Genomic DNA, 59926 nt, shown 5'->3' with positions numbered 1-59926 from the left:
CCATCATAATGTCAAACTAGGTACACTGATTCTGCAGTGGCCCCCCCAAATATTAATGATATGCCTAGCCTTCTAGAGATGCCTTAGCCTTCTAGAGATGGAACTTACAGCTTGCACCAGGTTGCTAAATTTCCATCCGAATCACCAGGTAGTTCTGCTCTGGACTCTCCTTTCCGTTTGGCTAAATGTGTACTGTTAGTGGGCTCCCGCTGCCCCATGGATCTGACAAAGAGGATATGGGGAAAGAGCTGGGGCTGTCCTACCTCTGTAAACCAAGGCGGGCATGTCAATTTGAGTCAGTGGGCTCTGGTAGAAGGACCCCTGCACCAGTTACCCCAGGGGACAAGGCTTTGGCTCCTTAGCATCTCAGCATCGAATAAGTCCTGCCCCTCAAGGGTAGTCTTCTAGCATGGGTTGCATGTGCAGTCACAACCCACCTGTAAGAAATAGGCAAAGACTTCTCTCACTGATGAGAAAATGATCCCAAGCAGTCAGTAAAAAAAAACAAAAACAAAACAAAACCCAAAACCCAAAAACAAAAGCAAAAACCAAAAACTCAGCCAACCTTCTGAGTTTGTAGAGACCTCCACATGGGTCATTGTACCGAAGACAGGGAAAACCATGCGGCTCTCCAAAGGAAGTAATAATTTTGAAGACAATCATGAAATGAAATATTGAGACAACTGGGGGAAGGAGGAATACAGTTATCTTCATGCTTTCCACTCTTCGAACCAGCCATCCCCCCAAAAGAAGAGATCCTGAAGTCCAGACATGCTTCTGAAGATAGCCAAAATGGACAGCTTTGTGATACTGATTTCATTACCAGAAACTATGGTGCAACAGTCTTGGTTCTAACCTTGCCTGTCACTGACTAGCTGTGTATGACCTTGGGCATGTTACATAACCTCTCTGAGCCTTGGGGCCCACATCTATCATATGGGGATAAAATAACTAATGGCATCCTATGTTTGCTGCCAGAGTCAAGTTAAATGACATAGAGAGGGATGCCTGGGGTGGCTCAGTAAGTTGAACAGCCAAGTCTTGGTTTGGGCTCAGGTCATGATCTCAGGGTAGAGCCATGCTGGACGTGGAACCTACTTAAGATTCTCCCTCTCCCTCTCCTTCTGCCCCTCTGCCTGCACTCTAAATAAATAAATAAATAAATGACATAAATAAGTGAAGTGGGAGCATGCCTGGATCCCACAGCTGAGGGGTTCTTCAGCTAAAAGTTAAAAACTGATGCCACAGATCTAGCATTAGAAGTATAGGATACAGACGGAATTACCCTCATAGCGCCTACTGATTTCCACTTGCTGTGCGTAGGTCTACGTGCTTATCTTCAGGACAACCACCATAGGTTTCATTTGTGATTTGCTTGCTTGCTTTTATTATATATTATTTACTTAATGATATATAACATATACGTTTATGTATTTATTTAAAGCAATACATCTTTAAGTACATTTATTTATTTATTTTTTGAAGAATTTAGGGGTGCCTGGGTGGCTCAGTGGGTTAAGCCTCTGCCTTTGGCTCAGGTCATGATCACAGGGTGTTGGGACGGAGCCCTGTGTTGGTCGGCGGGGGTCTCTGCTCAGCGGGGAGCCTGTTTCCCCCTCTCTCTCTGCCTTCTTCTCTGCCTACTTATGATCTCTGTCTGTTAAATAAATAAAATCTTTTTTAAAAAGATTTATTTATTTATTTGACAGGGACTGTCAAATATATATTTAGAAAGACTATATATTATTTAGAGAGACTATAAATATATCATTATAGAGAATAATGGGGGGGGTTCTAAGGAGAGTATTTTCTTAAATTCACTGAACATGGACTTGCTTAGTTAAGAAACCACCCTCACGAGAACCTTGAAGAAGGAAAAAACTTAAAAACTAAAGAAAAATGGTTGGGTCAAATACTACACACCCCAGTTTGGTAGGATCATTAATGACTTTCTGTCATTGCTACTAAATAAGTCGGTGAAGTAGATTAAAAAGAAAAAGTGGGAAGATGTCCTCCTTGCTATCTGTCCTTCCTCTAGCACCTGCAGACAGGTCCTTCTGGGGACATAAATGGACAGCTCTGTGTTCCACTCTAAGAACATTCCTCTGGGGTTCCAAGAGGAAACGGGACTTTTGGGTAAAGGGGAAGTTCTTGTATTCACATCAGTGTCTCCCCCCTCCCCATCACAAAAGGGAGCATATTGGAGTGATTGAAATGTAACTGCTTCTTTTGGTGCCACAAATTACATTGTTTGCCATGCACTAAGCTGTGTCCATCTCACAGAATAAATATGCCCAAATGTGTTGTAGGTGCTTTCTTTTCTTTTCCCCTCTTTCTACCCTCCCCTCATTGCTTTACGTACAAAAGCAAGTGCTCTTTTAATGGGACCTCAAAAAGGAATCGTTATCTCCTACCTTGTTTTCAGGGACACATGACACTGTAAGCCCCTCTGGTTCATCCCCCCAAATACGGAAAGTGCAAGGTCATGACTCTCTGCCCTAGAAGCAGCAATCTGTGCTATGGAGGGGATTCAAGGACCTGGCTGCCTACTACTCTCAGCTGAGGGGTTCAGGCACTGAAGCCTCTCCCTGGCTCCCTGAAGGCAGGAGCAGATTTCCAGGGAAGGGTACTGCTCTGTCCCAGAGAGAGGTTCCGTTTCACTCTCCAAGCGAGCTGATTTCTTTCTTGAGTCCAGGCTGGGAGAGAAGCAGGCTTCCAGTAAGGTCTGCTTGGTTCCATCGAGGTTTTGCATATTGCTAGCTGGCTAAGCTTGTTCAAGGCTCTCAACTTCCCTGACGCTCAGTTTCCCCAGCAGGAAAAAAAAAAAAAAAAAAAAAAAAAGAGACAACAGCAGTACCTGTGTCTTGGGGTGTGTGAGGATGTAAAGAGATAACCACAGGTAAGGGATTTGGCCATGTACAACGATCAGTGATGTATTTCTGTCCCCTTATTTTCTACTTTTCTCCATGCCTTTTCTGAAAGAATCTTTCTAGTGGTTGACAAGCAACTTTGGTTAACGCTAAAGGTCAATGCCAGGCAAAGTTTAGAGATGGGAGAGGGGTCAAAACGGCGTATAGATTTCATCAGGACTGGGCAGTAGACAAGGGCAGTGAGTGTAGATGGAGCTGAGCAGTGGGTCTGAGTGGAGGCACATATCACAAGCCCAGCTTTGCCTTCAGTCCTGGGTGAGAAGGGTTTTTTGTCCACGCTGAGAAGAACAAGGTTTTGCCCTTGACTTCTTAACGTGCTCTGAAGCTGTTCCTCCCTTGGGTGTCTCCTCAAGCTCAAGACCATGCAGATGCAGAGCGAGACAAGGGAGTGGGGTCGCGGGGGGTGGGGTGGGGGGGTGGTAGTGGTACTGTTGGTGTGGGGAGCCCTGAGGCACAAAGCCAAGAACCCACTGTTCCAAGCAGAGAAAACAGGGTCCAAATTAGGACCAGGTCCTACTTTTCTTCTGTTCTCAGGTAAGCCTTGAAGTCATCTACCCCCAGCTCGGACCAAGGTCTCCCCATCAAAGCCACTTTCCCGATTTTTGCATATTACCGAGCTCTCCAATGCCATCTCCACCTGCTCGCTGCTGCAGAAGACCACCAGGACCAGGGGCAGGGAATACTGTACACCTCATTTGACCACGCAGGAAAGGGAAAGAACTTGGTTTTGCAGAAAAGTAGATGCAGGCTGTGGCGTTGTTGGGAGACGGAGAGGGGATGCGCAACCAGCTCTCAGGCCCACAGAGCGCATGCTCATTCACCTTGCTGGATGTCTCCAAAAGCAACAGACTTTTTGGTTCCGAAGACAGGTTAGGTCTAGCAATCCCCGGAGGAAGGTGAATATCTCTCAGAAAATGAAAAGTTCAATCTGAGTCACATTGATGAGTGTGGTAGATGCCAAACTCCCCCTCTCCACGTCCTCTAACTTGCCTCCTCCGACCCCAGACGCACGCGCGCGCGTACACACACATGGGTTAGATGAGTCCCGAACAAAGGCCATAAGGCTTTCCCATTTGGCTGCAGAGCGCCAGTCACGGTGGTTTCTCCTCCATGGAAGGCCTTGCCCCTCCTTGCCTGTGTTGTCTCTGGTTTCAGCCTCAACCTACCCTGGACAGTTCTGTGGAGCCTGACTCATTTCTGCCCCGCATCGCCCTGGACGGACAGGGGAGCCCAGCGTGATAGCGAACGTCTTTGCCTTCTCTGGCTGACCTGCTCATCTGAGACAGAGAATGCTCAGGTCCGTCGGCACCCGGTGCGCTGGTCCCAGACATACTCTAGTCACCTCCCAGGCCCTATGAGGCACACTCCAGCCTCTAATACTTGCCTTTTCCTTTTCCTAGCCTTTAAACTAGCCTGGGGATCTTACTGGAGCGTTGGGGTAGGGAGATTCCCCGGCCCCCACTTGCCCCACTTCTTTCTACCTGCCGCTCTTCTGGAGAGCGCGCATAGGGTGCGCTGAAGGCCTGGAGATCCTAACTAGGGGGCGGTGTGGAGGGTCTTGTCCTATGATTCTAAATTTTGCTCTTTGAGCCTAGAAAGCCGTGTGCAGGCCACAAGAGGGGCCAGTGTAGAGTGAGTGGTTCCAGAGAAAAGGGCTGGTCTTGTGGTCACAGCGAGGACACCACTTAGCGATAAGGGAGATGAGCCCAAGGGTGAGAGGGATGAAGGAAGGTCCCACAGGCCCAATGAAATCTTGGGGCTCCAACGTCCTGCCCCGACCTGCAGGGCAGAAATCTGAGGCTAGGAAGTTTGATCAGAGTCAGAGAGGGATGGGGTGGGGAGCGATCCAAGGGAGTGTTTCAGCATCATGCCCAACCTTTAACTCCTAGCCTGGGGGCAGGAAACTTTCCTATCTCCTCGGGGTGATTTGGTACTCGGAGAGGCTAGGCCTAGGCTGGGCGGGGGGGAGCAGGGGGAAGGGGAGGCCCCACTGCCAAACCACCTGGAGCTTCGGCAGGGAGCGCTGAGAATTCACATCCAACAGAACAGGGGAGGGCAAAGGCCTTGGTAGCTTGGAGTTCATTCCCGACCACATATTGACTTTCCCAGCTTCTACAATCCCAGGTCCTAACCTCATCCTTCATTCAGTCCCGGCTTCGAGTTCCAGCCTACTCGGGGTGCCTGGCTGGGTTAGGGACGTCCGCTGCCCCAGATGGATTCGCCAGGGGCCAGGTTCCTCCAGCTCCGCCCAGGGCGCCTGGAGCCCTATGCCCTCAAGTCCCGGAGTGCCTGTTGGGCTGGCAACGGCAGGAAGAGGACAGGCAGTCACAGACCAAGCACACAACTTTTTTGAAACGCTTTGCTGTGCCCCTGAAAGGTGTTATAACAGCAATTCAATTACAGTAAATGGCGCACATCGTCCTCGCAGCTGGAAAGTCGGTAACTAACTGTGACCAACCGGTGCAAAGGAATGCGGCTAAACGCACATTACTTTTTTTTTTTTTTTATTCCCTGCTCCTCCTACAAAGTCCCCCTCTTTCCGTCTTTTCTTTGCTATCTATTAATTGTAGCTGGACCTCAGGTTAATTAACTCCAAAGAGCTTAGTCTATCTGGACAGAAACACACTGAGAAATTGGCACGAGATCCTAAAAACTGGACGAGGTGTCAAAAAGATCGCCCGAAGTTCCTCGATCCGCCATCCACCGCTCTAGTTGTTGCCTCCAAGGAACAGAGTTTTAGTCCCCAGTGGCAAAGCCCGCCTGGGAATGCGGCCACCTGGGCGTGCATGGGTACATGGCTGGACTTGGGTCAGGGAGCCTCCTACCAGGAGATGGTGCCCACTAAATCACGTGGCATCAACGTCTGCAGGCACCCAAGGAAAGGTCGGGTCTGATCCTAGGGCGCCACACTTGGAGTTCATTGCAGACACACTGGCCATTCCATGGCACCTGAATTTCAGGCTAAAGTTTAAATAGAGTTCCATGAAATTAACAAGATCCACAAAAATGAGTCATGGTGTTGGGGGGTGGGGGGGCACAAGGCTGGAAAGAGCTGCTTGCTTTCCAGGATAGTGGTAAATCATTACTATTCTCCATATGTTAAAATCTGGAAGGCCGGACGGAGCAGGGGAGAACACTTCAGGAGTCAGCTTAGATAGTCATTTAAATAAAGGTAAAATTAACATTGGCTCCCTTGAAGTTAGAAAGTAAGATGGCTTAAAAGCGCATTTTATTTATGTCCTATTAAACGGAAAGAAACGCGTTGCCTCTCTTGGTGTTTTTAGTTTCATGACATTCTTTAAAACATCATTTTAGGAAAGGCCAAGGTGGCAACGTGGGAATTCGAGTACTTTCTAGCCGACCCTGCGGGGTGGACCTCCCGCAGCAGCCACGGGAGATTTCCAACGCTGGAAATGCTCAGTTTTCCGCGCCAGCGGGAAGATGCCTCCGGTGGCTCGGCTTCTCCCTATCCAGCACTCGTTAGACGCGGGGATGTTTTAGTGTTTTACTCCTGGAGAGGGCAGAGCGTGCGGTATAGATGTTGGGACAGGGTTTCGGCCGTGGCTGCCCAGACGCCAGTGGCCCTGAGTTCTCTACCTGCGCTCCGCACCTTCCTTGACCTGGGCGGCGCCCCCAGAGTCAGCCTGGCGGGAGAGGCTCAGCAGCTGCAAAGACGGGTGCACACAGAGTCTCCTAACGCGAGGCCAGACAGGCAGAGACGCGCGGGGCCCAGCCCAAGGTTTGGCCCGAGATGATCCTGGCGCAGAGGGCTTGGCGCCGGCACTGCCCTAGAAGAACTGAGCTCTGGCCCACGGGCAGCCAGAGGCGTTTGGGCTGTTTTCTGCTTTGTTTTCGAGTTCCTCTCCAGCTCCCTGAAGCCTCTGACCTCCACTCTACAATTCTCCGCTGGGCCCTGACTTTTTTTTTTTTTTTGTGAGGCGAGAATGGGACAGAGACAGGAAGGTTACCCGCGTGTCCTCAACTCCCGGGGCTGACGATGCTAGGAAAGGAGGACCCATCAATATGACCAGAGGTCACCGGCAGCCTGTGATTCGGAGTTGTCACCCTGTCCCCGCCCCTGGATTTCCTACTCAAGTGGTTACAGAAAGGACATTCAGCGCGGGTCCCTGCCGAGGTGGGAGTTTCATAGGTTTCACCTCCCCTCTTGGTCCGAGAAAACCCCTCTATTGCGGGCAAAGCGGACAGCGCTCAAGACTGCTTCGCTCTTGGTGTGGGTTTTGTTTTGTTTTGTTTCTTTCTTTTTCTTTCCTTTCTTTTTTTTTTTTTTTTTTTTTTTTAACCGAGGCTCCTTCCAGCTCTGCATTCTGCAGGAAGGATTACCCCCCAAGACCTCCCGCATACCACTAGAGGAGCCTGGAATCCTTCTCTGGCCTGGTTGAGAGGAAATCCCGGGCGCTCAGCACGCCGACGCTCAGCGGGGTCGGTGTCAGCGGAACCCTGGCCGGAGCACGCCGCCTCCCCGCTGGGCCCGGGCGCGGCTCCTGCCCCGAGGAGGCAGAGTACCACCCCCCACTTCAGCCTGGGATCCCTTCCTGGTTCTCCCCGCTTCCTTCGGTTATCCCGCTGGCCCCTTTTCACTCCAAGCGCTTCCCGGGGTGCCAGGAAAGGCCCCGTAGCATATTCACGGCACAAAACCTTGCTTTTTAAAGCCCAGCTGGGGGGCTTAGTCCGTGATGGGAGACCGAGAAAGAGCCAGATAGAGGGCCCTGTGGGCTGCCCTTCTGTAAAGAGAAAGCTCCCCTTCGTTTGCATCTCTGCTTGAGTTTCATAAAAGTTATACTTGGAACCTGCTCTTTATGCCTGTACTGTGGTTCTGAGGGAGGGGGAGGGATGGGGAAGCATATTTTGAGGGCAGAGGCCGCCCTGCACACAGAGGGCTGCCCTTTCCAAAGTCCCAGGGTGGGCAGTTCTGCAGCTGGAATTGGCCACTTGCGTCTGCAAAAGCTCTAAATATGGGACTTGAAAGGCACACACACTCCACTGTTCTCCCCCTTCCTTCCAGGAGCACCAAACCCAGGGCACCCTTAGCCGAGTTCTCCCTTCAGAGTTGCAGCAGCTGGGGCCTGTCCCACTCCCCAGCGACCTGAGGTGCTCAATTCTGGGGCGTCGCAGCCCACGCCCCAAAGGACGGCCGCTGGAGGAACCAAGGATTTGAACTTGTACAACCAGTCAGTGCAACTCTTAAACTTTTCCGTTTCTGCCCACCTGTTAAAGGACCCAGGTTATTAACAGCTTGAGTCCATAACCCAGGAAACAGGAGACCTTCTTTCTGTTGGCTTCTTCTCCACCGTGGGGTCACTCCCCAGGAGAGATCTCCTAATACACACTTAAGGGAAGTTCTTGAGAATCTTACTTTTGCTCTTCCTGGTCTCAGAGTTAGTGAAACCCAACTGTGATTCAGATTATTGCCCTCAAATACCTCTTGTTTGTCTAAGATGGTCAGCTAAAAATTAAAGTTGGCAAAGCGATGATAAATTAGCCCTCATTTTACTCTTCCTAAAGTTCGCTAAACCAGTAGAAACTAATTTGAGGTGATTCCTATTGCTTCTGGTTGTTGGGAAAGTGGTCTCCAGCTCTTGCGGTCTAATCAGCTTTTTTGCCTTTACTAAGCCCGGTCCCATTTCAGAATTCCTTAGTTTGATCTGTTCTCATAGAAGCTCCCCCGACCCCCGTTCCTTTTATTTTCTTTCCCCTGGTGGATCAATCACAGAGACAATTGATTTTTCTGTGTCCCATTTGAACCAGAAAGCGCTGACATCTTGGGAGGTGGGCAAAATATGAGTGAGCATTAACTCCCTCGAAATAAGAAGGCAGCCAGGCCTGTCTCCGGGTTTAGAGATTAAAGTTGTGTGTGTGTACATATATGTAAGTATATGCTCAGATCTATACACGTGATCTTGCCTACAGTGGACAGTGGTTAAGAAATTTCAGTGTAATGCTGGGACACACACTAAATGAAAAATCCTCTTAATAAGCCAGAAAAATGAAGAGGAGAGCCAAACCTAAATGTCCAGGAGTCAATCATTAATTATGAAATCCCAAACTCTTGAGTTATGGTCCTATACTAGCCAGAAAAGAATCATCCCCCCCATTTTATTGGAAAGAAGACCTTAAATTCCTTTTGACTAAAAGGAAGTTATGAGACAAGATGCAATTTTCTCTTTCTTTTCTGACAACTCTGTCATCCAAAGGATCACAACTATGCCGGAGTATCTGTCTTGGAAAGAAAAAGAGAGAAAGAGAAAGAGAGAGAGAAGAGAGAGAGAGAGCTGGTGAGAGAAGCCCTGCAGCCCGTGGCCATCTTTCCATCAAAATTTTCCAGACCTCTATTTTTGATTGTGATCCCACTGATCTGAGTTTGAAATGCGGGCGCAGTGAAGCCCCTAAGCCTTCAATCGTGTGAAATTTTCAAAAGATCTCTAGAAGCAATCTCAGGCTGCCTGACCCCTGACAGGCGCCGATCTCTTTATTCCTCTCTCTGCCAGCACTTCATTTGTTGGAATATCTTTCAGATTTGCACCTCCAGATGACAAACCTGAGTGTTTATTATGTGTACATGAATCGGAAATATTCAAGCCCGCACAAAAGCACCATCTTAAACATAATATTTAATTTCCCAGCCTAAGCGCCTCCTTCTTTATTTGCTTTTCCTTAGATTAAATATTTTTTCCAGGTCTCCCATGCGTCACTTTGATATTTAGATGATTCTCTCTTTTAATCATTATTTCCCCCTTGAAAAATCCCCTCTCGCCGGCTTCTGCGGGGCTCACGCTGCAGTGTCACTGTGTGCTGGGCGGCGAGGCTGCAGAGCCGGATGCTGAGTGGTTCTGGGTGTGGGGGGGCACCGATCCAGGCGGGATGGGGGCCCTGGAGGTGACAGAGAAAGGCTTGCTTTTAACTAGCAGCCAGAGCTGGGTCAGGATCAGTGATGATCCCCCTCTTTCCACCTTTCCTCCTCAGGCCCTTTTAAATTCTTTACTACATTATTATTATTATTATTTTTAAACCACCACATAAAGCAAATCCTCAGGTGCCTTCCAAAGGTGCTTCAGCAGCTGGGACTCGGGCCCCAGTCCTTAAGTCTCTAAACCTGGGCTCAGGATTTAGACTTCTCACCCAAATCAGCCAGGCACTCCCTCCTACCTGCCTCTCTGGGGAAATCCCTAAATCTGAGGCACTGGGGACACTCCAGGGAAAGGGGGGAGCTTCTCGGGAGAGGGCTGCTTTGTTAACATGCCCTCTGCCAAATAATTCCGCAGACAAGATTTTGGAGTGGATGACACGGCCCACCCCTCCCCCTCCCCCAATCTCAGCCCTCAACTGGGGCTTCAGATCCCAGCTGGGCACCCAGGTGGACTGAGTTGAGACAGTGTCGCCAGCCACCCCTGAACAAGCAGGAGGTGAATCGCCACCCTCAAGCACAGAGTCAGGTCGGGAGGTGGTGGGCTGTAGCCCGAACCCCCCTACACCCTGTGTTTGGATGGGCCGTGTTGCTATGATTAACTTATTAAACTCCTTCGTAATTATTTTAATTTGACTCCAAAAAATACTTTGGGCCGTGTTGCGATGTGTTTGTATTCATCCATCCCCCCCATAAAACCTGTGTTAAAACAAATGTTACTTTTCTCTCTCTGTACATAGACCCTCCCTTTTTGAACTAGACCGCAGGGACTGCCATTAGATCGAATGGCAAGTCTTTATGGAAAGTGTTTTGCATAATTACATACCAAAGCCAGAACAGTCACCTCCACATTTTATGGGTCACAAACCATCAACAATTGCCACATTATTGTCCACGAAACCTTAGTCCCTTCATTGACGGAGAGGACTCCACCGCCTAATCTAGAACGAGAGAGGATGGAAATTTCTTCTAATAAGAACCCGAGAAGATTAGGTCCCCACTGACAACGTGTTTACATATAGTTATAAAGTTCAGAGGACCGACGGGGAGAGGAAAGGAAATCGGACTAGGCCTGATTAGGAGAGGCTCATCGGTCTAATACAGATAGCCCATCAAAAGCAGCGGCTGAATGCCTCTCCCCTTTTCAGCTCCGACCCCTTTCCTACCTTTGTGATGCAGTAATTAAGATATTCTTATTTAGACAGACAGCTTCTCTGGTAACTGAATAATATTAGTTCCTTTGATGTCAAACTTTTGACAGTTATCACACCAGCACTGGGCAATTTAGCACAAATGCCCTCCTTAAAAAAAAAAAAAAAGAAAGAAAGGAGAAGGAGAAGGAGAAGGAAAGAAAGAAGAGGGGGGAAAAAAACGGAAGAAAGTAAAAGAAACCCCCATCGGTTTTGAAGAAATCTAATATGTGTGATCCTTAGCACCAAATGATGTAAATCGCCCCCGACAGGCCGCCCGGCTATAAATTACATTCGGTGTTAAATAATGAAGCCGAATTTGGGTTTTAGCTCATTGATCAGTTTTGGTGGAAACCAGAGCGGAAGCCCTAACTCCTGCACGTCCTTTCCCGCCTCCCCAGCCCCACCCCAAGCCGAGGCCCAGATCCGGAGGGAGGAAAGCTCCACAAAGTCGGCAGGGTCAGGGCAAGGATGGGGTGGGGGACGGTCCGGCCGAGCTGGGGGCAGGTGCAGGCAGAGCTCCGCGCCCTTGGCCCTGCTCGGAAGAGCCGGGCAGGACCAGCCACCTACTCCCGAGATGACACCTCGCCGTTGCTTTCGTAGCTAGGTCGCCAAATTTGGGATTTGCCAGATGGCAGGATTATTTTGGAGTCTGTTATATTATGTGTGTGGGGGGTTCGGGTGGAGAGCGAAGGTAGGATGTCCAGAGACCGCGCAGGTTCCTTTAAAATACACGCACATTCCCTCTCTGCCCACGGTCGGGCTCGGACCCTTCCCGGAGCTCTGGGATCTCCCAGCCGCCTTGAGGCAAACAGCAGGCGGAATCTCCGCCACCAGTGCCCTTCTGTGCCGACCTCTCCGGGCCCGCATCTCTGGACCCGGGATCCGGGACCCGGTGCCCAGATGCGCAGAGCTGGGGGAGGAGGAGAGCGCTTTCCTCCAAGGAGAAAAGGAGGGGAGTGGGGTGGGTAGGAGAGTTGGGAGGGAAGGGGGCAGAGAGGGCGGGTTAGAAGGGATGAGACTGTGACGGTGACACCTGGAAGGCATTGTCCTTGCGAGCGACACCTGTCAATCTCCGCTCCGGGGTCCCGGGGCCGGGGGCGGGGAGGCCGCGGGTCTCCGCGGTGATGTCATCGCACAGTCCCTTCCCCGCGGAGGGCGGAGAGGACTGGGAGGGGCGCAGAAACCCGGCGGGCTGGGAGAAGGGTGGGGGAGGAACAGAAAGAAAATAAACAGAAATCACTCTCACTCGCGGCGTCCTCTGCTCCGGATTTACATGGAAATCAATAAATCCAACTTTAGTGTTATTTCTGATCTTGATTGACCCGTCTTGTCTTTTCACTGGGGGAGGAAGAGTAGGGTTACTGCGTCCCATCCCACAACCCATCCCACAATCCGGGGGGGGGCTGATACCCCAAAACACTGAGGTGACTGACCCTCCTTCCAGACCCAGCTCCCCCTTTTCCTGGCGGTTGTTACAAACGCAGGCTTCAGGCTTAAGAAGGAAACATTTGGGGATGAGTTTTGAAAGTCTTCCGATATTGCAGGGGGTGAGGGGAGAGTTAATTAACGCCGGGTTTGCTCAGCAAGTGGGAGAGGGGGCCTCGGCGTGGGTGGGCGGGCCAGGTCCAACACCCGGGTGCGCGCAGTGCGGAAGGCGTGTGATCGGGAGGCGCCAGGCTGGAGGCCCCGGCTGGGGGAAAGTGATCTGTAGTGGCCTCCGCGGGGGGCTGCAGAGGTGCCCCAGGCAGTCGCCCGCGGGTCCTGCGGAAATTCTGATCTCCCACCTACTGCGCTCCCACCCCCCCCCCACCCCACCGAGCACTACTGAACTCTCCCTCTTCCTATTCTTTTCGGCCTGAGCTAATTAGCAGCCTGCCAGCGGCCTGATTTATGGAAACGCTCGGGCGGGCGGAGACGCGCTGCTAGCCGAGTCCTGGCTGCCTCGGGGCGGAGTGGAGGAGGAGTTTCCACCGGCCTCCCCCGCCGAGTTTTCCCCCGCCCCGCCGGAAGCTGGAAGTTGCAGTCCCTCCTCCCCACCTTCCACCGAGGCAGGTCCAGGAGGCCCCCGCGCCCTTGGCGCCCCAGCCTGGGACTCCGGGCACCCTGGCGCCAGCCGGGCGGGCGGGGGCGGTGGCCGCGCAGCCCGCTGCGGAGTCTCGGGCGCGAAGCTGACCCGGAGGGCAAGTTGGGCACAGATAGGGCGAGAGCTTCCCAGTCCACGTTCAGGTCTCCAGAAAAAGGGAAATCGGACCTGAAGTGGGGAGGAGATGGTGCCCGAGGTCCGCACCAAGCTCCCAGGCCCGGAGGAGGCGTCGCAGGCCGGGATGGGGCCTAATGGAGCCAGCAGCCCAGTTAGCCCCCCAGAAGCTAGGGTCTGTCCCAGGGGAGGGCGTGGTCCACTTCACTCTCCCTCCCCCCACCTCCACTTTCTTCTGGGTCTCACATCCTCAGAGGGTCCTCAGTATTGCAGCCTCCAGTCAAGAGCCGGGAATTTTGAGCCAGGCGAATGCGGGACCACAGACCGTTCCTAGAGCCAGCCAGCCAGGCACTTGCCCAAAGACTCCGGCACCGCCTTCTCGCCCGCCCCGGGCTTGCTCTCCGCCTTCAAACCCAGACAGAAGGATGAAGAGAGAAACGGGTGGAAGAATCAAGGGAGGAAATGCACCAGCACCTGTTGCTCGTGCTCCAGGAGTCTAGGGAGGACACTGGATGACCAACTTGTCTAAGAAGTAACGACGGTGGGTGGCAAAGGAGAGGGGAATCGTCTGTACCCTCCCCACCTCCGGAAGCGTTAGAGGAAAGAGAGAACTAGCCGACCCAGAAGGCCAGATACCCTGGGCATGTTCTCCGGTTCAGACTTGGGATGGGATAGGGACATGGGGTTGAAGTCACTGAGAAGAGGGCCATGCCTCAAGTCCTGCTATGATGAAAATTGAAATTGAGGCGAAATGAGATCCGCAGGAAAGTGTGTAAAATTTATTTTAAAACACCCCACCAGTTCACCCTCCAGAAAACGTATCTGGACTCTGTGCAGAATTGAGATCCTTCTCCCATCAGAAGACCTCCAAATGCCTGTCCCAGTCCCCTCCTTCCTGGAGTTTCCTCCCATATTAGGGCCATTTGATGTCACCAAGAACCCAAAGCCCCCACCCCCACTCCCCACCCCCAGAGCCTCAGGGAAATATGATGTCCTGCTCATCTTCCCCCCCCTTCCCCCACCTCTGCCACCACCATTTCCAAAAAGTTAATAAGATCAGGGTGTCATTCAGGCCCTGGCCCTTCCGAGCCGCTGGGCTGGAGGACGTGGACACCCTCAGCCAGCTGGGGATTCAGGCTGAATGCCAGTATACATCCTGGCATTCGGTCTCCTGAATTTTCAACTGTGCTGAAGGCTGGGTTACCTGCCCAGACACACTCGGGTGGCCCAAATCCATGATCAAAGCCTTGGTGGAAATGGAGACCCGCCCTCAACAAAATGTGGCTTCAGACCGAGGGTCTCAGGGGGCTCCACCACCCCAGGGCCACACTCCAGGCACAGGGCCTCTGGGGGTCCCCCCAGCCTGCAGCTCCTACAGGCCGACTCTAGGACCTGCCACCCGCACAGCAAATGTTGGCTGTTAGGCGCCTAAATAATATTCTTCATCCGTCTTTTTCAAACTTGATTTATAGCAATCGACAGGTTAAAGCCTCATCTGACTTCATGACTTTTAAAAGCTGTCTGTTTCACAACTGTCACTTTTCATCACTTAACTCAAATAAATACTTGAAGAAATGAATTGGAAGAGACTTTTAGATCATGTTTATAATTCTTGGTTGCTACGTTAACATTCCTAATGACCTGACCCTCTGAGTTTCTGTAGACTTCTAAATTGGGCCGAAAATTCCTGCATTTATACTAGAAAACTTCAAGGAAGGTGAGGTGGCCAGAAAGGCTGGCTAAAAGGAGTGCGGCTGGGTAGGGAGTAGACAGTAGGTGCCGGTTCGGCAAAGCTTTCCAGCGGCTGCCACAGCCGGCCCAGGCCCCAGCCCGAGGCCACTGGGGAGGGCTGCGGCTCCCGGGTCAAGGCGTTCCGGTGCAACGAAAAAAGGGCCCAGCCTAACCAACGCGCGTCTCCAGTTGCTCCGGCTTCGCGGAGCCAGCCTGCAAACTCAGGAGGAAATTGATGCGGAATGGAAATGCTGCTCATTTTGACTATTACTATTATTATTTCTGTGCTTCAAAAACTGTTTTAAAGGGCCCCCACGACCACAGGTTGGGTATGGCCTGGTGAAAGGCACTTCCTGCCGGTCACCGTTGACCTAGAGCTTGTTGGATACCCGGGGAAGGCAGAAGTGTGGAAACGAAATCGCTAGAACAGAAGTGCGTTCAATAAATCGAAATTGTTTCTTCTTCAATTTTGCTGCCATTTGCCAATGCTGGGTCCTCTAAGGCTGGTGCCACCCCCCTTCTCTTTCTCTTTTTCCCACCCACTCACACAGAACCATCTCTTAGAAATGGAAAGACAGAAGGAAAGAAAGACTAGAAAAGAAAGGAAGGGGAAGACAGTAAAGAACGAAAAGGAAAGGAGAGGAAAATTACGGGAAAGAAAAAGAAAAACCTAGTAAACAGGAAAACTGCCTAATTTGGAGGACAAAGCAATATCGAGTGCGTAAGATTTTCTTTTCTTTATTTTTCCTTAAAACAAGAAAAAAGAAAGAAGAAAAGTCTCCCGACCCTCGGGTGAAGGAGTTGGGCGACTCCCTAGCGTGTTAGGGTCTGTCCTCCCCGCAACTGCTCAGAGGCCGAAGCCCCGCGCGCCGTTCCCGGAGGCTCTGAGGTCCCCGCACGCTCGCCTCGGCCCCGCCAGGGTCCAAGAACTTCGCAGATTCCCCGGAGCAAGAGCGCTGGGAGTGTGCACCAGCTTCAGCCGGGTCTTGGCTCCCTGCCGCCGCCAGCCTCCCCCGGTCGCGGCCTCAGCCCTTCGCCCACCCTGCGGGCCGCTTGGCCCAGAGGGCCTGAGCGCTCTCCGACTTTTGGTGCCGAAGCGAGAGGGAGCGGACGGGAACCTGGCTCGGCGGCCACTGCCTCGCTGCGAGAACGCGGTCGGAGCGCTCGGCGGCCCGCGGCTGGGTGCGCTGCAGTGCCCTGGAGCGCCACCTCGCTGCGGAAACTGAAATTGCATGGCCACACTCCCAGCCTTCTGCAGCCTAACTTGACCGTCACCGGACTTTCCCCTTCATCAAAACCTTACGAGAAGCCGAAAAGCAAAGGCCTTCTCCCAGTCGGTTAAAAGCCATTGTTTGTGATCGACATATTGCACAATGTCGGCACCGGAATGAAGGGGAAATTAATAGGAGAAAGAAAAATATGTAGGTACAATTTCAGCAAGTCTAAGCGGTGAAGCCGCTTTGATAGGAAAGATAAAATAAATGAGAGATGTCTTCTTGGAGGCCATGGGTTCGGGCCATTGAGTGCAGGCCACTCCGGCCGGGGCCAACGCAAATATTTCGAAGGAGGCCTATGAAGTCATCCCTTCCCAATTACATTTGCACCCAAATTCATTAATTCCGGTGGGTGGGACATTAGAGGGGCTCTGCCAGGCCATTCCAGTGGCCAGCCCACCAAACCTCGGACCCCCACAGCCTTGGGCTCTGCTGACAGAATCACCACAAAATGCAGACCCCTAATCATATACACCTGTCGGCAGGTAAAAGAGCAACGGTGAGAGGTACAAATTGCACTACTTTTGACCCTATCTCACCCAGCTGGCAACTTAAGAGGTTTGCTCTACTCTTAAGTCCTCAGGACTAAAATTATATATATATATATACACACACACATACATACATATATATACAGAAAAATTAATTCACTTTTATGGTGAGTCTTTGCTTCAATTTGTTTTCAGAGTGCGTCCTTCCAGAGATAAGTGTTACAGGTAAAAACAAATTTCACGGAACAAGAATTTTTTTTCTGTGGCGATTCCAGACATGATGTTAAGAACAAGGAGTGTACCTTGTGGTCCTGAAAGGATTTGTGTGGTTTCTTTGTTGGGGGGCGGGGGGCACAGCCCTTTTTCTAATGTAATTTTAACTACAAGTTTGTTTTTGGTTTTAAGGAGCTCAGGGGATCCCACATGGAATGATGCCTGAACTGGGGACCATGGGGGTGGGGGACAGTGTATACGTGGTAATGTTTAAGTGTGAGCATTTTCCTGCCTGAGCAAACCCAATATGTAGATCCTTTCTTGAATCTTTGCCCTTCCTAAGTTCACAGAGTGGCCATGGGGGGAGTGCTCCTTTGCCCTGTAACTAACACTCCCCGTTTCAGATTTGCAGACTCTCAAAAAGCCTCCCACCCTTGCTCAAAAACTACTGGGCTGAGCCAGGAAAACACACACACACACACACACACACACACACACACAAAACAAAACAAAACAAAAATACAAGTTGGTTTTCTGAAGGTTTGTCCCTTCTCCATCAGGCTAGGAGAGATTCTTGACAGACCATACAGGAAAGAGGCCCCAATGTCTTAGCAGGACTTGAATGAGGATCCCTCACCCTGGCCAGCCGAGGGGGGTGGCCTGGCCCCTGGGAGTCTTGGGGTTTTCTTGCCTGGAGGGATGCTACCTTGGGGAGAAGGAAGCTGTTGAGAGATCTGGGGAGCTAAGAGGCAACTGCTGGGAGGGTCCTGGGACCACAGAGGGACAACAGTGAGGAACAGGGACCAAAAGAGATAAGAGTAGAGCATTTGAAAATGAAATACTTGAATCTACCTGCCTCCAGTTTTGAGAAGGGGAGTCTCCATTAGAAAGGTTTGCCTCTCTCCCTCTCCCTAGCTTTCTCTCCCTCTTCCTCTCCCCTCCCCTTTTTTACCTCCTTACATTTCTCTGTCTCTCCCACCCCCTCCTCTTCTCACATTCAGATTTTCTGTTTGTTTGTTTGTTTGTTTGTTTTTTTCCACAGAATAATGCCTGGAGAAGAAAAATGATTTTTATTGCTATTACACTTCCTACCGCAAGATGCAGTGCAAGGCGGCAGAGTTTGTCTTACAACTATGTCGCAGTGTTTCACTGATGCAAAACATGTAGCCAGAGGGTGTTACTAATGACTCCTGGATTAGAGTGAGATTGAGACTGGGAGAAGGAGAAAAAGAGTGAGAACAAGAGAGACGGAGGAAGGGAGAAGAGAGGAATTTCATTAGAGAAAGGGGGGAGGGGAAACACCATAGAATCGGGTCTAATAATCTGACCAGGATATTTTCAGATTTCAGTGTTCTCCCCAAACTTGAGAATGAACTAGAAAGAGACCAATATCCTTTTAAGCACCACGGAGGTTTTTGTTTTTTTTTTTCATGTTAATAACTATTAATTATGTTTACAGCCAGTTAGCTGAAGAACTGTCCTTTTGGAAAGAATCAAACTTCGGAAAAACGTTTAATATCTGATTAAAGGCTTTTCCTGGAGCCGAGGCCGCTCGGAAGGAGGTGGGGACCCGGTATCACCCAACGGGGTGCGGAGCGCAGCGAGGCCTGCAGAGGCTCACGGACCCCGCCCGTGGTGGTGCCACACACATACACACGCCTGTGACAGCCTGGTGCGCCCGGGGTGCCCCGCCGAGGCCGTAGCGGAGCGCCGAGGCGCAGCCTGCGGCCCGGACTCGGCCTCTGCGTGGTCTTGGCGGAAAGGTCCCTCCGGGCTCCGAACACCCCGGCGCCCTCCCCCGGGACGAGCTCTACTTAGGGAAGCGGGAGGTTTCGCGGTTCCTACCGTTGCCCAGGCCGGTCCCACCGCCCTGCAGTCCGCTTCTGCCCCCCGGGGCACAGCGAGGAGGGCATTCCCTCGGGGCTGAGGCCCTTTGAACCCGGGGAGCCCTCGGCTCCCGCCCGGGCGCGCGGAGCTCGCTCGGGGCCCGGCTGCGGAGCGGAGTGTGGGTGGCGGGTGGGGTTGAAGGGGAGTGGGGGAGGCGGGAGGGGGCGGAGGGGCGGGGGCGGGAGCCGGGCGTTAAGCCTGGAAGCTTGGCTGTTTACCCAAACGATTTTCCTTTCAGGCCCGAGACGCCAATGAGACAAGATCAAACTCCCCTCTTCGCTGTGTGTGTGTGTGTGTGTGTGTGTGTGTGTGTGTGTGTGTGTGTGTGTGTATGCGCGCATGTCGCCTTCTCCAAGCCGGGCTTTGTGAATGGGGGCTCCAGGACGCAGGCTGGGAGGGACCAGAGGCCGACCCGGGCACCAGCGCCTCCTCCCGGGGGCTAGGAGAAGCCAGGCGGAGTACGCCCCAGACAGTGGTCGGGAGCGACAGAAGCAAGCGACAGGGACACAGGCCGCGGAGAGATAAGGGCCGCGTCCCCGAAGGCCGAGCGGGGAGACTTACAGTCGTGTGTGGGAGGGGGAGACGGGAGAATGATAATCTTCCTTACAGTCCCTTGATTTCCGATCCCTCCAAAGCTTAAATCTAGCTCCTTGGGCCACTGATTTCTCGCCAACTCCTTCGCTCGAGATACATTAGTTGCAAATTAGGCCAAGGTTTTGGCGATTACGTTACAATGCAGGCCGCGTGACACGCGCCGCTGGGCCTGCGCCTGGGTCCCTCCTCGGCGCCGAAAAATGATGAGAAAGCAAGAGAGGATGGATAGTCTGTATTGACAAGGCATTTGTCATTTTTAAAGGGGTCCACATCCAAGAATATCCATCAGCCTGGGGGTGGGGGAGGGAAGCGGAGATGAGGGGACCGAGTCCCAGCCGCCGCGCAGCAGGTGATCGCGGTCCTGGGCGTGGCTCCGGCCCTGCTCCAAGGACCCTCTAGAACTGAAATGTTTGCAAAATAACGACAATACTTTCAGTATGACTGAAGATACGAAGCATCAGGAAGACGGAATTGTATTTATTAAAGGTCGTAAAACAAAACCCAGCTACACGTCGTCCGTTGTACATTTATTAAGGGGCGCTGTCTCGGACAACTCATTCCTTTCGGCCTGGCGATTAAAAGCTCACCCAAAGAATTGTTTCTGGAAGAAAAAGGTGTCATTCCGCTGCTTCTGACTCATCCACTGTTGCTCCTCCTGCCTCAGCCTGCCCCTGATCCCCACCCCTCCTTACCTCCTTACACACACACACACACACACACACGCACGCACTCTGTCTGTGTCCCTCACCGAAGGGTCCCTTTTTAAACGACGAACCACCATCCCCTGTCCCAGGATGTTCTTATTTAACCGAAATTCCCCCGCCCTGGCGATGACCGAGGCAGAGTGCAATAGGGACCTGCTAACATTTGCTTCAGGCTTCGGTCTCTTCTGCTCCCGGTGATCCGGTGATCCAGGCCTGGACAAACACCCTGGGGGAAAGAACCGCAGAGATCTCGGTGTTTTACGGGCATTTTAGGGTGGAAGGTGGTGGCTCTAGGGCTCATAGGGGGCCAGGGTAGCTGGCCAATCCCTGGGCACGAGTGGTGGTCTTGGGGACCCCAGCTAGGCAGTGATTGGTCTGTGAGAGACTGTGTGAGAGACAGAGATGCCCGCGGAGGAGACCTGATGAGCCTCGTGGTTACAACAGCTAACATTAATTGAGTGCTTACTATGTACCAGTCATTGTGCCCATACCCCTGGGGAGCCTCCACATCTGAAGGCAAACCATGGTGGCCAAGGGTAGGCCTCGGAGCAGGGAGCAAGGGATGGGGGACGGGGGCAGGCAGGTAGCTAGGTAGGTGCGATTGGGTGGCTGGGATAGAGGTTTCTACCCCGAAATATATTCTCCGGGCCAGGAGAGGCGGGCCTTTACCGGCCGTCAGGAGCGGGGCCAAGGCGTCTTCCCTCCCTGCCTGCGGCCGTCTGTCTCCAGCCAGAGGCAAGGCCAACCAGGTTCCAGTGACATTCCCACTTCTCACTGGAACCCCGGAAGAAACTAGTCTGGGCAGTGTGGGCCGCGAAGCCCAGGCCCGGGCGGATGGTGAACGCTCGGCGCGCCAAGGCCAGGCTCACGGCCAGTCCCGGGGGCCCCGCGTCCTGAGCCTCCTCCTGCCCACGTCGCGGACACACTGCTCGGGGCGAGGTGCGCCTCCCTCGCGGTGCCAGGGGGCGCTTGACCGATTCCGGGACCTCGGCAGCCCGCAGCCGAGGAGGGGCGTCTCCGGCCTCCCAGGCCTGGTGCGCGCCCTGGGCAAGCAGCAGGGCGCGGGCCTGGCGGCCCTGGGAGCACTCAGGCCGCTCCGGGCCCCGCCGCACCCCGCAGGGTTTCTCCAGCTCGCCGTCCGAGGCCGCGCCCGAGAGCGGGAGTTTTGCTGCATTTACTGCCTCTTCCTCCCATCCCCCCTAAAGCAGGGGCTGAGCCTCGCCGGTGACCCCGTGCCGTGCCCGGAGAGGGTGGAAGAAAGCAGGCTCTGCGCTCTTTCTGGAGACAAAAGGCCTCCGCGCTCAGGCTCCTCTAGGCTTAGCCGGCGCGCGTTTCGCACCCGCCTCCACCTAAGCAGAGGAGGCGGGAGCAGGTGGAAGTGTAGTGGCAGAGGTGGCTTGGAGTAGAGAGCCTTGATTGATCCCAGAAATTGGACACCTCCAAGTCCAAGGGCAGAGATAGGGCCTCGGCATCTGCTCCAAAAATATAGTCTGCCCCAGCACTCCCCGCCACCCCTCATCCAGATATCCTTGTATAAAGGGGCCCCCTCGTTGCTGGTTTTTTCTGTCTAGTCTCCTTGCAAATCACCTGGCAGCTAGAAAACGCTCGCCCCTAATACCGACCTAGGGAGGCTGCTTCTTTCCCTAAAAAACGACTCTGGCTTTCCTTCTTCTAGGAGACCTAAGGGAAACCTCACTGGCTTTAAGATTAAGAAAAAAAAAAAAATCTTTAGAATCTTTCTGGGTGTGAGATGTGGTTGAAACATGCTTCCCACACGGACTCCCTGCTGCCCCCGGAGAGCTAGTCCTGCGAAGAAGAAATAGTCTTTTCTTACAGTCTATCATTTCTGTATTACAAATAACAACCGTGGAGCGAGAAATACCCCTGGCCTAAGAATATTGATAGATGATAGTAGCGATATTCACAATCGATCCTTTAATAGGCAGACGTCATAAATCATGTTCAATTCCCTGACAGCACAGTACTTCACTTAATAATATAATTAAGATTAAAACTCCAGAGGTATTGCAGGCAGCGTGTATTGATAGCTTCAAACATCACATTCTGGATATGACGGTAGACGGGAAAGGGACCTTTGGGAAATATAACCCCCTTCCCAAAATGTGAGGTCTTCCCTTTGCTCCTGTCCTGGGAGCCCTTTGGCCCTGCCCTCTCCCCCCCACACACATATGTACCTCCCCCTACACACACACCAGTAATCACCATTTTTGAAGGGGAGCTGAGAACATTTCCTAGAAATGTTAAGGAGTACGATAAAGAGAGATGGGGCTTGGCTTGGGTGGGTTTCCTGAATTTAGGAATCCTTTAAAAGTCCATTCCTTCAGCCTTGAATCTGGAGGGCGAAAAAAAAAAATGTTCAGGAGACCTAGGAAATGATATTGTTTGTTTGTTTGTTTGTTTGTTTTTTTCAATAGGATTAATTTTCTGGATAGTGTTTCCGAAATTACGTATAAATCACTGAACATCTGCAGGTATATGCCAGTCCCCTCCATTCTGCAGTTTTAACTGCTTGTGAACCTTTCCAGCACTGCTTTCCAGTCCAAATCAGGCCTCAGGATGGAAACGAAAACTTCACGTGAAGAGTAAAACCAGAGGGGCAGGGTCCCACGCGGGGGTGACAATCTGCTCTTTGCTTCATGGATAAAGCTGATCGCAAGTGTGGCTAAAATTATTTCAAAGAGCAGAATATTAATCGAATCAATCAGAGCTGACAAATGAGAAATATCTGAAAGTCAGTGGTAATTTACAACTTTGTTATTAGTTAAGAATTGCCTGCCTTGTAGCAGTAATTAATAACACTTAGAGAGGAACCATTTGGAAATCCCCCTCCCATCCTTTTTATTTTCCTTGTCTTTTAAGGAAGGAAAGAGAGAAAGGAAGCAAATGAGTGATCAGTAGAAAAAGGAAAAACACTGAGTCGTTAGTGGTGAGAACAAAACTGGGAAATATAAAAGAAAGGGGAAAAAAAGATTAGCCCCATGGGGGGCCATCAGGAAATAAAGAAAATATAGAAGGAGGGGTAGTAAATCATAAGGGTAGTAACCATACCCCATGAGCAGGCTGGCTAAAGGTTGAATTTCAAATGGCCCAGAAACCCCATCAAAATGAACAGTACTGCTAAAAAATCTTGAGAGTAGCTCAGCTCTGAATCAAGGCAGAGCTCAGGGCATTGTCTGTTTTGTTGTTGTTAACAATGTATTTCTTTATAGCCCAGGAACAGACGTGTGCAGGCTCTTTCCCAAATTCCATCCCTGGAGACCAGACTGGCTTTCATGTTTCTGGTGTTAACTCTCCTCTTGGTCACAGACAATCCCCTTCCCCAGTTTTACACTGATTATTAGATTGTCTCAGCCCCATCTAAACAACACACCAAAATAATGACTTGTTGAAAAACTATAAATCATTTCAATGTCTGAGCTTGGAAAGACACTTCAGTCAACAGGCTTGCTGTGAAAAGGTAGAGAAATTTCCAACCTTCTGCTCGCTGAGGAAAAAAGCTGCTACTTCCCTTAACTTTTATTTGTTGCATGGGGGCGTTTTCTAGATTGGTTTAAAAAGGATGCTTGGTGGTAGGAGGGAATAACTTTGGCAAACTTTATCTGGTCTTTATTATAAGCCTCAGTCTTGTCTCATTGAGCTCAGGCTACAAAAGGTAGTAGAGATTCAGATTTATTGGTCTCTAAATGAAAAGATTCATTTGATAGAAGAGGTTAACTCAAAGTTCCTATATCGTGCCTGGCTTCGGCAAATTCACTCTGTGGAGTCAGCACAGAAGCAGAAGAAATCTTAAAAACACACACAGATATAGACACACAAACACACTCGCCCACTTAAGCCTCCAATGCAATTCTCTTTTCTTTGTTGTTTCTTCTGTCATTACAAATCTCCAGCCTTTTTCTAGGTGGCTGGGATGGTTGGCTCCCCCCAGCCACACGCAGCTGAACTTTGCCATTTTGTTATCTTTTGCTTTTACCAGCAGTGAATGAAAGAATAAGGGGGGGGGGATAAAGTAAAAGGGGAGAAGAGAACTAATTCAAACAAAGCAGAATACGTTTGTAAATGAGGTGGAGGGGAGAGAGAGGGAGAGAGCGAGAGCGAGAGCGAGAGCTAGAGAGATGTGGATGGAGGAAAGGAGCTCTAGGATAAAAGTAGGCAAACTGGAAATTGATGAGATGGGTTTTCAATCATTAGAGTCTATGGATCCAATAGGAACCTGCAAAATGTATGACTGTGTAGAGGGAACCAGGAGAGAGAGCGAATATACCAGAAACTTCAAGGGGGGTGGGGGCAGGGAGAAGACAGCAGGCAAGGACCTGAGATCCTGTGCGAGGAGAGAACTATGGAGATGCTAATGAGGGAAAATTAACCTTCGGGTTGGGTCTGTGACTTGGGCCTTCCACTGAATGCCTGACCCAGGGGCTGCAAGCCGCCTCACTCGGCACTAGCGAAATGAGATAATCGCTCTGAAACCCACCAGTCCTGGTGCAAAGGAGCTCTGAAACCCTGTTGTGGCGAGTAACTAGCAGCTCCAACCAAAGACAAGCAAAACAAATGAAAGAAGGCAGAACCACAACCAGGCCCAGAGAGCAAACCTAGGGACGCTGGGTGCTTGTGTCCAACTGTGGAAGCCCCATAGGCTGGCACATTAGTGGGAGGGAGGAGCAGGGCCTGGGAAATGAGAAATATCTTCATCTCTCTTGTTCCAGTCTGTCACCAAAGGCCCCGGATAACTGGGCCTTGGCAAGGCAACACAAGGGACAAATGGATTTTATCTCTAGGAACGTGGCCACTGGGCCAGAGGATTATTGCTTAGGCAGAGAAAATATATGGGGGTGGGGTAGGGACAGCGCGGAGGAGGGCTAAAGAAAAGAGAGAGAAGTTGGAGAGGAGAGCCCCAAAAACAAACAAAAAAGAAATTCAAAGGGAGATCTGTAAAGTGGAGTGGCTGTGGTAACACGTCACAGACACGGAGACATTAAAACACACACGCATACACAGGGATTTTATTAAACAAACAAGCCAACAACCAAACGCACATCAAAAACACATTTGCTCCTGCTGTCATAGGGAAAGAGGGTTGGAAATGATCGTGGGGTTCTGGTAGGGATCCTTCCGGCCTTTAGGGCTGTGGTCTTTCCCCCGCCCTTCTCAGCCTTTTCAAGGAAACCCCCAGAGTCGGGATGGTGGGGCAGGAGCCTCCCAGAGGCTGCGTGGGGAGGACTCCCTGTTGGAGGCGAAGGGGTCGTGTTTCCAAGTAGAGACATCAACAAACCACAGTCTTAGTGACAGTGACAGCGCAAAATTATGTTTAATGTTGCAAGGGGGAAAGGGGAAATATAAAATTAGCGCAGAGAAAATGTTTCCCAGACCTTCTTTACAATTAGGGCAGTGGCATATGGATGGGCAAACGGTGAGGTCGAAGGCGACCTAACAGGCCCACCGCACTGGGTGGAGGCAAAGGTCCCTCCAGTCCCCAGGGTCCTCATTCCCTGGGAGGAAGAGGAAGGCTTCTGGAGGGAGGTTAATGGCACTCTGCCCATTCGCTTCACTTGGTTTAGAACCTGTTTTCGGAGAAGAGAGGATATTCTAGACATTCCATCCTGGTGGAGATTGACAGTTCAATGACTGGCCTGCTTAGTCCCAAAGCCACAGGGTTTTTAAATTAGTGATGAGGCTGGTGAAGGGGTGGGGGCTGAAAAGAGGAAAAGGAAATAGGGGGGATAGATGTGTAGTTTTAGACCCTTCCCCCATCCTTTTTGGACTCTGGGTGGCTGTACGGAGAAGGTGAGGGGAAGTGAGAATTGTTTAATAAATTAGCAAGCCCCTCTCTGGAACTTGGAATCAGCCCTGCCTCAGCTGCCCTGGTACAGGTGGGCAGAACCCTGAAGCCTTCTCCTGAGCCCTGGAATCTCCATAGGCCCACCCCCATCTCTGCTCAGGACCAAGGACAAGCAGATGCCTGCCAGGCAATGGAGGGGATTTGCCCAGAGACAACTAGGGCGGTGGGAATGGTGACATTTTCAAGAAGGAAGCAGTTTCTGTTCAATGGCAGAGATTATACTCCTTAAGCTGCTTATTTAAAGAGATAGAGACAGAGAGAGAGAGAGAGAATCCTCCTACCCCCATCCTGTTGTGGTTATGAAGAATATAATTTTGCTTTGTCTAGAAACCACTGTATTATTGTGGTTATTAAACGTAGTTTCCCTTCTTAGTGTGGGGAGGGTGGATGAGACAGAGGGTGAATGGAAAATTCATTTTCCAAATCATACAAATTTAAAATGAATGTATTTTTTAAAACGAAACCTGGATGGAAAAGCAGGAGATGAGAGAGTGCAGTAAGAGGGAGAAAAAGAAGGAAAACATAGAAAACAGCCTGATTCTTTGAAGACTAATCCATGCAGAATGATCAGGAAAAACAACTTGGGGAGGAAGAAAAAGCACTGTCATTTCCTACTCGGTGGTGCTCCATGACCTTAGGGAAAATGAGGGAGCAGCTTATACCTGGAGGTTGTAGTTTTACACTTTGATTTTAGCAACAAGTATCAAAAGATCTAAACTAATTGATTGTCGAGTTCCTTGGCCCTTCTCCAAAGAGCAATATAGATTTAATTGTATGTTGTTTAAAACTCCATTTCTCGAACAGTGTGAAACATGTAATAAAAGTCATAAACCGTATCGGAGAATTTTTTCCCCCCACAAAGCATAAATACCCAACTGACACTTGGAAATCTTAGCTAATACCCCTAATGGGTTAAAAAAAAAAAAAAAGCCATCTGAGAGAGGTAGCCACATAATAAAATCTAAACTGTTAATCCATTTTAACTCATTCAAAAAAAGAACTTGCGGTTGCGAGAGGCACTTTTTGCCGGGGTCGGGGGGTGGGGGTCGGGGTGAGGAGACCCCACATCAGCATCTGACTTGCTCAAACGCGGTCCATCTAAACCACACTGCCCTAAAGGAAAGCAAGTTCTGGCCTTCCGAAAGACACTAGAAATCTCTCCAGCCTGGGAAACAGAGCTGAAAGTTGCAGCCAGACTGCCTGGCCCGGGCTCCCCTCTCTGTGTCCCCGAGACTGGGAAGCCACTCGGCGGCCGTCGCTCTCCACCGGCCTCGGCCCGGCTTTTCCCGAGGGAGAGGGCGAGCTGGACGCGGGCTGGAGCTCCCCAAAGCTGCGCCACGAAATCGCCCCCGCCCCTCCCCCGCAGCTCCCCGCCCCCAACATTGTCTTCCGCTCTCCCCGACCCCCCAGCGGCTGTTCCATCTAAACCAGCCCTCGCGCCCGCGCCCCCGCCCCCGCCCCTTCCCGAGCCCGGGGCATCTCCGTGAAGAGCAGGGTCCCAGCCACGCCTGCGCTTCGGTCGGAGAGCAGCCACCGCCGCCAAGTTCGAGGCCGCCAGCAAGCTGGCGACTGCGCCGGTTGCGGGCCGTGCCCTGGCGTGGCCATGCGGGCCGGCTGCAGGCGGAGATCTGTAAAAATCCACGTGAGCCGCCCCCTCCTCTTGCTGCCGGCGGCCCCTGACACGGCAGCATTGAAGCCGGCCCGGAGGTCCCCGAGGTCTCCGAGTGTGACAGTACTCAGCATAGCGGGTAGATGGCACAATTTTCTAACATTTAGAGAGAGGAACCCACGCTGGGAGCAATAAGTCCATTTAAAAGCCCTTTATTTAAAAGGAACAAAGATAACTGACAAGCGAAGTACAGAGACATCTCAATGAAATTTCCAAAGAAGAAAGAGAAATCAGAGGCCAAAGCAAATGTGAACCGGGCTTGATAGAACAGGCTAGCACTTTCCTCCTCCTCGAGAAGAAAGATAAAAGACAAAAGGAAAGAGGTGCTGGTCACTGGGGACTGTGTGCCTTAACAATCACAGTCCAAACCAAATTCTAAAAATCCACTGCTACAAAAACTTGAAAATGGCCAGGTGGGCTATGCTGGGGCAGGTGGGAGAGAAGCCAAATCTGCTTAGGAGAAGAGACATGGCAGTCTTGCCTCCTGCCTTGGAGCTTATACGGTAACCTTGGATTACAGCCGCCTCTGCTTTGGGTTGGCGGGATTCAGGGAGCCCAGGGAAGGTGGGTACAACAGGCAACTCGCTCTGGGCACACTGGGGCCTCTCTGAGGGCCTGGGGCCTGAGGTCTCTGTGTTGGAGCTGCCGCCCCTAGAACAGTGCCCAGGGCTGGGCTGCGTGACCAGCGAGGATCCCGTGACCTAAGATTTGGTCAAAGTCAGGGTACTCAAGAGCTCACTTGCAGACTGAAACTGCTACCCCTTCAAAACCAAGAGGGTCAGGAGAGCTCCCACTGATGTCTCCCGGCAAATCCAAGACAGCCCACATCCATCCTGTGATCTAACACGGTCACCACCAGCTTCCCACCTCCAAGCCTCCATTCGAGGTCCCCCACGCAAGCCAGGAGACCTGCAGGCCGAGAGGAGGCAGAGGAGGGGGCAAGAGGCCAGGAGAGGGGCATGGCCCTCTGGTCCTCTCTGCTAGGCGCTGGCCCGGCAGAAAGGGTGAGGCGGCTAGCGCCTGCGGGGGGTCAAATGATTGTATTTGGGTGGGTGCTCGCCGACATATTTGCTGAGTAAACCTCCCTCGCTGTGCTGAAGGCGAATCCCCGTTGATAAATCCATCATTACCGTTTGGATTCAGGGAGGCAGCCGCGCCACTAAATTCATCTTACATTTGTAGCGCTTTAATAGACATTTATTAAATGCTTTTAGAGAGAGGCATGGGGCGCGTGATTACATCCTAGTTATAGACAGAACATAAAGACCCACGTTAACACCCATTTGCAGGAAGGAAGGAAGAGGTGGGGAGGGGGGTAGTGAGGCAGAGGGATAAAGCGAGGAGAGGCAAGGAGAGATGGGGCGGGCGGGGGCACGGAGCCTGGGCATTATTAGCAAAGGCTGCCTGGCAGGGAGCAAGGCAGGAGCCGCAGGAAGTCTCGGGCTGCGGAGCAGAGAGAAGTCCCCCCTCACTTGGCAGTTCCCTGGGCTTCCCCTTCCCTGGAGCCCCCCTCCTCCACCCACTTGGCAGCATGGGGGGCTCCTTTTCTCTCTACCAGGGCACAAGGGAGGTTTGCGCTGCCTCCATCGACCCCCTTCTGTCCCCACCCCCCACCTCTCCTTTACTTAATTCCAGGCCTCTCCAACTGAGACTGCTTGGAACAGCCAAACCAGGAGGAGAGGAGCCTTCTCGCTTCAGGACCCCAAGAGTTCTTTTAAAGCATCCTCTCAATCCCGAAAACAGTAAGCCAGAGAGCTGAGCCAGGCTTCCTTCAGCACAAAACAGTCCCCGCAACCATCAGCCCGATAGCCCCAGTGCTCCAAGGGTTCCTTGGCCTGACTTAGCCATGCCCATGGATCCCTCCTCCTTCCCGCACCAGGGGGGCTCCAGGCCACCTCTGCGCCTCCAGGATCTCGTGCCTGGGGACCTGTCCCGGACTTGTCCAGCATGTGTCCCTCGACCTCAACCTCAGGAGCTGGGCCTGCAGGAACACCTGGGCTTCCTACGGGCCTAAAGCCTTCCTGAGCACCCCCAAGGCCTCTAAAGGCCCAGTAGCCAAGCTCCGTCAGTTCTGCGAGCGCCCTCGCTCCCCTGGGACTTAGCCACCGACCTGGGCCAGGAAGGCAGTGGTCAGGACTCCGGGCCCTCCCTGGCTCTTGGTAAGAACACTTCCGCTATCTCAAAGTTGCCATAAGAAAATAAATACAAGTGACACTGTGCTGGGCCAAAGCTCATTAGTTCGTTGTCCAGGGCTAATAAAGGAACAGAAGCGCAAATTATAGAGTTCAGCTCCAACACACGCTCTGTCACCCGAGATCAGCGTACCGCGAGCCTGATTCCAATTGCTCCGAACTTGCTGCGCAGTTTGCCCCCTCCAACCCCCTCCTCGCGAGCAGGAGGTTGGTGGAAAAATATAGTTCCAAAGGGGGTAATGATCAAGCTTTTCCTCTCGGAAGCCTGCGCCACCTCATTTCCCATCAGTAATCCCAATAAAATTAACGTCGTGGCTGCAATTGAAAAGAGGAGGGCCCGCGACACTCCTGAAATAACACACTTTCCCCCAGCAAAAGGTAAAAAGCAAAACGGCCCTTTGTTCAGCTAATTAACGAAGGCCCAACTCCGAAAGCAGATGTGTTTGCTTAGCTAATCACAAGCATGTTTCTTTCAAGGAACGTCATTTCGAGGGGGCCGCTCCAGGGGATGGGAAAGGGGGACAGAGCACCCCCCCAGGCCCTCTCTGCCTCAGGGGTCTCTCACCCCAGACTAAGATCCAGAGGCTGAAACCAGGCAGCCCATCTCTCACACCTTTCTCCCCCTTGGCCCTATCCCAGAGGCCCAACAGTCACCTCAGAGCTCTACAGAATGCCAGGCCTGCAAAACGCGAGGGGGAAAAAATAATAAAAGTTTTAATGACACAGATGCCATATTAAATGAGGCAGTTTTACAATTCACTTTGAATAGGACGCTAACTTATTACAAGTGTGTTATCAGAAGGACGATAAGATTTATAACTCCAAGAGTGAGCTTTTCGCCTTAATGACAATGGATGTTAAAGGGGAGGAAATCTGTTCTCTATTAGAGATGAGAGTCCCTTCCCTGTTTTCGGGCACTTACAGATGGGTCCAGGAGAGCAGATCCCAAGCCCCTTTGTGTCTCCTTATGAAAAATTCTCTCTTTCCCCTTTGGCTATGAAAACGGGTCTCTTTGCTCAGTGAGCACCTCGCTCAGTTTTGGACCTTGAGAGAGGGCAAAAGAGAGAGAGAGAGAGCGCGCGCAGACAGGAGACTGGGATGGGGATGGAGGTGAGGGGGTGGGCGAGGTTCTCAGCCCTGCAGTTCTTGCAGCAAAACTATTTCCCTGTCTTTCTTTGCGATACAAAAGATGGCTTTCCCCTAAACCAACACAGTAAGCAAACTTTAAAAAACTGGGGTCCTATTACAAACCAACGCCCAGCACTAACTGCTTTAAAATTACTGCATAATTAGATTTAGTTGAATTTCACCATTAATTAGGCAGCCGCACTGCAGGGAGCCTTTGAAATCTGAGAAAATGGGAAAAATCATCTGAAGCACGTTTTTTAAAACCCAACTTCAATAAATCTTGACGAGGCCCAGAATTCAGAGAGTACCTCGCTCCCCTCCCAGGCGGCTGAGGGTAGGGGTCTCCAGGCCCGGGCAGGGCCTGGAATTGGATGTCAGGGGCGATTCCCCCCATCTGCTGAGAGCTCGGCCTGGGCCCATCCCCTGTCTCTCCAGAGGATCTCCGAAGACCCTCTCTGGGAGGCCAAGTCTGTCCCGGCCGGCCTCGCCCGCTCAAACCTATTAAAGAAAGGGGATCCTCCGGCTGCGGGCGCGCTCCTGCCAGGGGCGCCGTCCACGCAGGCTCACACATTTCTAGGGCCCGCGACCACCCGCCCGGAACCCGCCCTCCGCCGCGGCGCGCCCCCCAGTCAGCCCCCGGCCGGGAAAGCCACCTCTGCGGTAACTTTGACAGGCAAGCAGCAAGTTCTGCCCGCGCCCGGCTGGGTTCGCGGCCCAGCCTCCACCCCCCAGCTGGACCCGGCCCGCACAAACCCCGGCGCAGCCCCTGCATTAATGAGCGCGAGCACTGACCAGGTCTGTAAATACTGGCTTCTCCCTCTCCCCCGATACCATTCAAACATTTCAGATGCTTTGAGGATACAGACTTTTGCTTTTCCTAATTTGGCTCCTGTTGGGAAGGGAGACATGAAATAAACTCGCCTAATTACAAGGGGTGGGGGTGGCAAGAGAGAGAAGGGGATACTGCGTTACCAATATTTCCCCTACGACTTCAGCTTTAATTACAGAACAATCGAGGACCGCACTCACTCGCCAGCAAGAGTTTAAAAGAGGGTTTTCTGCCTGCAGATGGAATGGCCTTTAGCCCCCCCCCCTTTTTTTTCTTTTTGGTAACCAATGTGTTTTCTATTACCCGGCCCTGCCGTGCCTGGCAGCCCGGCGCTCGCGGTGCAATGGGAGACGCCATGTTGGCTCAGCTCATAGGACCAAGTCAAAAGCGAGCTTCGAGGCAGAGTTTCACACGCTCGAGCTCCCCCTGACCGCCCCCCGCCCCGGCCCCCCCGCCTGTCGCCGCTTCGTGCACATCCAGGGAGTGCAGCTCCGCGCGCCCGGCACCCCGGACTTTCCGGGGGCGCTGGCGGAATTCCGCCGCACGTAAGTGGGGGGCGGGGGCTGGGGGGGGCAGGCACTTTTCCGCTGCTGCTGCCAACTCCAGGCCCCCGTCCCTGCAAGCCGGCCGGATGCAAACGAAGCGGTCTCCGCGGAACCAGCCCCGGACGTCGTCCGCTAACTTTGAGCCCCAGCCCCTCGCGGCCCGGAGAGGACTAATGCTGAAAGGCCGAGGCAGGGCGACCGCGAGCCGAGCGAACGGGCTACATTCCCAACCTCCCCCCACCCTCCCCTGCTACACACACCCCCAGCTCAGTCTTCCCCCAGGTTTGTTTGAAAGTGGCGAGAAGCAATGATCGCCTCTCTCTCCCCTCGGACTATTGTTGCATTTCGCGTCTAACTGGGTTCTCTCACACCCCCGAGCGCCAAGAGGAGGGAGGGGGAGCGGGCTGGGAAAAGAAATAAAGCGAGCTCAGATCAGATGGAGGAAAAAAAAAAAAAAAAAAAAAGGAAAAAAAAAAAAAAAAACCCAGCAAGGAAAAAGAGACACTTAAAGGGAAAGAGTCGCCATGTTTAGCAGCTTTTTTAAAGATCTCGTCAATTTCACACAGAACGCACTCGCTGGGTCCCAGCCCTCGTCTTTTGTCCAGTTCAGTTGCAGCAAAGATCTTTTGTTCTAACTCAGCGTGAAAAGAAAAACTTTCTTTAAATGCAATAAACTTAAACCAAACTCAAGACTCTAAACAGATCCTCCTCCAGCCACTCTAAACATATACAAGGGGTTTTGTTTTAACCGTTTGAAAAATTTTGGGTCCTGTTTTTCTGCCTTGCAGACCCCAAGCTCATTGCTGAAACTCAGAGTGAGAGAGAGATTTCCAATGACTAGAACACATGCTTAAACCATAATAAAACAGGGACTGTCTTTTGCTTTGAAAATCATAAATTATAATTTAATGCCAATAATAATTTACAACAAATGGCTGTTTACAATAAACTAACACAAAACAAACAAGGAAAGGGGCCTGTGTTTTACTTATTAGAGAAACTTCACACACTCACATGGATAGCACTTGCAAGAGGAGAAAATAAACAACAACCGACAAACCTCGAACTAAAGGTCAGCGATATTCTGCCCTAAGAACATACTTGTATTTATGTATGTATATATCTACAGAAAGAAGCTGGGGGTCAGATGGAGGACTCTGCTAAAATGCACAAATCAGACATTTTTCTGGTCTGCATGTATTGACTGGAACTTAGTTTCAAAGTTTAATACACTTTACAAAATGATCCCTTTTCTTCCATCTCCCCTACCCACCCGCTCTTAAAATTAAACCACAACATAGTGAAGTATGGTGGGGAGGGGATGCTGGAAAGCCTCAATAAGAACAAAATTGGAAGCTCCCACACACTGAGCTTCCTTCAAACCAGGAAAAGGGGGGGGGGATCCAAAACAAAATAGTTACTACTTCCAAATCAGCATACTCTGTAAAGTTTCCTTCCTTCTTTCTTTCTGTTCTTTTTCTTAATTTGGCTTCTAAGGACAAAGGATCCCAAGAGCAGTACAGATTGTATCTACACAATCCGAAATGTCAAAATGTCGATGTGTTTTTATGTACATAACTCCAGTGGAAAAGACTCCTTTGACCTGTGGTCATGCTCTCACAGAATGAACGTAAAGGGGGGAGGGGAAAGGCAGGCCAACGGCAAGTTATCATATATACACTAAAAAACAGACCCTTCAGCACTCTAAGCTACATCACTGAATTTGAAATCCTCTCAACAACCAAGCTAGATGAGAACCACAGAGTATAAACCTACTTAAGGAAAAACTCACTGCAAACAACTGCCTCTATTTACAATGCTGTGATTAGCCTGCTAGAACTGTCTTCCGCTTAACTGTCAGAAATGTACAAAACAGTATTTTTTTCTGATCATAAAATAGATACTGATCTCAAGATTTCTAATACTTTCCACAATACCTTCCCTAAGCAGGCACTTAAGTGTGACAAATATAAGGGCCTTTTTTTCCTGGAAAATCCATTTTTAATTAAAAGGAGGATTAAGTGAATGGGGGTGGTTTACTATATCAGTATGGCACTTCCTAAACCATAGATAAACCATTAACTTCAGCTTCTCCCCCCGACACACCCAAATTAAACAGGCAAATACACTAGTCCACCTTTGAACAAACTGACTGAGGGCAGTAAACAAATGGACCCCCGGGCCCGGCTCAGCGAGAGCTCACAGGGGCTCTTCTCGATGAGAAAGACAGTGAGTGGGGACAGCCAAACAGATTTCAGATATCAAATAATATTTTAATTTCTGAATACTTTCAATTTTCCTTGGAATATAACACACAAAGACTCGACCAAACAGTTCAGTTATTATAACTTTACAGTATACAGAAATGTTGCACTTAAAAAAAAAACCTTCAGTTTTTTTTAAAACACAAACTGTAAACTCTAAGATACTGAATCAATCACGTTACCTATAAGTGCCAACAGTGTTATTTTGTCATGCTGATTTCAATGGTATTTTTTAAAAAGGGAAAATATCAACAATTATAATACAAAGGGTTTGCAAATATACAAACAGATATAGGATTTTCGTAACAATTCAAGAACTAAGCGGGACCCAATTCAAATTACAAAAGTTCACTTTTTATTCAAAACCTCAGCATGTGTCTTGGACACATTCCTTGGCTGCCAATAAATTCCACAGTTCATTCTCTTTCTTAAAATATTTTTAAAAAGCTAGGTTTGTCATGGTGTCTTTTTTTGGGGGGGGCAGGGTGGGGAAGTTAAGTGTATGTGGTTCCTCTAGTTCTCAAATTAAGAGTGCTCAACTTCGCCTAAAATTTTTGGTCACCACTTCTAAGTGCGTTTCCATCATCTCTGAGTTGCCTTTTAAAGTTTTATGTCTTCCTATGATATTTTCATGGACTCAGTTTTAATTCTTGCAGAACATATATTTTAAGGATACACAGTTTTTAAGAAGCCAAGATTATATCAAAACTTATTATAGAACCACAGAATAAACTGGTTTGGAACCAGAAAAGTACAAAAAAGAACAGCTAGAGGTACATAGACACAGGACAATTAATAATTTGGAAAAAAAAAAAAAAAAGACTTACTTTCTCCATTCTGCTAATTTTCTCCCAATCTCCTTAAATGCACTTTTAGCAATATTTTTCAAAAATTTACCAAAAAAAGAAAAAGACTAATTTCCTTTTTATACAAAAATGATAAGTAGCAAGTTGCTCTGACCGACACAGGAGTTTTTTTTTTTTTAATGCATTCTGTAAAAGTTCATTTGACAGTCTTTTTTTTTTTGAAATTCACAGTCCATTAAATTCTTCCCCTCTCTTCTTTTAGCAAACTTGTAACATCCTTTTATATCCTTTCTTAACAGAAGGAATTTAAGCAAACAAACCAGTCTTTTGCCTTTTCTTTCTCTGTTTCTCTGCCCCTTCTTATTTTGATTTATTATTTATTGAATTGCCATATACGGCCAGTTAAAACTACTGCCGGACAGTAACATATCCCGGATGAGGGTTTCGATGGGGGTTTTACCTACCAAACGGACGAAAAACAATTGCTCTATGACTGAGGAGGAGACCGTGCGGAGGGAAGGGAGGCGAAGCAAAAGCTTTCCAAATCGCGTTGGTTGATTGGGGTACTGGCTCCTAACGTATTCTTCCAAAGCACACTGGGACTTTTCCTGCAAGCTTTCCACATGGGCTACATCAGAGAGACCACAGGCATCTGGAAGAAAGTTAAAAAAAAGAAGAAGAAGAAGAAGAAGAAGGGGAAGGAGAAGGAGAAGAAGAATTCAGTCATCAGATTAAGAGGTCTGAAAAGGGTCACATGAGGTGTGTGTACAGGGCTGTCAAACTGCCCCGACCGGAGTTGGAGCAAATGCCTCTGTGCTAAAAACCTGGGCGAAGGGGAGCGGGGTGGTGGTGGTGGAGAGAGCAGGAGATGATCCTGGGGTATTTGCTCTAACGTCAAACACAAGCTCACTGCACTGCAGGCTTTCACTCTCTCAGTCCTCAGGCTGGGTCCCTGGGAGGCCCCAAGCAAAGTGCATTGGGTGAAATCTGGCTCAAGTCAGTAAACAGACAGACAAACAGATGAAACCAAAACTGCCAGGGCTCCTCCCCCTCCTCGTCTGTAAATAATAGTTTGGCTTATAATTATATAGTTGGGGGGGGGAGGGCAACAACCTGGCCCAGCCTCTAGTAATGGCGTCCACGACCCAGCCTCAGATTCTCCCCAAAGAGGGCGACTCATTTTTCTCCAGTCTTTGAAACTGATTTAAGTGGCCCTTTAAAACTGATCTTGTCAGTATAGCCCTATTGAAGGGCAGCCATGCAAACTGTGATCTCTCTGTTCATTTGAGCTGTTTCTTTCCCCCCTTTTCTTCTCTCTCCCTTTTTCTCTCACCCCATTTATTTATTTATTTATTTATTTATTTATTTATTTATTTATTTATAAAACCCAGGTCCGTCCAAGAAGAAACCCCTCCCCTGTTATCTTCAGGAAAACACTTTTCTCTTTCGGATATGTGAAAAATACAATAAGTGCCTTTGAAATGAGAGGCTTCTCAGTGAAGGCGGTACAGGTTGTGACCTGACCTTTTTGGGCTCCCTAGACAAGACTGGGGTGAACACATGCATATTGTGAATCCTTAAAACAGACATCTGAAAACGACCGCCACTACCTCCACCCCAAGAACCAGAACACATATGCAATTTCCTCCTGTGTGCATCTAGGACTCCACACGTAAAGAATGCATAGGTGTCTGTGGTCAGGAATTAAAAGATCTGTTTGCACAGGACTCCCTCCCTCTGCATTGGTACACTGTGTGTCTCCCTATGAATCAGATAAGAGGGACCTTTATCTCTTTGTGAGGTGATGTGCATTCTCCACACAGGCCTCTCTACATTTTGCAAATAGTAATAAATTAAACTGTTACGACAGTATCAGGCATTTCTTTCCTTGAAAGACCAAGGGTAAGGTTGAGAGATAACAATGATATTGAGAAATTAACAACACCCCCATCATCTGGGCTCGTGGGCTGGATGTAGTAGGGTTGTGGGATGGGGGTGAAGGTGGTTGTGGGGTATGGGAATATCCTGCCTGCACATTTGCATCCGGCAAATGTTCTAGTTATGACAGTTCCCCTGAGAAAAATACTCCAGATCCAAGCCTCTCTCCACACAGCTTTTCCTCGCCCAGACACTGCCCTTTCATTAGTTACCTAAGGACTTTCAAAGGCAGAATTTGGGGTGGCTGTTGGGGGGGGTGTGATGTGTGAGAAACAGCAAGGTATAACAGACAGCAGGTTAAGGGCTCAGAACCCTGCCATCGATTGAGCTAATGACTTGGGCCCCTAGATTTCCTTCAAACAATAAAGAAGAGATTGTGGATCTTTTTGTCTGCCACAGGAACTACTCAGCACTCCCAGAGTCCAGATTACAAGCTGTAAAAACTGCAGTTTCTAGGTTCCAAGCCCTACCAACACCCCAATGTTTGTTATTCTGAATTGGGAACCCCTCTCCCCTCTCAGGCATGACAAAGGGATCAGCTGACAATTTAGACCCAGAAGGCGGAGGGGGTGATTTCCACCCACCTGGTAGGCTGAACTCAGCCTGGAGGCAGCCAAAAGGCTCAGGTGTGGCCCAAAGTGGAAAGCCAGACACCTTCAAAAATCATTTGGCCTCAAGAGTTAATTAATATTAGATCTATTACTCACACAGGTTAAACTACCTACAAACTAATTAGATTTCACAATGTAGTCAATGATGGTTTTATATCTCTGGCAACATTCATATCCAGCCCCAGTTGGCATACACTTTGGGTTGTTTGAAAATTGCCTTAAGTGTTTGCCTGGGCAGAGGAAGCAGGAGGGCAGAGTGTTCCAGCCCTCGCAGACATTCTGGACACTTACGATGGCCCCTTTCTTTCTCTTGCCCCTTCCTGACAGCTCTTCCTCCTCTCCTGGCAGTCTGCATTGTTTTAATAAGAATATGATTTTGAAAATTGTTGCCCTCAGGTTGGATTTGCCTGGAGCTCCATCTCCTACTGAGTTAGCAGACAAACTTTTCCCCTGCAGGGGCAAACTTTCCCCTGCAGAGATGATGCCAGGACCGCTCCAGTGCCCAGAGGCATCTCTTAGAGGCTCAGCCAGGGTGACAGAAAAAGAGCCCTGGGGTAGGGGAGACCGCACAGGCCCAGCTGGCCCAGAAGGCGGGGGGCTAAGGGAGGGAGCAGGAGCATGCATCCCAGCCTGGCAGGCTCAAGAGGCTTTCCCATGGCCCATTTTGAGAGCCTGTGTCTGGAGCAGTCTTCCTGAAGTCCAGCCTTCCTCTCTTGTCCCCTGGACAGGCCTGGTGAGGCCCAGCACCTACACAGAGTTCCCACTCCCAAGTTTGCTCTCAACAGTTTGGCCTTTCAAGGGGGTGGAGGTGGGGGGAGGCTGGGCCCAGGCTGGGGACTCCCAAGTTCTCTGGTCCCTAACTCTGAGCTAGAAGTCCTTGGACTGAGAGGGCAGGGCTCCTTCCTACCTGAGGTGAACAGGACTATGGCCTTGAGACAGCTGTACTCGGCGGAGTCGACGTGCAGTGCTTTGAGCTTCTCCACTTGCTCTTGGAAGATCCGTATGTGGTCCATAAAGGCGACCACTCGGTCGGCGGACATGGGTGAGGCGTGTAGGCCGGCGGCGGCCAGGAGCGGGGCGACGTGGAGGGGCATGGAGCACTGGGCTGCATTGAGCACGAACAGCTCGCTCCAGGTGAGGCGAAGCAGGGCCACCTGGTCGGTGATCTGCAGGTCAGGGAAGAAGGGGATGTTCCGGGCCCACTCGACGGCGCTGAAGAGCATCCGCGCGGCCAGTTCGCAAATGTTCTCGATGCCCATGATGTTGTTGGGCTGCATGCACTGACTGCCGAAGCGCGACGTGGGGTAGGGCTCGGCGCGCAGCAGCAGAGAAATATATCCGGACAGGTACGAGTGGCAGTTGAGAGGGTCCCCGTTGGTGAGCGCAAACTGCCCGTGGGTTGGCTGGGTGGGCGGCATCCGGCCCCTCTGCACCGCTGCGGGGAGGAAAGGAGACACCCCGCAGTTAATGACCAGCCTCGTCCCCCAGCTCGGTCCGCCCCGGCCCGACCCCCACCTGACCCAGACCCCCGCGCCGCGCCACAACCGGCAGGCCTGCCCCTCTCCCCGGCGCGCCAGGGCCACAGACCTGGAAGTCGCCGGGAGCCCGGCAGCGCTGCTCTCAAACCACCACCCAAACAGGCTCCGGCGGCCAGAGCGGCACACTTGCCTCCGAGGCCCGCTCGGGGCTGGGCCGCCGAGGACCCAGAATTGACCGCTTTGCCTCGGGGTCCCCGGCACTGGGGGCGGGAGGTAGCGTTCTGGGGGCATCTTTCTTCTTTACTGCTAAACAGCTGATATTTCTTATTGATTGGAGGAGAGGGAGCGGGAGGGGCAAGTCGGGGGGGGGAGGGTGAGACGCTTTTGCAGAAAGACACCAGGGTTCACCCCAGACGGCCTGCGGCCACCCCGGAACAACTCTCCCCCAAACCCCGCAGCCCCAGCCCGGCGGGGAACCCCCGGTGAGAGACGAGCGGAAAGCCGAGGTCTGGCGGCAGCCTAATCAGTGTGCTCGAAGAAAGAGACGGAGGGAGAGGGCGGAGAGAGAGGCCGGCCGAGGCGAGAGGAAGCCGGGGAGAGGCGGGGAGCAGGCGGCCGGCGCCGGCGCAGCCCGGGCAGGGCCCGAGAGGGCCGGGGAGAGCTGGCGAGGCTGGGGCTCGGGCTGTTATCTGACGCCGGACCGGGAGAGTCGCTCTCGCAGAAACACAAAGAAAGCCCGGCGTTCGCTCGCCCTAGCCCGGAGCCCGCGCCCGGCGCCGAGCGCGCCATTGGCCGAGCACTGCTCACGGCGCTCGGCGAATTTTATATCACAAAGACCCAACTCGCGCAGAGCGAAAGCAGCCGCCGAGGGCCCCTCGCCCACCCTTCCCTGCTCCCTAGCGCGCTCTCCTCCTTTCAAAAGTGAAAGGAAAAAAAGAAAACAGAGGTTTTTTTTTTTTTTTTAGCAGAATGTTAATCCACGGAGGGTCACATGAGCGCTGCCCGGGCAGCAGCGTTAATACGGCGAAGTGCATAAAATTGCCATTTGTAATTTGAACCTCCTGTACAAAAGTACAATCTCAGGTTGGTTTTTTTTTTTTTTTTTGGGGAGGGGGGGGGGGGGGGGGAGGGGGGGGGGGGAGGAGGGACATATGTTGAACATGCAGGAAAAACAAGGGGAGAGAGAGAGAGGGGAAAGGCAGAGAAGTAAACCAGGCTTTGAAACAACAACAGACAACACCCCATCCCTCGTAGAAAGGTGAACTCGAATGAACTCGGAATCAATGCAAAGAAAATGAAACAGCCCGAAGAGAAAGTAGAGGAGGAAATCAGTCGGCCAAAGCATGCGGATTTGGGGGTCTGGGTTCCAGTGCAGAACTTGTTTCTAGTATAAAACCCCTTTCAACTGCAATACGAAGAGAAGAGCTTGGGGCTTCTGCGTCCTTACCCAGAGCAGGCTAGCCAAACGCACCCAGGGCCCCGGGACCCCAGGCGAGGGGGGGGGTGGGGAGAAATGAGAGGCCGATACCTTCCCGTCTCATGCCCACTTTGAGGCACTTTTTGAGGCGGCAGTACTGGCACTGGTTGCGGTGGTGCTGGTCGATGGGACAGTTCCGGTTGGCGCGGCACGTGTAGCTCAGGTTCCTCCGCACGCTGCGCTTGAAGAAGCTCTTGCAGCCCTCGCACGTGAACTGGCCGTAGTGCTTGCCGCTTGACTTGTCCCCGCACACCACGCACTCGATGTGTTGCTGCTGCTGCTGCTTGTCGCCGCCCGGGCCGCCGGGGCCGCCCTGGCCACCGGCCGCCGTCTGGGCCGGCGTGCTGGCCGGGCCCCCTTGGCCCGGCGTCTGTGGTGTGTGCGGGGCGCCGGGCGGCGGGCCGGGCACAGGAGGCGCCTGCGAGGCCTGGCTACCCTGCGAGCCGGGCACCTCGTCCTGGGGGTCGCGCCACGTGCTGACTACCATTGCCATATCTATGGGGGCCGCGTCCGGACTTCCTGCTCCCCTGGCTGCGGGCGGCGGCGGCTCCCGGGTCTCGGGCTCCGGCGCGCCGCCTTTTGTGTGTGCGAGGGTGCGAGAGGGCGCGGGAGGGCGCCCCGGGTGGCTCGGGGGCTGGTTGGTTGAGGTTGATTAGTTTTTCCTTTTTTGTTTCTGCTTTTGCAAAGTTTTGTCGATGGCTTGTCTGGCCCGGTGTGTTTGTTTTGTTTGTTTCCCTCGGCTCAGCTTTGTTGGTTTCGGGGGGCTTTCCGCCGGGAGGGGAGGAGAAGGGGCCAGGGGAGAGAGAGTGGGAGCAGAACGTGGAGAGAGAGGGAGGGGAGGGAGAGCTGCAAGTCGATTGTCTGGCTTCAAGACAGAAGTAGGAGGCAAAAAAAAAAAAAAAAAAAAAATCTCTCCAAAGATCTCGCTCGCTCTCACTCTCTCCCTCCCTCTCTCGTTCACTCTCTCGCTCTCAGAGCTGGTGTGCCGAGGAGTTGGAGTAGGAGGAGGAAGAGGAGGAGGAAGAGGAGGAGGAGAGGCGACTGTCCGGGGGCCAAGTCCAGGGCAGCCCACAGTCAGCCATTCAGGAAAGCCATCGAAATCAGGAGGACTGGGAGAGCGGAGGCGCCGGTCGCGGGCGCGCCCAGAAAGCCGGGCAGGCCGGGGCGGAGGCCGGCGGCCCGCGGAGTGGCCGGAGCGCTGCCCGGGTCCGGGGGAATCAGCATGAAAGTGGTCCGCGTCCGGCGCTGCGCGGCGTCGTCCTGGCGCTGGGCCGCCGCCTGCCACGGGCGCCTGGCGCGCGCCTCGCTCGCTCTGGCCGCCGCCGCCCGCTTTCGCCGGATGGAGGCCGCTCGCTGCTCCCTGCGGGCCGCCCGGGCCGCCGCCGCCGCCGGAGCCGCCGCCGCCGCCGCCGAAGCCGCCGGGTCGGGCCCGGAGCCGCCGCGTCTAGCGCCGCCGCCGCCGCTGAAGCCGCTGCTGCCGCTGCTGCCGCCGCCGGAGCCGCTGCTGCTGCTGCCGCCGCCGCCTCACACACATAGGGAAAGAGTCAACTCGCCGGCGGCGGGGGAGAAATGATAAAAGAGAGAGAGGAGGGCAGATCACCACCTAGAAGCACATCCTTCGTGCGCAGAGGGGGGAGAAAAAGACGGAGAGAAAGAATGAAAGAAGGGAAAAAAGGCAGCACGGCACCCGGAGAAAGGAGGCAACTCGGGGAGAGGAGGAGGAGGAGAAGAAAACACACACGCGCGCACGCACACACACACCGCGGAGAGAAAAGAACAGAGAATCAAAGTGATCAAATATGCTAAAAAGGGGGGCGCGGGAGGGAATGCGATTTATAGGCGCCGGGGCTGGCAGAAGTGGCTTCTCCGCGATCAGCTCACTGAGCTCTCTATATAGTGAACTTTGACACGACTGCTGCAACTTAGCGCACGTTGCCATGGTGACGGCGCGCCTTATAAGGCAGCAGCCGGGGTTGGCCTGGCCAGGCGCGCGCGCGCCGCCCCCTCGTCGTCATTGGCCGGAGCGCGGCGGCCCCGCCATGGCGGCCGCGAGCTCAGCCCGGTCCTAGCGCGAGCGGCGTAGCAGCAGCGGCGCGGGGAGCGCAGGGGGCCAAGGGGGGCGGGGAGGGGGCGGCCGCGCCGCCACCACCGCCAGGCGGGGGATGGGCCCGGGCCGGCCCCGGGCACGCGGCCCCCGAGCTCTCTGCACCCCGCACCGGAGGTTTCCGCCCCAGCGGGGAGAGGAGCGCGGCGCGCACACACAACGCCTCTTAAAGGCTCCGCGAGAGGCTTTGGATGGAATCGAGGACTTCGCCTCCCGCAACTTGGCGATGCCACGAAATCCGTCGCTCGCGCACCACCCGGGACTCCCGGCGCATCTTTGTGCCCACAATGCCAGAGAAAGAGAAAAGTTCCCCGGTTTCTTTGCAGAGGGGTAGCGGGTAGGGGGCAGGAAGGTGCCGGGAACCGAGCTTGGAGACCTTTACCAAACGAAAGATTTGGTCAAATCCGGGTGATGGTAGACCCTTCTCGTAATCGACTCTGATCTCTTGCTTGGTTTCGTGGCTTATTTCTTTTTTCCCTTTTCGAGGAAAAAAAGCCATTTAGCGCCTATCTTTTCCTTGTAGGGTTAACATTTCCCAGGTATGTGGCCTGACATTTTAATTGCTCAAATAAAGCATCTCGGATGCTGAGAAGCACAAGTAGACTTCATCTCATTGTCATGACGCAATTAAAATCAATTTTTCTCAACTTTATCCTCTCTCATTAGTTATAGCTAACTCACAGCCCAGCGTCCTGCCACACACCCAGTCATGGAGAGAGGTGAATAGAACGTTCTGCGCGCTGATGGACAAGCGGAAGCAGCTTCCCAGGCTCCCCTGTGCCTACCCTCTGTACACACATGTAAGCGCACATGTATCAGATGCACATTTGTCAATGTACACAGACAAAGACTTCAGCGACTGTGCTTCTAGGTCATGGAACAGTTGAGTACAAACTTCATTGTTCCTCAAGTTCCTTTTAAGCATCCATATAGTCATTAAAACACAACCAGAGATTCTGCTCCAAATTGGGAATAATACCAAGCACAGCTCACAAAAACCACACACACGCCATGGTCTATCTCAAGAGATTCACTGCAGTAAGAACAACTTCATAGCCTGAGCCATTCCGCTCAGTGTGCTAAAGTCATCAACATGGATGTGTCTCTGGATTCCAGAGTGTTTGGTTTTAAACATCAAACAGCTAGAATTGCCCCCACAGAATACACTATATTTCAACGCAGTAGCCTTTTGGTTTGCTTGTGAGAAGTTAGTGAATTGTGATTGTTCAACATTTATGGAACAAAATTTTGACACCATCATACACATTTTTGCACCAAGAAAAACCATAATCTGGGAAGCCAACCAGGTTTATGAACAATTAAAATATTTGACATAAAACACACTGAGCTTCAGGAAACATGAACACATATAAAGGCTAAATTAATGACCACAGGAAGGCATCCTTGATAGTTCACAAAAATCGACGAGATAAAAGATTTAAAAAAACAACATAAACCAGACATATAATTGACCTGTGCTGGTGTGCATTTTGCACTCAATACCCTTTACACACAGACAGAATACAAGATAGGTACTAAGTGAAGATGTAGGCAGACAGGGGCTAGTTTTTAGGGAAGGAGAAACACCCCCCCCCCTTACACTTCATTCCTGAAGCCTTCTTAGCCCCCCTCACCCCATCTCCGCTGAATCACGTATTTCACAAAAGCTGCAGGTGCTGGGATTATTTGAAAGTTGTAAAAAAAAAAAAAACATAGTGGACACTGAACTATCATAAACCTGGTGTGTAATGAGATTGCCACAGAGAGAAGCAGGCTGAGAATTTCAGGTTGATTAGAGACACAATATAACTTTCTCTTAAAGAGGACAGAAGGATGGAAAATAAATCATTTCAGAGAAGGTGGTTTTTTTTTTTCCCCTTCCCTTACAATCCCTATGATTCAAGGGATTGCCTAATGCTACAAATGCCAGTAGATTAGGGGCAAACTCAACAGAGATGTGGTGGGGCTGTGTTGAAATAGGAAATCTAATGGGCATACCCATCTCAGTTTAATAGAAGATGGGAATAATTGTAGGGAAATCTTAATCTCTCCTTTTGAGTGCAGACACTTCCATAGCAAGATCACCTTTTACAGAAGTGAAGTGGGAAGTTTTTGAGGAGAAAAAGCTTCCACGGTACACTTAGAGATTTTTGGTATTTGAAGTGCGCTCTGATGGCCTCAGATTTAAAATGAAGAATTTCCTCATCTCTTACAGAACTGAATCCTGCTACACACATGACCACAGGGCTGACATGAAATCAGAGGTATTTCACTCTGCATTTTAGGATTCATTCAGTTCTGGGAATGCTACTAAAATTCCAAATAAATAAATAAATGACCCTATCAATTATAGTTAATTTTACTGCATACAAGAAGAGAAAGACTGCAGACTGAGGGAAAAAGGGGGGGGGAATATTTTAAAATGTCTTCTTCAGAGATGCTCATTTCCCTTGAATAAACAGCTCTAAGACTAACAGATAAATATCAATATGTCGTGTTCAAAAAAAAAAAAAAAGTCCAGCCCAGTCTTTTATTGTAGATGTAAATTTATTTTAATGAGAGGAATGGCAAGCTTTAATTTGGCCGGAGAAAGTTGGAAAAACATTTGTTTTACTCTGGTGAAAAAAGAAAAAAAAAAAGAAAAGAAAAGTAAACCCACCCAGGAATATGATTTTCTTGCAGAAAGTGGTCTGACGGCTGTAATTCTCCACAAATTAAATCACAATATGAATACAGACCCCAGCAAATGCCGAGTTTAGCTCTGAACTCAGTAGAAACCAGTTCTGTCCACCAGGATTCATTGAATTCCTCCTTTCCCTCAATCTAGTCCGTGTGTGTTTTTCTCTTCCACCACACTGGAGCTCCATGAATAGGGAAAGGGGCTTCCATTGTGTCCCTCTGAACTTCCAAGTCAATGCAATTTTTAACCACTGGCTTGTGGTACTTTGAAAATCACCAGGGGCTGTCAGAGTTGGGTCCTCTGAAAAATTTACAGTGCTAAATCAGAGCATATGCTGGGAGGGAAAAAATTGCTTAAGATTGGAGCAAGTACAGTATCTGTCTGCCCCCTAGTGTAAGAGTCCTCGCTGCCTAAAATTCAACTTTAAAAGAAAAGGAGCTCTTAAAGGGAAACGACTTTGAGCTCACGTAGGCATAGCAGAATGAAAGTTCTGTACATTTTAATCTAAATAATTCTTCCGGATTTAAAATTAATTGGCTCTGGCTTGGTTGGACCGGACTCGGATCTCGCCACCTCTGCGCTTCCCGAGTCACTGGCGGAGAGGTGATGATTTTTTTTTTTCCCCCTGAACTGGGTTTATGTGCGTCCCCCCTCACCCCCTCCTCTCTTTTTCTTTCTCTGTCTCTGTCGTCTCTCTCGCTGGCTTTTTAAAAATGAGGAACCGTTCCTTGAACGTTCTGGACAGAGCACAGAATTGCTTCTTAAGTCAGCCCGACGCGGTTGCAATAGACAGCAAAAAGGTAAACGTTTGCCTGAAATCCGCACGCCAGCTCCACCACCCCGCCCGATGGTGAGTACCCTTCTCGTCGCGATTCTCCTCCTAGCTTTTACCGAGCGCTCTTCTCCCCGAGCCGCGGCCGAGGGCGCCGGGCAGAGCTTTCCTCCCTCCCTGCCTGGCTGGCTGTCAGTTGCACAAGGTTGCAAAATAAAGCGCAGAGGCAAATCGAACAGTAAATTCTGATACTTAGTGCGAGCCTCGCAGCTCCTTTGCTAGAAAAACCGAGTCGTCTGTTGCTTGGAAAAACACGCTTATAGAACTGGCTTTTAGTTTGCTCTATCGAAGGAAATGAGTTTGAGGAGACAGGACGAGGAGACGGGGAGGCACCGCAGTCTTTACGCTTCGGTTTAATCATATTTTGGCAGCTTTGCAATTGTATTTTCCCCCCTCTTCCCCCCTCCACCACCTCTCCTATCACACACATGTAATAAAATATGGCAATGCATTTAATTGATGCCCCCCCTCCCCAAACCCCTGAAACCACAGTCCTAGGCATTTCATACACGTTAGCAAACCGATATTTTGAAAAGCCCCAAGTCATCCCCAGCCCCACACAGCACAAGGAAAAAAAAGTGAGAAAGGAGAGAGAGAGAGAAAAAAAATACTGTAAGTAAACATACCAAAACCATATTTGCCTTGTTCAAGGTCCCAAACCGCTTGCATCTTCCTTCTAAACTGGAATAACTCTCCTTTAGTTTGGCGGGTGAAATAAACGCTTTGTTGGCCCCCTGAAAAGATGTGTCTTTGATAATTAAAGAGAATCTCCTCCTCGGTGTTTATCTAAGCGATTGTGCAAACTGATAAAAAGTAGGCACTAGCCTGCAGGGAAAAAGAGGAAAGGTGAAGGGAGAGATCTTCCACCTTAAGGAAGTGCTTCCCCATGTATTAGGCGTTCTCAGCCTTGGAAAACCCTGCACACTAACTTTAGAGAGACGAGGTTTCAGGGAGCTTTGTACATAGCTGCTGAGGAATGCAAGCCTCGCCTTTAAGAAAAAAAACCCCAAACCGTAGGTAGGAGATGTCTGGAGTGATCCTTGTCTCTCATCTCATTCCTTAGAAGGAAGAGTGCGTTGTTACACCTTGTTTGGGGCTGGAAAGACGAGACTTTAAAAACACCCGTCCAATTGAAAAAAATCTCCTAACTTAATGAGTTTAGTCGGAGGCTGGAGCAAAACGGCTCAGCCGCAGCAGAAAACCGCCAACAACTATAGGCGATATTGCAAAGCAAGACGACCCGAGACACAGCCAAATTCCACTGTTTGGGGTCGAGAGGGATGGAGGCTAATCCTAAAGCAAGTTGGGAAAAAAACAGAGGTGGGAGAGGAGGGGGAAAAAGCAGCAGCCTAGCAGCCTGGCAGACAGGCTCCCCTCACCCTGGATCAGAGATGGAACTTGAAACAGGAGGGCAACATTTTTCCTAGGAATCCTCATTTTTTTACTTTTAACTCAGGTCCCCCCAAGTGATTTTTCCCTCTCCCCTGCAGATCCGTGCCCCCCTTTTCCAGTCTCCATTCTAGAACTTTCCTGAGGAGGAAACCTATTTCTTTTGGGGGGAGGGGTTCCCAATTTCAAGTCTTCAAATAATGAATGCTTAATTAACCCCCTCCCTTCACCCACCCTCCCAAATGAAAAAAGGAAGCAGGAATACAGTAACTAGAGAAAATTGAGAATAAACTATCTTGCCTCTTGCAGTTTTAATACAGTTTTAATTAATGGATTTTTTTGTTTTGTTTCAAGAGAAGAATAATGGGGAAACACGGATCTTTTATTTTAGGAAACTGTTATGGTAAGATGTATGTCAGACTTGACAAATGGAACTAACGCTCTTCGGCTGCTTCTTGTCCTTGTCTTAAACAGGAATTAAGTTAAACACAGTGCTGAATGTTAATTACATGTTTACTGGCTAATGAAAATTACAAATGGTTTTGCCACCTCAAACAATGATGAAAACTCTGAAGACACTGTAATTATATACTTTGAGGGAAATAACTCAGAATATTGATCATAAGAAGTGTAAATCTTTTTTTAACTATTCATTAATACCATAAATATGGGCTACAGAAGTTTTTCCTTGTGGTTTGTCTCATCAGTTATATCGAGTGGATGGATGGTGAAGCTTCTCTGGGGAGGTGGTGAACTCATTCTCTTATAGAAGGAGGCCACTTGTGTAACTCGGGGGGTGCCCCCTCCCTTCCGCCCCCGCCCCCTTTAATCCCGGCAGGAGGTCGAGGGATAGTTCAACAGGGGGGCTGGGCTCAGGGCAGGTGAAGGTGATCATGGCCCAGCCTCTCCCCTCCCCTGCCCTCCTCTCTTCTCTTCTCCCTCCTCCCTTCCCTGCCAGGTCTGATCGATGACCGTCTTCCCCAGCCTGGGCGCCTGTCCGATAACCCGGCATTCGGTTTCCTTATGGAGGACAACTCACCCACCGCAACCCAGCGATGCTCCCCTGACAACTTAAGTTCCTTCCTTCAGAGGTGGTTAGGGCAGTTCATGGCAAGAGAAGAAGGAGAAGGCGAAAGAAAAAAAAAAAAAAAAGTTGAGGTGAAGGGGGTTACTGGGTAAAGGTGGCTCAGGCTGCGGAACCAGAACCGGTTTCCCTGGGTGGGGAGTAGAGAAGTGTTTTTTTTGTTTTAACTTTGGCCTGAGTTGTAACTCTGCACTCTGTACCGTGGCAGTCACTCCGATCTTGGGGGTCAAAGGTGAGGGCTGCACTAACCCTAAAAGGCTTGTCTGGCCTGGCCAGAAGGCCAAACACGCACGGAAGTGGGGTGCTGTCTGTCAGCCTTACTGCCTGACGCTTCGGAGGGGGTGTCTGTGAAACCCACACGCAGGGGACACAGGACCGAGAGCCGGTTTTAAGGGCAATATTGAGGATTTTTTAAAAAGTGCCCTAGGCTTGTGGGACTGGAGTCCTCTTTTTCCCTGAGAATTCCCAAGGCGCTGGTCTTTGTCTTAGAAGGAATGGAGTTTCTGAATGGTGTGAAAGGGACAGAGAGGGTCGCTTCAAATCGATTTTACTTGTCCTTTCTGTCTTTTCGGATCAACGCCCTTCAATGGGCACAGAGGTGCTCTTTCAACCAAAAACTTGTGCTACATTTTCTGCCTGTATTGGTGCTAAATACAATAAGCACTGGGCAGATTTTTTTTTCTTTGCTCTCCAAAGCAAGAAAGCACCCTAATTAAATTGTTTTATATGGACAGTCAAGACGGACCAATTAAGTATGCATTAGTATAAAGATATAGTCTGCAGATAAGGCAGTTTAGAAAATCAGGAGTAGGACAAAGGAGAGGATGCTAGCTTTGGGGAGGCGTGCGCGGACCCCGCAAGGTCGTTCACCTTCCTCCCTGGGCCCGACAGAGCTGCAGAGGCCCGGGCCCCAGGTGAGAGGAGAGCAGGCCCGCTAACAGGTGGGCAACAGTGTTGGAGTCTTTCAGGCCCCAGCCCCCCCTGCTGAAGAGCGGTGGAAACCCAGGAGCTTAGCAGCCCTTACATCTCCCTACTCGGATAGTGTAGTCGTCCCAGGTGGCGGGTCCCGCAGGACAGGCGAGTCCGGGTCGGGCCCACTGCCCGGGGTCCAGGTCCCCGGCGCGGCCTTGCAGTGAAAGTGTGCGCCCAGGGGAGGCTGGGAAGGCCAGGGGGACCCGGACACTGCCACTGCGGCGCCCGCAGCCCTGTGGCAGCCAAGATAAGGGTAGGAGATCCCCTTCCAGCACATCCCAACGCTTTTTCGCTTCTAAGGAAACAGGCGCTCCTCTGCGAAACAAGTAAAGTTCCCACACGACGCCCTCCGGCTCGAGGGGCGTCGAGTACCAGCCGCAGAAACAGGGGAATGACTGAGGGTCGGAGAAAAGGTAGCCGGAGGGGCTCCTTGTTCGCCGAACGGAGACGTGGGCCTCTCCACCCTCTCTCCGCCTTCTGAGGTGTGGGCGGGCAAAGTGCACCTCGCCCCGAAGGCGACGACCCCTGGAGCAGGGGCCTGGGCCTCCCCGCGTCACGGCGCAGGGCTGTGATAGGTGGTCCTCGGGCCGCGGGGGCGCGAGCGCAGCGCGCTGCCGCAGGAAGGGCGCGCGGGGCGCACAGGGCGCCCTTGGTCGGGGGCGGAGGGGGGTGGGAAGGAGAAGAGGCGAGAATTAGAGCCTGGGGAGGTGGCTGAATGTCAAAAGTAAAAAGGTTGAAAAGCCAATTTTCCCGGCGCGCTTTCGCCCCCTTTTGCTGGTTGCCGAGGCCGTAAATCAGCGGCCGGCGGCGAGGGCGGGAGGAGCCCCCTAGGCGGGCTTGGCGCGGCCCCGCCCGGACCGTGCGCACCTCCCGGTGGTCCCCGAATCGATCTGAAGCCTAGCTGAGGATGTCACCGCACTAAATATTTACTGATCACACACAAGTAGCCGGGGCTCGAACGATTTTCCTCTGTGAGGAGAGCGCAGAGAGAAGGGTAAATCATTTTATTAGTGTGGATAAAGCCCAGAGCACACTCCGGGCTGGAGTGTTTTAAGATGTGTCTTCAACGGGATGAAAAGAGTTAGGGAAATCGATACGGAGTGATTAGAAGCCCCCGGGGTGACGAAGGGGGCCCAGGCTTTCAGGGATTTGGCGAGGCTGAGAAGGGGGAGCAGCCCTCGAGGGGGGCGGCCGGACCACCGCCAGGGAGCTCCCGGGCGCAGGCCTCCGTCTCGCCCTGCTCGACGGGAGACGCCAGGGCGCGGCCGTCCGCAGGGTGTCCGCCGCGGCCCGGTTTGTCCGGGCCGCCGCCAGGCAAGGATTGCGCGGGCCGCCACGGGGGCCAAGGGTTCGGGAGCCACGGGCTCCACGCTGCGAGTGACAGTGGTCAGGTGGCCACCGGAGTGGAACGCAGGCCCGACGCGGGGAGGCTGGCGGGTTCCCCACAGCGCGGTCTCTGCAGGCAGTTTCCTGGAGCAAAGGTGTGACCCAAACGGGTTGCATTTTGCCGCCCCAGCCGCGACACGCAGCATCCCCTAACTTTCTTCTTGATTCATCTCTGTCCCTTTTCTCCTTTGATGTTCCCAAAGAGGACGCAGCGGCCCAGCCCCGCGGGCTGTGTGTCCCTCCCACCCACCCGGTGTCTAGGGCGGCCGCCGGGTGGCGGAACCCGCTGCAGACCACAGCGCTAGTGGATGGCAGGTTCGGGGCTCCTGGGCAGGTGGGAGGAAGTGTGAGGCTGAGAAGGAAGGCGGGGGCAGGGTGACACACACCAGCGAAGGCGCCGGCGCGTCTCCGTGCTCTCCAGGGCGGGAAATTAGCTTTGGGGGGTATCAAGCCACGCTCCAGCGATGGAAATCGGTCTGTGGCCCCAAGGCTGGGGGCAAGAGCGTCAAGTGGCTGAGGAGCAAAGACTTGCGGGGCTCCCTAAAGTTAGCAAGGCTTGGGGGGTGGAATTTGCTGGGAGGGAGAGGAGAACTTCCTCCCCCAAACTCAAGCAGCAAAGTCCTGGCGTGAAAATGGCTTTTCACTTCTAGGAGCGGGAGTCTCGCGGGCTCCTGTGAACAAACCTCGAGGTTCGACACAGCTGCAAATAATCAAGAGGACACTAATTTTGGGGGGGAAAGGAGGGGTGGAAGGTGAGGAAAGGGGAGAATCTCTTTCGTTTCTTCTTCCTTTTCCAGCACCTGACCTTTTCCTTAAAAAAAAAAAAACTGCTCTTTCTGAAGAAGCTGATAGATTTATTTATTTACTTACTTACTTTTACTTTTCCCTATTCCCCCCTTCCCCCCACCAGATTCCTCGGTTTTCTTGGCAGCTTGAGGAATTCAGTTCAGGTTGCCCTGCTTGGCCCCTCAATGCAACAGGAAATATAACTTCAGATCCAATTAACCGTTTCCAGAAGCGGTAATTATTATTATTATTTTTAATATGGATCCTAATGGAGTGGAGCGATGTGTTCAGGTGTGATGCGACTGGTGCCCCAAATTCCTTCCTTGGTAATCCTCTCATTCCTGGGTTGGGAGCTCTAGGCTCTCGCTGACCTGAGGTTGTCAGGAATCGGGTCTCCATTAGCCCTTCTTGGTCTTGGCCAGAGCGAAGGTTAACTACACTCATATACCAAAAGGGGGTGTAGCAAAGAAGGAAGAAAGAAAGGGGAAGGCAGGGAGGGAGGGCTGGGGGGAGGGAAAATTCCTTCTAGTTGCTCCCTGCCCTTCAATGGTCTCTCCCACCCCCATCCTTCCTAGGAAAGCAGGTTTCCATTCAGGGAGACAACAGTCTCATCCATCAAGGAATCCTACTCCATGGAGGTGGACTTTAGGGAATAGAAAAACATCATGTAGTGAAATATTTTCTTCCATTTAACTGACCACCCAGCCCACTTTGAACAATATTTCTAACACGTCTACAACAGTAGATTAGCATGGGGGGGTTTCAAACCCCAAAATCTACTGCATATTTTACCTTCTTTCATTTAAGTAAAAGCTCATTTAGAATCTTGCCAGTAGCCAAATTATAGCCATAAAATCTGGATGAGATTAGGAAAATATTCATTCTGCTGGCTTTAAACCTGTTGGCATTTTAATGGGTAGTTTATATAATAGTTCTGTGCATGAAGGTGTATGTGTATGGGTGTGTATATATCCTTAGGGTGTTAGAAGTTCCATGATGGATTAAAGGTTCATATACTCAAGCACTAGATAGAGGCTGTCACTCATGTGTTCTTGCCGAGGTCTGGCAGAAAGCAGCGCAAAAAAAAGAGTTTTGAATGAGCTCCTTGGAATCACTATTGTTGAAATACAAGCTGAAGCAAGTTAGTAATGGTAAAGCTATTGTGCCTCGCAGAATCATAAAAAGACACTTCAAAGTAAAAACGTCAGTTTTCAGTTTGACAGCTTTGGCGGGGCACTTAAAGGAAAGGTGAGCATCTTTTGCCTAATATATATTTAAAAATTCAACAACATGATCCTCTAATTTACTTTTCAGTGAACTGGAGAATTAAAAGAGAATAGGTTCTAGATACAGATAGGCTTGTTGCCCATGTAACCAAGTCTCATGTGAGCTATCCATGCTTTTAATATTACAATGCAAGGCAGTTCCTAATGAGAAAGTTCTAAAGACATCTAAAGCCATGTGGACATTAGCTCCTATTTAGGAGTGGACAGAGTGAGGGAAGATCATCTAATTCTATATTTTCTCCCTTTTTCGCAAGAGCCTGGTAGGGAAACCTTTAAAATGACAGTTCATTTTTGGTATGTCAAAAAGAGCATTAATCAAATGATATCAACTGCCAGTCACTTAAATGCGAAAGTGTTAGCAAGGCAGATATCCAGATAAATTAATATTGTTCATTAACTGCATCAGTGTACTTAAATAAAATACAAACAGAACAACAAAGGGGGGTTATCTGGTTTAATTTCCTTTAGCCACAAACTCAAGGTGAATTTTGGAAGGAGGAAAATAATTTAAGGATTAGTTTTCCTTCTACTGGTTTTTAGAAAGCTTAAAGAGAAGTTTCAGCATAAAGCATATAATTAAAGAAGTAGATGAACAAAGACAGACACACTGCCATAATAGAAAAACATTATGTGTGAATTTAGAAAACACAATTAATTAATTAATTAATTAATTTGCCAACTGCATTTCTCCTCTTCAAAGGCTGATTTCTTGAAATGTTGGAGGTATGCATTAAAAGTAAAGGACTTCTGTTCAAAATTAAGAGGATGAGGTTTAATATATGATATTCAGTTCCTCGAGCATAGGAGGTTTCATCTGGAGAGTTTACAAAGTATAACATTTAAATAAAATGTACACTGGCCCTTTTATTTTGACTATAGAATAGAGAAAGGTACTTTTCCCATCTGTCCTTTACAATTTATAATAAATTAATCAGCCTTATCAAAGAGATTACGAAGTGCTTGACTGAGGTAAATTGATTTAGATGATATCACTTAAAACAGTTTAAAGCAAAAGTGAAAACATAAAAGGGAGGGAATATTGGCTTCAGTGAAAAATGTCACATTGGGTATTTCTTGACAGGATCACATCATATCACATGTCAGGGGGAAGTTAAAAAATTAGGCAATCCTATTTCTTTGCAGAATGTGTATTGATAGCTTATTTATTGACTCCAAAAGTTATGCAGATTTTCATTTTGCATATACTTTGTTACCATATTACTATACAATTAGAAGGAAGCTAGAGCATGGTCAGATGTAAGGGACATGGGGGTTGGGTGGAGGGGTAGGGGCTAAAAAGTAATTTTTTTCAGTCTCCAATACTTAATGCTCGTTTACTCATTGATTCTTTTCATATGATATTGGTTGATTTAATGACTTTTAAAATCATATACTATTAGGCTAAAGCCTACATTGTTTCTAAATAGAAAACAAAATCAAAGGTATCAGATTTTTTTCAGAAAGTACAATTCAACGTTCAGTTACTGAAGAGCTACTATTTAAATTTCCTAGGTTCTATTTAAAACAAACACACAAACATCTAAACCTCCTCTTCTTTGCTAATAACCCTTAACATTGTTAGTGGTATGGCTGTGGATGAATTTTTTATATAAGAGCCTTTAACTCTTTTCCTATTTACCCTGGAAATGCATTTAATTTGTCTTTTGTGCTTACGTGCTTTCAAAAGCATTAGTCAATATGCAAGCATTATTCACCCTATTTTAAAAACCAGTCAATATAAATTCTGATCATAGAAAAGAGGTGTGATGTTTACTTTGAAGTTTCAGAAACATAAAGTTTTCTTAATAAACTAGAAGAAACTCTATCCTAGATAGATTTAAATAGGGCAGCTGTAGGGGTATGGTTTATATTCCTGTCCTTCTGCCTTCTTGCCTTTGGCACTAAGGTATCTGGGTTTTTGTCTTCACACACTGTCTTTTGTTAACAGAGTAGATTTTGAGATTTAAAAAAGAATTTTCAAATTGTCTTGCTTTTATAGCTTAATGCATTATTAAAAATAGTATTCATTTCTGTCCTCAAGTTTATACGCCTAGGCAATAATGAGAAGGCAAAGTTCTGCAGCTCCCCTTGCCCCCCAAAGACAAAAACAAAAATAAAAACATTACATAAATACTAAAGAGAAAAAAAAAAAGATTATGTGTGTTTAAAATACAGGCGTACTGTTTTTACAATGGAGCTCTTAGTAAGGGTTTTTTTTTTTTTTCATCTTAACTATCAACCAGGATGCGACACCTCAGTTTTCTATATAATTTAGGAATTTTACACAAGTTTTAACAACATAGCATCACAGGCTTTTTGAAGTGCAAGAAGTTTAGAAAAATGAGCCTCCAAAATAAAAGGCACAAAAAGAAGACAGGGCATGGTGGCTTGCCTCCGTTTTAAAAGACGTTACAAAAGTTATACTCTGAAAATTACAATAACATGCACTTTCACTGAGTGCAAAAACAAGAAGGTTATTGGAGAAAAAAAGAAAAAAGAAAGATTCCCTCCCATTCCTCCCCACCAAAAAACAACAAAACACAAAAACAAACCCCAATCCTAAACCCCATATAAGAAGCCCCTTACCACTGTAGGGAAAGTTTCTGTGTAAGTGTGGGTCTTGCCAGAGCTCCTAGCTGGTCGACTTTTTAAACGCGGCAGGCAGTGGTTACACTAGTCAGCAGCCTGGCAGCCTAGAGAAGGAGGCAAACTGTCGGAACCCCACTGCAGATGACCTGCCACTTAGAAGCAAACTTTGAAAGCAACTGTTGAAAGTTAACCTCCCCTTTCCAAAGGAGGTTTTCAGAGGCTGGACAGTGAGAGCTGATATAATCAATTTTATTATTTTCTAAGTCATTCCTAACTTTTATGATCCTTCCCCCCCCCACCCCCCTTCACTATCTGTCTTTGTGCCTCCAGGACCAGTGAAAGAGCAGGGCAGATTCTAGATTGCTTTCAGAGTTTGCCTTCTCTGATGATGGATTACCATGTCAATTTAAACGGCATAGGATTAATTTGTTTCAATGATTTCTCTTTAGGCTGAATGCCAGCCGTTTTTCTATCTCTCTCCCTGCTCTTCAGAACAACAACCACCAAAAAAAAAAAAAAAAAAAAAAAGCAAAGAAAAAAAGCCTTCTTTCCATATTCTAAGTTAGGAGACAATAATAGAAATAGACAAGTTAGGTGTAATGTTGCAACACAGTTAGAGGTCTGAGTGTTTTTATCTCTGCCTAAGAGGCTGAAACATACAGTCAGTCACATTAAAATGAAATTGGACTGAACATTTATTCAATAAATACTTGTCTTGTAGATAATCCAGTGCCGAGTGCTTTTGACACATAAGGACTTAATTTGTCTTGGATAGCAAGTTATTAATATGGCACATTTAAACTTGCCACCTACAATAAGGTTATTGAGATCTATAAGAAACTCATATGGTCATTGGGAAGAATAATTTGAGGGAGGGAGGGAGATTTTTTGGGAATATGTATCTTTATCATACACACACACTTATGAGCGACACATGTATTTCAGATCACACACAGACAAAAAATGTCCAATGAAGTTAAGAATAATTCCATTCATTATGCAGGTATATCTAACCTTGCTAATGTAAGAATGTCTCAGGGAGTTTTCTCATTTGAAAGGTTTCTAAAGTGCACAAGAAAAATGCTGTTCAAATCCTATTTCTTTGCAAGACCAAACCCATTATGAGGTTGAAAATGGCACAAAAAAAAGCACTTAGGTGCAATCCAAACTCAAACACTCCCTCTACATTTTTTGCCTGGACTAACGTTGCGGCCAGATAGAGGATATTGCTTGTAGAATAAAGGCAATTTAGAAGAAATAATCTATCCCTAAAGTGATTATTGCATTTCTTTCCCTAACAGGAGGTCCCCCAGCAGATGCAAAGGAGCAGGAGAGGGGGTTGATCCTATGGACTGAATCTGCTGAGTAAATGTGGCTATTTGAACATGGGGCTGCATTTCCAGCACCCTCTTTTCATAATTGCCTCTCCTTTTCTCGGCATTCTCCTGCACTGAAATTAAACATCATAGTTCAGGATAACAAATTGCATTCCAAATATGAACACAAATGGATTTTATAGCCTCCCCCTTTGGCTAAGCGCTCTCAAATGCCCAGGCGGGCTTTCTTTGAGCAGGTTCTACTTTCTAAGGACATATGCAATCAGAGGCCAGTGACTGTCAGAATGGGGAATCTATGCAATTTTAATTTGTAAAAAAGTTGTTGGTTGTTAACCTTGGAGGAGATTGTGCATCTCTAAGAAACCAAAGCTTTGAGAGCTCTCCCTGGGAAGTGATGTTACACATGAGCAGAAAATCCAGGCAAGAAAGGCTAATTGAATGAAGAGAGAGAATTAGGTTAAAAAATAGAGTACAATCTAGTATCACATTTTCAGTAGTGTAACTTGAAATGAAGGTGTCTCCAAGTCGCCGGTGATGCCAGAGTGTTTAGATGTTGGCCACAGATGGGGACACCTATTGAAATGTGTCTGAAGAAGATTAATAGGGCTTGTCACTGTTGGGAAAGCACTGCTTTGCTGTAAATTTCTACCAGCACAAGATGAATTACCGATGAACGCTCACTTATCAACCCCATCACTATCGTTCGACACTAAATCAAATTGAGAAGTTATCTGCAATCAGAAAATTTCTTTTTAAAATAGACATACACCTTTAGGCCCCAAACCCTTTAATAATCCCACTCAGAAAACAATTCCCGAGCCCATGATGCTTCTTCAGCTTGGACAAAATTATATCTCAATAATGAATGTATTTTTAAGTTCACATGCAACAGACAGCTAGCTAGTCAATAGCAAAGTTTGATAGTATTTTAACGAGGGTATGAACGCTTCTTGGAAGCCTGCATTTAATATTTCATAAAACGCATTTTCTTTGCTTTGAGATATTTCTCTCCTTCACTTGGAAGGCAAAGAGGAGAGAGGGTTTGCTGTTTTCCTGTTCTAAACCCTGTCCCTGTGAGCTATTTGTTAGCTAATCCTCTGGTAAGGTAAAATTATGAGAGAACCACAAGTTTAGGTAGAGAACAGTAGAATAGGATTAAGTGGATAATGGTGATAATTGAGGAAATGAATTTATTCTTTTATGATTTAATGATGTTTTATGTCTAAGGTGGCTTATTTGAGAAACAAAACAGTGGCATTATCTCCTTTATTATCTGTTAAACAACTCCAGGCATCTGGAGGGTTTCCAGCCTAGGAAGAATAATGTTTTAATAAAACCACGAACCCATGAGATTTTATCGGGTTCTACCTATTTAAAAATTATCTCATGTGCATAACCCACTTGATTTTTACTGCAATTCTTCACAGGCAGACATTTTGATATTCCCATTTTGCTGGTGAGTAAACTGAGGCTCTGAGAGTTAACTGAGGCATGGAGCCAACAGGATCTCAGCCAGAATTCATAACTACATTTCCTAGGTTCCTTTCAGGGTCTCTTTACTGCTAGTGATTATGTACCTGATGCAGATGATGATGGAATGAATGGCAGGTAATATTTGCTACAGACCACAACTATGGGAAACATATATGCCACCTCATTTAATCTCAATACAGTCATATAAAAATATTCATTTTAATCTCTGTCCAGTTCCCTGAAGTATGTTATTCTTTCCATTATCCAAGCAAAACCAACCAACCAACCAACCAACAAACAAATGAACGAACAAACAAAAAAACCAACCCAGAGTCTTATAGAGTTTAGGGACTTACGAAAATGCACATTGGTACTACTCTGGGGACAAATTATTCAAGTCCAAGAAGTCTACATTCAAAGCCACTGCCTTCTCCTGTGCTCCTGTTCCTAACTGTAAGGAGTCTTCAGTAGTATGGAGTGGTCACAAGAAATCCCACTTAGTTTGGAATCTAAAAATCCCAGACTCTGATACAGTCATAGCAGAATAGACCCTGGTTTGGAAACGATGAGACCTGGGTTTAAATTCTAGCCTTATCATTTACTGTGTGACCTCAATGTCTTTGATTTTTATGTTCCTCATCTCTAATATGGGGTGATTGGAGTCAATGAAACTATGGGCATTGGTTTTGGATGTTTTCTTCTGTCACGGTGCCTAGAGGGAATGAAGTGAGGAAGATATTTGAAGAGGTGAATGGGGATGAGGGACATGTGAGGGCATTTTGAGAAGGTATGGTTTCCATCCCTCAGACGGGAGACACTTAACGTCGGACAAAGTCTCTGATTTCTTCCTCTCTGCATCTAGAGGGAAATGAACACTTAAGACAATGATCATTCTTTAGAAAACCATACAATTTAAAACTTACAAGAAAAACTGTCCCAGATAGAAGAAAAACCTGAGGTCTGGAGCAGTTAGAGGACTTATGTAAGGCCATCCTGCTGATTGATGACAGGGAGAAAGTTTTCTTTTCTCTCAGCCCCCTAAACCAGAAATCCACTCCCACTGCTCCCCTCCCCC

General features: G+C 49.7%; 1 protein-coding gene and 1 long non-coding RNA gene across 4 annotated transcripts; both read right to left on the bottom strand.

The window, feature by feature from the left end:
* Nucleotides 1-9309: 9309 nt before the first annotated feature.
* On the bottom strand, nucleotides 9310-11148 carry LOC116863103. Its single transcript, XR_004381764.1, has 3 exons — nucleotides 11019-11148; nucleotides 10679-10793; nucleotides 9310-9818 (listed from the first exon to the last, which is right to left on the bottom strand). It is a non-coding gene; the product is annotated as an uncharacterized LOC116863103 (long non-coding RNA).
* A 23463-nt stretch (nucleotides 11149-34611) lies between these two features.
* LOC116863104 (COUP transcription factor 2) lies at nucleotides 34612-47750 on the bottom strand. Of its 3 annotated transcripts, none has more exons than XM_032850607.1 (3): nucleotides 47176-47750; nucleotides 38886-39413; nucleotides 34612-36081 (listed from the first exon to the last, which is right to left on the bottom strand). In XM_032850607.1, the coding sequence occupies exons 1-3, from the start codon at nucleotides 47216-47218 to the stop codon at nucleotides 35807-35809; spliced, it is 846 nt and encodes a 281-aa protein (XP_032706498.1). In that variant the 5' UTR covers nucleotides 47219-47750; the 3' UTR covers nucleotides 34612-35806. The 3 variants fall into 3 exon arrangements, with proteins under 3 accessions (XP_032706498.1, XP_032706497.1, XP_032706499.1); XM_032850606.1 differs by lacking the exon at nucleotides 47176-47750 and adding an exon at nucleotides 40985-42210; XM_032850608.1 differs by lacking the exon at nucleotides 47176-47750 and adding an exon at nucleotides 39647-39724.
* Nucleotides 47751-59926: the final 12176 nt, after the last annotated feature.

This window comes from Lontra canadensis, unplaced genomic scaffold, assembly GCF_010015895.1.
Source record: "Lontra canadensis isolate GAN:19392208 unplaced genomic scaffold, GSC_riverotter_1.0 scaffold527, whole genome shotgun sequence".
Lineage (NCBI taxonomy): Eukaryota > Metazoa > Chordata > Mammalia > Carnivora > Mustelidae > Lontra > Lontra canadensis.
This window is presented reverse-complemented; position numbering and strand designations above follow the sequence as displayed.

Excerpts from the sequence above, each read along its gene's own strand:
- LOC116863104 (XM_032850606.1), bottom strand. The coding sequence starts at position 41,426 with ATGGCAATGGTAGTCAGCACGTGGCGCGACCCCCAGGACGAGGTGCCC. Across the intron at positions 39,414-40,984 it reads AGTGGGCATGAGACGGGAAG|CGGTGCAGAGGGGCCGGATG; the intron begins GTATCGGCCTCT and ends TCCTCCCCGCAG. Across the intron at positions 36,082-38,885 it reads CATAGTCCTGTTCACCTCAG|ATGCCTGTGGTCTCTCTGAT; the intron begins GTAGGAAGGAGC and ends ACTTTCTTCCAG.